Below are 72,089 nucleotides of genomic sequence, written 5' to 3'. Positions count from 1 at the left end.
TATGCATATCCCTACTTGTCCCCTGTCTACTTTTGAATGCTTGAGTTGAGTGTATCTATCTTCTTAGCTTATATTTTTCATAAAGGTTTAGTTTGACACAAATCAATGCACCACAAATACCACACTTTGTGACTACCATGCAAACTATCTATCAAAAAGAAAAGAGTACATTAGAGGAAAATGTGCCCAATAAAAATGTACATTTAGTAAACATTATTAGCGTTCAGAACGAAAGTCTGTCCCTCATTAATTCAAACATCTATATAAAATTATTATTCACAGTAAAGGGTCCAGCAGTTGCGCATGCACAATATTTTACCACCAATAAATATATTTTCACTCTGCTCCCACAATAATTTTCCAATATGTTCATAAGACATCAATGCTCACGCTGAGCCCAACAAATAAGAATATGTATCATTCATACCTTCATCTTTTAGTATAATAGAGATGTTAGTGAATAACTAAGATGTATACATTTTGGCAAGTTGTACCTGTCTTGGCAGGCCTTTAGTTTGTCTGTTATACCTTTAGTTCCACAGTTAATCTGGAAAGCTAAGGAGTATGTTAAAAGATATGTTAAAAGTACCCTACTTTTTCTTTGGTGTCAGGGCCAGGTTTCAAATGCCCTCCACCGGCCATTTTATTGTGCAGTCCCTTGTTATTGCTGTGTGATATGCAGTCTTATTCAATAAAAGCTTACATGTAAGTGCTACCTCATAGGTGCAGTAACCCAAACAACTGATCAGAAGTCACTATGCTGAAATGAGACCAGTACAAGATGGATCATGATTGGTTGCAATGGGCCTCTATACTTAGGAATTAGCATGTAAATGGAAACCTGTATTCCATTTAAATGGTATACACCCGTGAAGTAAGCAGCTGAGTCCCCCCTGACACTTTAGGTTAAATAATTATTCTGTGCCATGAGGAGTAAGTACCGTGATTTGTGGAGGTACCTTATAGTATGGGAGAAGGGCCAGTCAGGGAGACAGCTTACCCTGATTCAGTAGCTAATTTGGAAATGTTTCCATTCTTGTGACCTAGAATCCAAGCACTGAATATTATACCATTTGTTTGGAAGAGAAACTTATTTATTCTCCTGTTAGTTTACCAAAATATGAGGTAATACTTAAGTTTGTTTGATCCGAACCCGACTAGACATTCCTAACTTGGTCTGAAAAACTAAGAAGAGAAGCGTGGCCTCTGTGGGGGTTCTGTTCTGGTGGTAGAGCTGGTGTGCCTGGTGACCACTCTGACCTTCTCAAAAGTACAATGAGTGCTTGAGATTACAGTCATAGGTTATGCCCGGATAAAAGGGGGCACGGATTCCCAGAAGATTGTGTAAAGGGAGCCAGATGGAAACCAACCTATGGATTCCAGTGGCTGTGTTGGCGATAGAGCTGGCCTTTTAAGACCGGGCCTTGGTGTTTAGTAGTTGCAGACTAGGGGCTTTAGGCCATGTACAACTGGACAGAAATTGGAATGAATATAGTTGTGAGTCCTGACACAGGAGGAATCTGGCCTTCCTCCAGGTAACAAACTGTGTACAGTAAACATACTTAGGACTGGGGATGCACAGAATCTTTTCGAGTACCAGTGCAGATACTTGGCATTTTCATGAGAACTACCAGGGTTGCAGCGGTTGCAGCTGGGACCTGGCTCTGGCATTCCACCACTGCCCTGAAATCATTAGTCTGTATTGTTTTAGACACCAGTACCAGTACTCGCAAAACTGGCATCTGTGCATCCCTATATTTATATTTATAAAACCAAAATTGTACATTAAAACAGAGATGTACAAATCCCAGGAGCTCCGTGTGCTACTTACAAATGACAGCTGACTCCTAATTTTTGAATTTTTCTCTAGTGTAGTCTTGGCGGTCTAAAGTATCGGTACATGTACTCGTACTTGTACCGAGTACTGTACTTGGTATCTGTGCAACCCTACTTAGGACAACTATACCTTTAGCACATTGTCCTTTAAATGATGGCCCCACCTCCCCATTAGTGCAGCCTTAATGGTCAAAAAGTTTCCTTCCTTTCCGTTCCAGCAAGATTCACTGTGTGGCCCTGTCTGGTGCTGCACAGTTTTTGTATTGACCCTGCTGGGTTCTCTCCTTACTTTGCATGTGTGCCAAGGCCCTAATCTTACCTGTGGATGAATTGGGCATACTCATGGTAGCCTCTAGCCATTCACCTAGTTAGTGTGCGTGCACAGTAAGAAGATGATCCAGATGGGATGAACTTGTGACAAAGGCTGTCCAGTTCCGGGTGCTGGGAAGAAGGTACATTTTTAACCAGGTAGGCTGCACTCAGAGGGTGGAGGAATTAATTAAAGCACAACTGTATGAAAGACACAGTTGCCCATTAAACAGCACAGTGGCTTACTGGTTAGCACTTCTGCCTTACAGTACTGGAGGTCTCTGGTTTGAATCCTGGCCAGGACACTTTCAGCATGGACTTTACATGTTCTCCCTGTGCTTGTGTGGGTTTCCTCCCACACTCCACAGACATGCTGCTAGGATAATTGGCTCCTATCCAAAGTGGCCTGAGTATATGTATGCATATGAGAGGAATGTTAGATTTTAGGCTTCTTGCGGGCATTGATTGATGTGCATTATGTTAAAGCGTTGTGTAAATTGTTGGTGCCATATAAATACCTATTTAATTAGAATAAAAATAGCAGCGAATAAGCTTAAAGTGACATTAAAGGCTAAATTATTTTTTTCCCTCCCCAATGCTAATGTAAGGACCGAAATGATGCCTCTAAATCCGATCATCATCTTCTTTCCAGTAAATTTCAGGAGTCCCTCCAGTGCTGGTGCCGTTCTCCGATCCAGCGCTGACTCCTTTGTCTTATCTGGCACTTCCTGTCCCACAGAGTCTGTGCGGGTGCACGCTGCTGCATTTACTTACCTTCCCTCCTCGTCTTCTGGCTGAAGATCTGAACTGTGCATGAGCCCACCCCAAAATCCTTTGTGACTGCCCGAGAATCTTCAGATGTTCGGATGGGAACGCATGGCGGAGACACAGGTAACTTTTAACCTTTTGAAAAAGTTTTTTTTATAATCGTTTTGCATATATCTACTGCAGGGGCGCCCACAATTTTTTATCTGGAGATCTACTTTTCAAATGATGAGCTCAATAAGATCTACAAACGAAAAAACACCTGCATTCAGGGGAAGTGGCTGTGCATTGAAGTCAATGGCACCGCAGCCACGCCCCCTGCCCGCAGTGCGATCGCCCGCACCCGGAACGCAGGCACATTAATGCCTACGTTTCGGTCCAGTGTGATCTTCTTTCACTTTCTCTGCTGTCTTTATTCTCTCACTTTCTCTGCTGTCTTTATTCTCTCACTTTCTCTGCTGTCTCTTCTCTCACTTTCTCTGCTGTCTTTCTTCTCTCACTTTCTCTGCTGTCTTTCTTCTCTCACTTTCTCTGCTGTCTTTCTTCTCTCACTTTCTCTGCTGTCTTTCTTCTCTCTCTCACTTCTCTGCCGTCTCTTCTCTCACTTCTCTGCCGTCTCTTCTCTCACTTTCTCTGCTGTCTTTCTTCTCTCACTTTCTCTGCTGTCTCTTCTCTCACTTTCTCTGCTGTCTTTCTTCTCTCATTTTCTCTGTTGTCTTTCTTCTCTCACTTTCTCTGCCGTCTCTTCTCTCACTTTCTCTGCTGTCTCTTCTCTCACTTTCTCTGCTGTCTTTCCGCTGTCTGTCTTTTCTTACCTCCACTGCAGCAGCTTCCCAGGTCTCCTCTCGTGCGCCGGCGTCCTGTCCTCCCGCGGTGTTCGTGTGGCCGAATGTAGCCGACGTTGCACACGGGGAGAGGTGTCCGCCCCTTCTCGTCTGCGGTGTCTGACACATTCAGCCAGCAGCCGCACAAGCACCGCCGGAGCACAGGAGACAGCCGATCGCGATGTACCATTGTTTGCTTTGCGATCGACTGGTAGATAGCAAACAACCTAATGGGCACCCCTGATCTACTGCTTGCTAGCAGTAGATATATGCAAAAACCGCTGAGGGTTTAATAACCCTTTAAGCTCCCCTTTAAAATATGGAAGAAAGTTACCGATAGATTTCTAGGTTAGTGCAATTTATTGCTCTTGTCAATATAATTATGTCTATGGAACAAGATACAGCAAGTTTGTGGTGCTTTTCTAATATATACTACGTATTCCATGCCAGGATTAAAAAATACACCAAACACAACACTTGGCAATTCTAATTGAACAATCCAGGGAAAAAAATCCTTAAAGATTTTCAACCCCCCTAGTTCCTCTGCTGTACAATAAATTGTCCCAGGGAGCATAATCCCTGCAGTTTTATTTAGTAAATTTAGTGTGTGGAGTCCTCTTCCAAATAGCGGAAAGCAGGCACAAATTAGTAACAATTTACACAAGCTAAGGGTGTGTTTATATTCCCTCTCAGCTCAGCTGCTGGTCTGCGACTTCCTCCTCGCCCTTGCACGCAGACCCCTGGATTTTCCACTGTTGGATATCAGAAGGATTTTTATGTTCTTTAGGGAGGCAGAGCTCACCCATAATGCTCTAGGACGGAGTTCCCATACTCCCACAGAGCTAAATTAATAGTTGCCACAAACTTTCCACACACAAGGCACCGAAAGGCAGATTTGGTTAAAGCCCCCCCACTTAAAAGGTGACATTAGGTTTTCCATGGAAATATGATGATCCTGTTTGTTGATGAGAAACCCATGAATATTCCTTTGTTTGTTTATTGCACAACCTATTCTGAGTCATTCCTTTAGACCTGGGGATCTGGAAAGGTTTTAGTTTGCTAAGCACAGTTAATAGTTAATCTGCATTCATTGACATAGAATCATTTACTATGTGTAGTAAACTAAATTCCAGGCAGATTTAAAAAATAATATAAATAGATGTAGTTATGTGTTAAAGGAGAACTATGAGGTGAGTGATTTTCACTCACCTCATAGTTCTAGCCGACCTGTGACAATGAGACTGTCACAGGTCGGCTCAGTAGATCGGGAGGTAAGTGAACACATACCGGCGTTCGCTCACCTCTCGATCCTGTCACGGCTCTCTGGCGTGACAGGGGAGGGGCTGGATTCCCCCCTCCCCGCTCCGATCCTCCAGCGCTGACTGGCGGGACGGACGGGGAGGGGGCGGGTACAGCTGGCTCTGCCTCTAGATAGGCAGAGCCAGCTATCAGTCACGCAGCTGGGCGGATCTCGGCACAATTGTCGGGATCCGCTTCAGCTGCGGTGTCTCAGTATACCGCGAGCAGCTGCTCGCGGTATACTGCGGCGTCTCAGTATACCGCTAGCTACAGCTCGCGGTATACTGAGCCTAGGGTGACGGGAGGACGCTAGTTTGTGTCCTCCCGTTACCCTAAGGAGAACTATGGGGAAAAGACTTAACCCCATAGTTCTCCTTTAAATAAAATAATGCATTATATTTTTCATATTAACTGGAGCATGCCCTGATCTAGGTATCAGCCTCCTGTGATCCACTGCACAGCAGCATTCATAATGGGAGAAGACTAGGAGAAAATTATGCTCCACATATGCACATAGGCTAACAGTGAATACACCAACAAGTCAAATGAGCAGAGGGATGACCTCATCCGTGCGATGCCATGCGATGCTGATCCTTTGCTACCCAGTCATCAAGCTGGCGTGTTTTGACCAGAGTAATTAAAGCAGACCTTCACCATTTAAACAACTTCCTCTCACCTATCTCTTCCTCCCTCCCTCTGACATAATTGCAGGGATTTGTTTTTTAAACTGCAACTGCCATTATGATATTACTTTCTTACTCCTGGACTAGGCGAGGATGGCTTATCGAGCCCTCTCTGCCTCAGGAGGCACTTTAAAAAATCTTGTACATATACAGACATGCCACAGTTCTCTGATGATCTCTTATGGGGACATGCAAGAGACCCGTGGTGTGTGCACGCATTCCCAGGATCCACCACACATGAGGAGACCACTACACATCTCTTCCAGGTACCATAGACCTGGTAGAGACCCCCAATGTGTCTGCACATGTGCCAAATTTATTTTCATCATGGCAGTACAGGACCAGTCGTGTGGTGGGGAAGGGCGTATCACATCAGGACAACGTTGGATTCGCTGGACGGGTGAGTATGCTATCGGAGCTCAGCCCAGAGCACAAGGAAAGAAAGGGTTAAAAGAAAATGAAATCCTAAGGGATCCTTTGGTTTTCGCCAAAGGATGCTGGGATCAAAAAAGTGTCTGCACAGACATGCAAATCTTTTGGCACGTAAAACAGGTTCTATATGTGTATTTCAGCTATGTATTTAGCTGTTTGCATGGAGTTTTCCTTTAGGTGTAATAATACAGGATCTTTTTGCAACCAAGCGACTCTTGCAGGCTTATTTAATAACTGAGGCGAAACGGGTAGTAACCCAAAACGACTAATCAGCAACCAAGCATCGCTATATTATTCCTCTTAATTTTAAAGGTTTACATCCCATCCATTGCTAAATGATATAGACAGAGCACCACAAATTCGAGGTTCTCTGCAGCTATTCTCACGGATAGAATGGTTTACATATTGGACCTCATTTCACTACTTATCAGATCATACCAGCTGGCTCTAAGGTAAAGTGTGGTTTAATGGTTAAAAAATGGCGGATGATGGAAAACAGACTTGCTAGTTGTGCATGTGAAATCCATGACATATGCTTAAATATCAACATAAGGTTCTTTGTGAAGGGGGCTGGTGATGATAGCTGATTACGCCATTTGAGGCACAATTTGATGTATATATGGGTATACAGTATATAGGTAGATATTATAGCCATCGGGAAACAATATCCAGTTTTGAAGTGATAAGATATTGATTGGCCAAGATATTAGCTGTGTTTTTATTTTGAGTGCATCTGTCGTTTAGGGTTGCCACCCGTCCAGGATTCACCCGGACAGTCCGGGTTTGGAATACTGTACCCGGGTGTGAGCCCACCTCACACCAGGGCTCATTATTCAAACTGGACTTGGTGGCAAGTGACGGGTCGGCGGACGACAACGAGCGGCGGGCAGCGGACAATGAGCGGCGGGCTACCTTCAGTCCCTCGACTCTCCCTCCCTCTCTCCTTTCCTCTGTTTCTCCTCCGCTGCTGGGACTGGGTGAGTTGGAGGAAGCGAGACAGCCAAAATATTTGCATATGCGCAACCTGTTGCCTGGAATCTAGATTTGCATATTGTATTAGAAATCACTTTGTTTGGGGTGTTAGAACAATGGTGAAATTAGCACTAAGTATCCAGACCACGACACATCAATACTTGCCTTTCAACTTCCTTATGCTTGTGCACATTTTTTCCAGGACCAGACTTTACTTTGTATTTTATTGAGGTAAATACAGTAAATATAATTGAAATGTTGAATATTATTAATCCAAACACGGATGTACTGTTTCATTGTCATACATAAATATAACAAATGCTGGAAGTTCTCAAGTTCTGCCCTGGACCCATTTTATATCTAAAGCAGTGGTTCTCAACCTGTGTAACCTCAGGACATACATTTGTACTTGGTCATTAAGTCAGGATCCAAGTCACACCGCACTGGAATGCATGGCATTGCGGTACCTCACATTCTGGTGCGAGCGATTGAACTGTGGGCAGGAGGTGCGTTTGGGGTGCCATTCAAATAAATGGCAACGCAACTGCGGCACCAGAACGCGGGATAGGTGTGATTTTGCACTGTACTAGTATGAACTAGCCCTTACAAATACTGAGAGACACAATCTCACAGACATTCTCACATACACACTCCAAAAAAAAACTTTTTAAGATCCACCCAGTCTCCCTACCTTACGAGAACTGGATTGGATCCTCAGCCTGGGGTCCAGTGTGGGCTGCTGTGCTCTGACGGAGCTCCATACTTATGTGCAGTGCTTGTACAAGTCCCTTGCATGCCCTGTAGAGGTTCTGGGAGCCAGGATGTGATGTCACTCTGGTCCAGGGACCACTACAGGGCACGTGAGGGAGCTGTAAGCAATGCACGTATGTATGGAGCTCCCTCACGGCCATACACCCAGCCCACCCCACCTCATGTTGACACTCGGCACCAGGCAGCATATTTTGAATGGCTGCTCGCCACTAGAACTGACAGTGGAGCCTCTCATTTAGCACAGTGGAAGGCACGGGGCAACCCATTGAATACGGGGTTGCGACCCACAAGTTGAGAAGCATGGGTCTAAAGAACAAACACTAACACGCAACTAAATACATAGTTGGTATTAATATAATAGGAATGGTTTCAACCATTAAAGAGTTTGTATATCTGTTGGGTCAGCTTTGCGATTCTAGTGTTCCTGACAGACAGCATCGCCAGGTAGGTGATGTCCATTGAAGTGGCTGCACAACGTGGTCATGAGCACAATCGCAGCCTGCTGACTGGATAATAAAGGAGTAACAGTGCAGGGATTAAATTATTCATCTGCTCCATCTATCTGTCAGCATGTTCCCTGCCAGCATAGTGTATGCAACACCTCCTTCTCTTGGTCTGAGTACTGCTGTCCAGGAGATTACAGAAAGCTGATATAAAGACAAATGTGGATACTTAGACTTGCTGCATCTAAAAATGCATTAAATGATTTATAACTAATACATACATAGATCAAATAATCAGTATTTTTTTGTCTGCCTGAAGTTCAAGCTTAAAGATGTCTTAGATGTTGTTGGGGAAGTAGAAAGTGCTCTCAATAGCTGAAAGCTTCCTAAACTCCTATCATCTCCATATTGTATATGAAAAAATGTGATTTTATATAAAGTAAAAGAAAGAACTACTTTGTTTATTAAATAAACCTCACAACTGATGAAATTGCTGTAGTACAGTAAAGTATAATATACAGTATAGTGTTAGATCGGTAAAGTATCTTTTATTTCAGTGGTTTTGTGACAGCATGCGATCTATGATTAAGGTTGTTAGTGGAGATGTAATGTAAACAGTGTACCAGTTATGGTTAGGATGAGGTTATGATTCATACACTACTGATTTACTAGTGTGTAACGGTCAGTGGGCTCAGAGTGGAAATATTACATATAGTGGTAATAAAGAACAGGGTGTAGCAGTGAAAACCGTTTGTACATATTAAAAAGTCTGTTACAGAAGTCAGTTAGCAGTTGGCACTACAGCACAGCGGAAAAACCATATTATTCAGCTATGAGAACTTGGGGCGAATCAGCAGTGTCAGAAATAGCAGCATTGAACCAATTTAATGATAGGAATTTACTGGGCAGATATAATGGAAACATATTCTTTCTATCCAGAATTCAAAGGCTGGCTGTAAACCTTGGACCAAATCATGAGTACACAGAGCCCTCTTGTGGACAAAAGACATCACTGTAGAACTTCATAACAGCATTGTATTAAGAATACATACTAGAGTTGTTTTTGATAATGCAATCAAAGCTTACTTTAAAACAAATCCCTTTTATGTAGTGAGTACTGCCTTCCTTCCGCCCCAGTGTGCTTTGCATTTCTTTCCCTGCTGCTTAATGTGATGCCTTCTCATAATTTCTCAAGACTACATAGCCTATAATGCATTGCATCCAGCAAGCAATGAGAATGTTGCATTGTTCAGACATTAAGGCCCCATTCACACCTATGCGTATTGTAATATGCGCGTCTGTCGCGCGACCGTCACGCGGTTTTTTTACCGCGATTCGCGGTAAAAAAGTCGCGCGACTGTCGCGCGATTCCAAAGGCTACTTGGCGGTATACAAATGGAAAACGCCCTACAAAACGGTCAGGTGTGAATGGGGCCTACATCCTATGGGACTCTTCAATAAGTACGTTAATGAACTTCTAGGTCAATATGGTTATTAGGAGTGGGATAGAACTTCCGTATAGAAATACATATTTATTTTTAGTTTTTGACCATAGATACCCTTTATGTATGTTCATCATAAACAAGGCAGCACAGAGAGCAATATTGTGGGTGAACAATGATCATCCAACCAATATCTTTAGCTTTTGGCACCAGGACATCAATCTTTTTGGCTTATGCTGTATGTAGAGGACTTGCTCCTTACACTAACCCTCCCATATCTCTAACATTCACCACTAACCAGTGGTGTATTCTGGTTTGGGCTGCCCTAGGCAAGATGAAACTCAAGCTCCCCCCCCCCCACTGAATTTTCCCCACCCCTTCCTGTTTTTGACTTTTTGCGTAACCTGTAAGTCGCTGGATACAGCGCACATGTTGTAACCAGCTTTTGACATGTTCCGCTATTAGCATAGCAGGAAAGCTGGGGGTCCCAGGTGGGCTCTGCAGGGTCTTAGGGGGGATTTGCAGGAACTGTGGTGAGTTCTGTGGGGTCTCAGCTGGGCTGTAAAGGATCTCTGGTGGGCACTGCAGGTCTCAGGGGGTCTGTGTAGGATCTGTGGAGGGCTCTGCAGGCTGCAGAGCCCACCACAGATCCTGCACAGCCCTCCTAAAACCCTGCGGAGCCCACCATAGACCCCGCAGAACCCACCATAGACCCATGCAGAACACATGTAATTGGTCATGTGTTCTTTCACCAGATGTCACTTAGGTCTTCCAGATTTTAAACATGCTTCTAAATAAAACAAACTAATTTCATTTTTATATAGTATAAAGGATATTGAGGTGCCCTAATGTAAGATGCATGTACTGCTGTGCTTTATAGGATACATTTTGTGGAACATGTGGAAAATGCCAGCCTATTCACTGGGCAAGCAGGCTACCCTTTTTGAGACAGAGCAGAGTTCCTATGTCAGCCATTTTGGAGCAGCCATGACTGAGAGAATGGAAGCAGGTGAGAAGCATTGTGAATGAATTTAAAGTCTTCGGAACTCCAGCCAGATGGGGAACAATAAGACATAAAACAAATCCGATGTATTTCAGGCAATTGTGGCTCCCCTTTCTTTAGGGCTTTGGTAGTGTTGGATCTGTTGGTTGTGGACACTGCAGTCTGTGTAATAATATGATAGCAGAGCTCCAGACTGTCTGTTGTGTCTGCAGTGGCAAATACTCTGGAACACTCTTATCATATTAGGACATAGACTGCAGTGCCCAAGTCCAATTGATATAACACTACCAACACTAGCCCTGAAGAAGGGAGGGCCCCAATATTTCAATATGCATTAATTATGTTTTAAGTCACATAAAAAATGATCACTTTTCTCCAACCAGCTGGAGTTTCTAACACTTTCTATTCATGCATGGGGCTCCTCACCTGCATCCATCTTCACATACTTGAAGGGACCCGCCTCAAGGACTCTCCATGACACAAGACACTAGACCTACCTACTGCCGACAAGGTCACCACCCACTACCTCACAAGTACACTACAATCATTAAAATAATGACATTGTAAAGGTAGATGAATGATGATGCCTCTGAGCAGTGACATGAGAGAGAGGCAGTCATCAGTTATCTGGGGACAACCACAGTGGAAAGAGATGAGCATGCTGCACATTGGTCTACAGCCTCCTAAAGTGCAAGGATTTGCTTACAGGTTTTCCATTCATTTGCAAGAGCAGCACACTAAGGAGTGAAGAGACATTGACATGCCTGTTGAATTTTGTCTAGCAGGTTATTGAGAAGTACTATATCTGCTCTGATTGATTGTCCTTCTACTAAGGTCACTGCTCAAATTTCAAAGAACCAACTTGTCCCTGGATTCAGGGTTCCTAAGCAAACAGAGAAGACAAAAAAAGGGCCACGCTTTACTGAGGACATTTAATGGGTCATGAAAAGTACAATTTTGTAATATGAAAATAATGGGCGAAAAAGAGACACTATGTAGTACAACCCCAATACAGTGTCATTGTATGTTCAAGGCTCTGTCTCTCTAGGGAAACAATAGCTTAACCCCTTCATGATTTAGGCCTTTTTTTCATTTTTTGCACCCATATTATATTGCACATTTTAGGCCTGAAAATTACTTAAAATCCCCAAACATTATATATTTTCTGAAAGCCAAGACCCTATAGAATAAAATGATGGCAGTTGCAAATTTCTATGTTGCACGATATTAGTGCAACTCCTTAACCCCAAAATTTAGTGAAAAATGCACATAAATGCCCCAAAACACAATAACATACCCATTTGTTTGATAAAATATAAAAGATGAGGTTACAACGAGTAAATAGATACCCAACATGTCCAGGTTAAAAATTGCGTGCGTCCGTGAAACTGAGACAAAAGCCAGTACCCAAAAAGTCCATAGACGACGCTTTAAAAGCCCCCACAGGTCATCAGTTTAGAGATACCCCAAAATACTGGCCCTAGAATTATTGCTCTCACTCCGGGGAATGAGGCGATACCCAACATGTGTAGCAGGTTCGTCGTTTTCATACGCAGGCACACCCGAAGCTTGTATATGTGAAGATGCGCATGCTCGCGGGGGACTTTACATTTTTTTAATTATTTTACATTTATTTTATTTAATGTACATTTTATAAACTGTTATTTTTTTTATTTTTTACTTTACTTTAATTGCTATCACATAGGGGGGCTTACAAGCCCCCCATTTGATAGCAGATGGTGGTGACAGGTAGTCTTTCAGGTGATGCTGGGGGTCCAAAAGGCCCCCTAGTGTCATGTTTACACTTTCAATAAGCTATTGAAGAGCAGATCGCACTTCAATAGCTTATAGCTGAGCTTCAGCTATAGGACCGGAAGTGATCCAAACTGCATCGCTCCCAGTCCCATAGAACGGGGAGGGGAATCGATGAAAGGAGGTTCATCCATCATCTCCCCAGCTTCCTGCCTACACCAAAGAAGCCGGTCCAGGGCCCGTAGGAGGGGCAACAGAGCCCCAGAAACACGGCGGGGGTGTCAGGCGGTGGGGACCCGTTCACCGGCCCGTAGAAGCGATCTGGCGGTAGCTGAGCCACCAGAATCACTGCTACTGTAAAGGCGACAGTCGGCTTTCCAAGTATAAAACAGAGTACCGGCGGCAAAAAAATGTTTTGCCGCCAGGAGTCTGTTTAAACAGCCCCGATGCCAGTGACGTACACTGTACGTCGCTGGTCGTGAAGGGCAGGGGCAGACCTGCAGCCGGTGTGGCCGCCCTGGGGCCTGAGCCTGGGGGGCCCAGCACAGTCCCCTGCCCTGATGGGCAGATGGGGGCCCACTGGGGGTCCCCAAAGCAAAATTCAGAACTAACGATTCTTCTCAGAGAAATCTCCGCCGAGGCGCCGACACTTCCTGTCCATTGCCATCACCAGCAGCCAGATAATCCCAACTACACCCAGCACTGGGCGAATATCTGCACCGGAGAAGACGTGTGAGTGTAGATACATCTCAAGACATCCGACGACACATTTCATGAAGAATGATTACTATGAAATATGTCCTCATCACAGTTCAGTCCTCTGTGGAATAAATCATTGTTCTACATATGCTGGAAAAGCCCCTTAACCCAGAGAGAGAGACCTGAGCCTGGGGGGGGGGGGGCCAGCACAGTCCCCTGCTCAGAGATGGTGGGGCTTGCAGGCCGCCGGACAGCATCGGATCGGTATTCCGCAGCCAACGGGTCCCCCGTCTCTGCGCTGGAAGTGTTGGATCATTCGTTCTTCCGACACTCCCGGCGCATAGATAGGGGGGACCGCCGGCTGCCAGATACTGATCTGAACATCCGACACTCCCGGCGCTGAAATGGGGGGTCCCGCCAGATAGCGAACCTTGCACAGATATTATGGGGCCTGCCGGCCGCCGTGTGCTGAGGGAGCCAGGGAACAAAGCAGGCGCATCATGAGGCAGCCATGGGGCCTCAGGCAGCTGTGAGGACCCAGCAAGCAGAACACAGACACTGGGTTTTTTTTTCTGCAGCCTGAGTCCCACAGCAGGAAACAGCTGAAGACAGAAGACCAGCCAGAAGAGGTAAGGGTAAATAACTCATTAAAATGATTATTATTTGTAGCCTAACTGAAGTTGTATAAAGTACTGCTGGTATTTGTAGTGATCTATAGCAGGTGCCATTCTGCATTGCAGCAATGCAGAATAGTGCCCTCTATAGAGGACTACAAATCTCAGCAGTACTTTATAAAGCAATGCTATTGTTGTATAAAGTATTGCTGGTATGTGTGTTCCTCTATAGCCTGTGGCATTCTGCATTGCTGAAAATATGGATGCACCCATGGCCAAAACTAGGGTGGGGGCAGTTATGTGACATGTTTTTTGTAGTCCTCTATGACTGATGGAATTATTCTGCATTTCTGTAGAGAGTATTGGTGAAAGTTGTAGTCCCCTATAGCCGTTACCATTCTGTGTTTCTGTAGAGAGTAATGCTGGAAGTTGTAGTCCCCTATAGCCGTTACAATTCTGTGTTTCTGTAGAGAGTAATGCTGGAAGTTGTAGTCCCCTATAGCCTTTACCATTCTGTGTTTCTGTAGAGAGTATTGGTGAAAGTTGTAGTCCCCTATAGCCGTTACCTTTCTGCGTTTCTGTATAAAGTATTGCTGGGAGTTTTAGTCCTCTATACAGAAATGCAAAATGGTAATGGGTTTAGGTGGGCAGGGTGGGCATTGTAAGAGCCAGGGCCCATTGTTCAATAGGTCCGCCACTGGTGAAGGGGTTAAAGTAGAACTGAAGCCAACACTTTTTTTTTTTTGTATAGAGGTAAGGAGGGTTATAACCCCTGACAGCTTTTTTGCCATCTGTATCCCATTGGGGAGATTTCTCTTCACTTCCTGTCCCATAGCCATAACAAGAAATGAGAGGAAATCTCTCCAAAGGGAAATCCCTGGTGGTCAGCGGGATTGCCAAAAATAGTGTCTCCATTGGAAGATATCCAATCTATTTCTGTTCTGGTGACAACCCAAAATTTGGGATATTCCTTCACTGTCAGTGATAATGGTCACCAGGGCAGACTGAGAGGGTGAATCCCCCTAACGGGGACACAGACAGCAATAAAAACCTGACAGGTCTTCTAATCCCTCTCCACCCTATCCAAAACTAAAGAAAGGTTTTGACTTCATTTGCACTTTAAAAGTTAATTTGAAATTCCTCTATACTTCAAAAAGCAGAATATTTGTGCTAAACCAGATGGAAGACAGGCAGCTATTTATTTATATTTGGAGTAAAAATAATAGGAACAAAAAACAGAGCTGCTTATAGTAACTAATCGAGAAACTTCCTTTATTCTCTTTGAGAATTAAACAAGAAACCTAATAGGTGATTGGGAGCAGTAATTCCGCTTTTGTTCCTGTTCCCTTTTCTGTAGGTTTTTATAAAGAGCCCCCTTAGTCCACGAATCAGCAGCAGACACGGGGTTAACATCACCAGCACAATATATTACATGTTGTGACCACAGCAATTCCTCACATATTTGTGGTCTGCATAATTGTTATGAAATTAGAAAAATTTTCCTTATATGTCTATAAATGGGAAACACTTAATTAAGAGATGAAAAACAAAAATATAGAGTGCTGACAAGTACAAATTTTAGGGTAACTAGCCTATTATATTACAAAGAGGACATGAGAGCTGTTTCAGCTACACATGCATCATTGGAAACTAAGACAACATGTCTTTTAAAATACTACAGTTTATTTTATTTGTAAATGCCACATAATGGAAGTGGGAGATGTCTTCCTTTTTTTATTATTATTGGCTTCTTCTGCTTGTGCCTTTGGAACCAGCAGACCTGAGGTATGTCATGTGTACCGGTCAATCAATTGTAGGACAAATGATATACACTGGTATCTCGGTTCACGAACGCATCTGTTCGCGAACAGGAAGTTCGGAAAAATGTTGCTTCCGTTTGCGAACTCCGCATAGGGTGACGAACACAACCGCAGCCATCTTCCCTGCTCTGACACATGGTTGTAGCTTCCTTTAGTCGAGATCGTGGTCTGATCACAGTTTGATTCGGTCCGCGACCAATTCGGTTCGCGACCAGAATCGCAGAACGAATTAAGTTCGTGAACGGAGGTGTGACGACATGGTCATCAGTTTATGGGTTATATGTGTATTGGTGTTGGGTTTTGTTGAAGTGTGTTATACTGGGTAACCTGTTTATCAAAAGACTGTCAGCACCACCCCTCGTTAGCGCCGTTTGTACTCCAAGGAGCTCAGGACAAAGACATTCTCCTGCGTCTGGCCGGGTCCCTGCTATGGCTGTCTGGGGCTCTTTAGCAGCTGGACCCCTACTGGGTTGTACAGTCGGAATGTCTAGAGAGGGCAGGGTGGATGTGATTATATTTTGATTTGATCACTTTCTGTATAAAAAGTTTCTCAATAAATCAGAGTTTGTTTCACCCTACACTTGGTCCCAACTAGTGACTGAGGAAACTGGGAGCTAAATATTAGCGGGTTGCAGCATCTCCTCAGTAAGGAAGAATACAGAGGCAGACATACTCATGCTGAGTACTGGAGTCCGTCACATGAGGTACCACTGTATTTCTTCATCCTCCCCAGGTGTTCTCTTATAATGTGGTTTAGTCACAAGCACTGGAAACCAAAGAGATTCATTTCAAGTCCTGTCAGGCCCAGGAGCTAGAAAATAGCTATGACCCCATGATCATTTACTGAGGCTGCAATAGCAACTGAAATAAATGGAACAAAATGAAGTGTCTTAAGATGAACTTTTACTTTTCAGATACCAGGCACCATAACAGATTTATTTTAGAAGGTGGTACCATTAAATGTTTGCCTTCTCCATGCACCCCTGCCCCACTCCATGCTCAGAATGCCCACAATATCAACTTTCTGACCATGTTAAAATAACACAAGGCTGAGAATGTTCCCTCACACAGCCACGTGACAGCAATCAGGCCTGGCGATTGGCAGCTCAGACACAGACTGTACCATTGTGGGAAACCAGTGAAGTATCACACAGCGGTCACCAACCTTTCGGACCTCATGGACCACTAAATTCATAATTTTAAATCCCGTGGACCACTAATATGATTTAAAGAAAAATATATATATTCTTATTTTTTTTGTTTCCTCATATATAAATATATTCTCGTATGTGTGTGTATACACACACACACACACACACACACGAGAATATATTTATATATGAGGAAACAAAAAAAATGAGAATATATCTATATACACATACAGTATGTATACACATACATACATAGGTGCAGGTGTGCCTGCAGGAGTGGCAGTGCTGGTGGAGGGAGCGGTGCCGCCCGCCCCGGCCCTGTAATAATATTCATCGTTTCCCCCCCTATCGAATCTGCCACTGGCCCTGCCGGCGGCGGCAGGGGCACATCCCCCCCCTAGCTTCAGCACTGCCCCCAACCACCCTATGCCTCCCCTTCCCCCACACTGAGCCACTATTACCTGGCTTCTCCCCACTTTTTTTTTGTCCCGCAGCCTGCTCAGTACGGGTACTGATGAGATGCTCCGCCTCCTGCAGAGCCCGCACTGTACTGAGAGCCGCGCATTCCTTATGACAGCCGCTGCTCGAGTCAGTGAGAGGCAGCCCCGGAGCCTCCGTGCCGCTTCAATGACGGCCCACCCTGCACGGCATCAAAGGGGCCCAGGGACCACCAAAATTTTCTCGTGGACCACCACCAGTTGGCGACCGCTGTACTAGCGGATAAAGGTTCCTCCTGTAAAGCAAACCTGTCACTTTGTGTAGCATTGACAGGTTTGCTATGATACTTTTCATGGACACTTTGTTGTTGAAGCAGCTGTGCTAGTTACCCATGATATTTTCTTGAAGACTGTAGGCCAGTCTGGTTCTTCTGGTAATAAGCCATATCATGTATTGGATGTAACTTTCCAAAAATCAGGAATCTTCTGAAGTACATGAATGTGCAAAGTCAGGGACGATGCCAGGGACATAAATTACGGGGGGACAAATAATCAATACCTGGGACTGTTCCTGCAAAACATCCACTGTGTATTCATCTCTGTACAACATTCTGATTTTGAAAACAGCGATAAGCATTTGCCGTCAGAAATAAACAAACAGATACTGAAATGGTCATAGAATAATATATATTCTTTGAAGTTTTCAATAAATAGTCAATTGCATACACATTAATTTCAAAGAAGCAAAAAGACAAAATGATCATACTTAAATGAACTAAGTTTAATTCCACAGAATAGACATCGGAAGCTAAGGGAGCCTTAAAAATGAAGAATCAGAAAAATCAGATGTATCTGGAGCAGAGAGAAAAGTAATCCTGATGAAACTGCAGAATGTGAGATAAAAGCGTGTGTATGTACTAAGAACATGGGATGCAGTGCTGTAAGTCAGTATGTGTCTAAACACAGATTTTGTTACTCTCTGTGAAAGCAGCCATTTGGTGTGTTGGACGGTAAGATAATGGCAGCTGTTCAAAACTGTACATATTCATAAGTCGCTGGCTTATAAGCTACATTCCTAGCAGGATCTGTTTTATTTAAGTTTATGTCTGGGGGAAATGTGTAGTATAGGGATCCACTCTTAAGAGAATTAATCTGGTCTGAATAAGGAAGCAGTTGCTGTTTTGTTACTATGGCTCATGCCCCCTTCTTATTAGTTGCTCGGCAAAAAGACAGAAAGCAACACCAATGAACCTGCAGCTAAAGGTGTCAGAAGAATAGGAAGCCTACTGACATTCCTTAGCCCCACTGCCAATTATTTGTATGGCTGCAAATTCCAGAGGGACATTATGAACTTGCATCTAACTACTTTGATAAAACTGGGAGTAAGGAATTAGGGCAACAGGGGGCATATGTGCATGATGAAAAGGTCCCTATTAAAAACCAGAGCGTAAGCCCCCTTTGCCCCCATTATATTAGAAAAATTGTCCTTATTCCAATACATTCACCATTTTATAATATGACTCTCTGCTCTCTTTGAACAGCGAAGTGGAGTTTGGGTACACAGATGGATACTGCTTGTTATATAACATCTGGAGGAAGATAATTTAGGCAAAAGGAATCAAACATGATATATGATGCCTGGAACAACATATTTTCAGTGAAGTGAAGAGGACAGATTTTAAAGACCATGATTGATAGTCTATGAGGTTTGGCATTGCAGGGCAATGCCACACGGCATAGTATGGCAACATTGGCACCCAGGACTCTCAGCCAAGGTCCTGGGGCCAGGAGGTGGCAACACCTGGCCCCAGGACTGGAGATCTCATCCCACCCAGAGCTCTAAGAGATCTCCAGAACTCCAGATCCCAGCTACAATTAGGAAAACCTGGAAGGACCTGAAAAGCCAGGCTCTTCCTTATAATATTGTTTACATTCTGGACCCTCTCAGCCCCTGTGGCTGAGAGTGCTGGGTGCCAATGTTGCCATACTATGCCGTGGCATTGCCCTGCACTGCCACAGAGGGGTTGCAGGATCGAAAGCTGTTTTCCAGTTTCAGCAACCGCCCCCTCTGTAACCTGCATCTGTGACGGCTGAAGGACACATGTACTGAAAACATGATGTATAGGTCTGACTTGCAGACTCACTAAAAGTGTGTCTCTTGGGTTAAGGAGTAATGACTTCTCAATGATTCACATGGAGAGTTTGGAATTTACCAGCAGCCTGCAAAAGACCTTCAGTTTATCATTCCACTGACTATGTGCTTTTAGTAAGCTGCATTTTAAATGGAAAAGGGACACTGTATCATGAGTGAACACATAGTTTTAAAATGCATAACTTGTGGAAGGAATGTCAGCTGGAAGTTGGTCCCCAGTTACAATATATAAATACAGATTAAATTAAACATTCTGTGCCCTCTATTGCTCAGACACTTTATGTTCTCTTCTTTTAATAAACAACACCACATTAAAGTTAATCTGATCTGGCATAAAACATTCATATATTAACAACATTGCTGATGTGCAGGAACTTTGTGGCGCTTGCAAGTACCTGTATTAGTCTCCAAATCCTGCCCCATGAAGCACCCTTGGAAGCTCAGCAGATGGGACTTCGACTTCTCCAAAGTCTAAATCAAACTCTAACTTCTCCAAATGGAGAATTCTTCCTCTGCCATTCAACTGTCAGATCCCAGAACCTCAACTGCCCATCAAACTTCTGGCATTTGACAGTGATTAGAATGATGGGGAAGGGCTTACAGAGGAAATGTACCCACTAATTTAATGGCCTCCCAAAACAGTTATATTTAAGGTATGCCAAATGTTAAAGTTGCCAGTGTGCTTATTTTAGCTCTCAACTGAACTTTGGTTGATGTCATAGCAGATCACATGTGCAGCAACAATTGCAATCCATAAAGAGGCTGTGATGGCACCTTCCTTGGCTGTAAGGGATAGGAGATTGTAGTTCCACTTTAAAGCAAGTAGGGGGAGGGCGTATTATATATATATTCTTGGCCTGGGATCCAAGGTTCTCCACATTAGTCCATTTGAAGACTAACACAGTAAACTGTAGCAACCACAAGGTGTCTTTACCTCAGAACTTTTACTTGGAAAACATTTAGGCCAAATTAGTTTTATTTTAAAGAATTTTATCAATATTCCAAGAAAAAAAAATAAAAAACCTCCAAAAGACTTTAACGTCTCGGCTGCCTGCAGCTCTCTAGATCTACAGATTCTTGGAGACAAAATCTCAAAATTCACCTGCAGTGCACCTGCTGGTGAATCTGAGATTGCATCCCCTCCTTTTGAATATAACCAATATTACATCTAAAATGACTCAAGCCTTCCAAAAAATTAAGATAAGAGTAGGAACAGTGTTCTACAGCTGCTTACATGGGGGTTTTGAGACCCACACATCTATGCAAGTAATATTGGAGGTTTTTCACTCTCTATGGAAAGGCCCTTTAAATGTAAAAGAACAATGATCTTTATATACTCTGTGACATCACCTTATTAATCAAGCCAAAGTACGAATATACATACAAATGTGATGTAAACATGCTAATTACCAAATCACAAATCTAATTACATCCAGTATCACATAACCATTTCAGTAAAATAACACAATAAATAAAACAGCAGCAGAATAACTCATGAGATACATGGATTTTCCAACATACTAATACATGTCATTTCCCCTAGGTAAGCAAGATTCACAGTCCTTTATTACAATATGCCGCATGCATGCGTTGCTGGGTTACTACCAAACATAATGTTATATGAGCGCAATTCTAAAAACAGCTAGATCTTCTATGTACCAATACGCATACAATGGCTCACAACGGATGGTGCAAGACTGTACTGCTATATATATATATATATATATACATACAGTGCAGTATATATATTGGCTTGTATCTAATGAAGTGCAATGTTGAATATCAATGGCTGGGTTCCTATGTATCTATTGAGTTATCTGCTGGAAATACATGCATTCACTCAAAAGGTTCCATGAGCAGCTTTGGCAAATCCTGGTCTGCAGTCAGAGTCCAAATTCTTGAGGGTAATCATTGGCAGTAGCCAGAAGGGTCAAAATATGAGGAAATTACAGAGTGCCCATCCCAGTAACCTCAGACGTCAGCCTGGAAAGAAGCAAGTAGAGGGAACAGAGGAGAGGAAAAATAATTTTGTAATGGAAAGCTCAATGCATTCAGGAAAAGATGATACAGAAAATAAAACAGAATATAAAATGGCAACCATAGAAAATAAATAAATGAATTAAACAGATAAATAGAGTGATTATACAGTAAATGCAACATATAAGATGTGGTAGATGATGTGATAAGGAAGAAGAGAGAGAGAGAGAGAGAGAGAGAGAGAGAGAGAGAGAGAGAGAGAGAGAGAGAGAGAAAGAAAGAAAGAAAGAAAGAAAGAAAGAAAGAAAGAAAGAAAGAAAGAAAGAAAGAAAGGGAGAGAGAATTAGTGTCAGTGCTAATTAATCCATAATGCATATGTAAATTCCAGTATTTGTCTACCATCAGCTAGCGCTAGAAAAGTTGTCAGGAAATACCTATGTAAGTTGCCATTGGTGACTTGTCCAAAAACGATAATTGTCTGGCTGTAAAAATAATGCTTTCATGTCAATGACTTTGGGGGTGATTTACTAACCTAAACACGCGCACGAGGTGTGTGTGATTTTCACACAGCAAAACGTATTTATCAACCAAAAAGTCTCTAAAAGCATATTTCCACTAATGCCATATATGGAAAAATCATGCACATGATGCATATATAATGCTGCTTCACAGTTTAGACAAAAATGGTTAGCTCATGCATTTACATTCCTGCATTCATCAACGCAAGCAACATAACATAGAGCTAATTTACACCACATTACCTTGCAATTCATTGCAGGGCTTTGCACAACACACCTGCTGGGTGTGTACACACTACAAAGGTGTTTCGATTCCTCCCATAGATCATGCTGGGAGGGAACACACTACAGAGGTGTATACACGTTCGTGGTGTGTTTAAAAGGTTAGTAAATCAACCCCTTTGAGTCACAGAAGTCTAACAGTATATGCCCCATATTTCTCTCATGGTCAGCATACATTATTAATAGTCTTAACTTGTCTATTTGTATAACCCTAATGCTGGCCATACATGTAATAGCGCAATCATTTCATATAGCAATCTTTTTAATCTAGGTATTGTAACTTTCAGAAATTGATCACACGAAATCAGGAAGTGTCAGGGGGGTACGGCTGGGCCGTGAGTGGAACCCCTTGGCAGGGGCGGCAAGCCAAAGTCCGAGGTCGTGGTACACAGGGACGATCCAAGAAGAATAGTCAGGACCAATCCGGGTCGAGGCAGGCAGCTAGTTTCAGTAACGGAAAGGTAAGCCAAAGGGTCGGTAATCGGGAGTCCAAGCAGATGTTCAGGAATAAAGACAGGTTCAAGGCACAGAGAGCTGGGAGATCACACCATAGGGATAGAATAACTCAGCAATGAGCCAGGGCTCTGACTGGGCTTTTATACTCAGTGGAGGATTGAGACCACTCCCCGGCTACCGAGGCAACCAGTTAGCCTCTCCATCAGGAGCCAATGGCAAGAGAGGGGCAGAGGGTGTGTGCTGGGAACCTCCCCCAGCAAGGATCACACCTGATACCAGTAACAGGTGCACTACGTGCATGTCCCCGTGCCTGCGCGCGCAGCCTGTCCACCGCGCACTTGTCGCGAATGCGTACCCACAATCCTGGTACCAGGGGTCCTTCCAGGAAGGGGAACCCGTGACCCCCGCTGCACATGGCCACCCCGAGGAGAGGTAAGCCCCCTAGTACCCTGACAGGAAGTCAGTATTTTTCTTATTCTGGCCACACACGGGCTTGAACTTCAGCTAATTCCTGCTATATCTGGCAAAATTTGAGACATAGGTGGCCCTGTAAGCACCACCCAGCTTAACAGAAGTCAATTTAAAAAAAAAACTGAGCCAGGTGGAAAACCAGCTGAACAGGGACTGTATCTTATCATGTTCAGGTATTAATAATTACAATAGGGTGAATACAATAGCTGACAATGGACATCCCTCCATCCACGCTGTTAAGCATAGTTGGTTGGATCGATTGATTTTCTAGCCTTGTATGGCTAGCTTAAGTTATGTTGAGCAATCATTTGAACTTAAAATGATCAGTCCTTGGTTTATTGTTACAGTATGGGCAGCTTTAAGATTACAATGCATGGCTCATTCTTCCCTTCACACTCTTTCATTGAATAGTCTATATATTGGCCTTTGCCGCTTTTCAACATTTCTTTAGTACATTTTGTTGTGTCAAAATTTACAGACACACTAGGGCCAGTCTAATCAGAGTATAAAGCAAAACCCATACAAAAATAAGGAAATCATAAAAGCACCATCCATATTGTATTCCTGATAGTATTAGAATTGAGGACCACTGTGATGCAAGCCAATAAAGTCACCATGGTGACCACATAATGGCCCTCTAAAGCTACTCACACATTTTATAATCTGACTGTACATTCCTCCTACAAATGTACTAACAACTGTTGTTAGAGGGCCTAGTTGACTGGATAAAAAACATGGATTGTTTAGGTAGGTTGCTGGTCATTTGCTATTCAGGTGAGAAGCAGCCTGTTCTGTATCTGTCATCACCCAGTCTCCTGGGACAGAGTTCATGAGATTATTTGCTGTTAGGACATCCACACAACATCGGAGTAGTGGAAGGCCTTTTGGCCGCTTGTTTGTATCGGATTTGCTTGCTGTGTAGAGCTTTGTCCAGGACACTTTGGCAGTATTCCTTCCATAACCCGTGGATTACAAATACAGTAATACCTGGGTTTACGAGCATAATTCGTTCCGGAAGCATGCTTGTAATCTAAAGCGCTTGTATATCAAAGCGAATTTCCCCATAGGGAATAATGGAAATTCAGATGATTCGTTCCACAACCCATAATATAAAAATGATTACAATACTGTACTGTAATATAATACTGTACAAAATATAAAGAAAAATAAACCAATTACCGGTACCTTCGTGGCTGGTGTGAGGGGGACAAGAGAGAGGAGGATTATTGTGCAGGATGACTTTCACTATCACTAACAGAATCACTGCTATCTCTCGACTCAATGGAATCTTTTTCATTTCGTGAAACCTTAACAAGGAATCTATCCAAGGTGACATTGCATTGTCGTTAAACAGACTCATCGCTCGCACTGCTACAGCCTTATTCGGGTGGTGCTTTTCTACAAAATTTTGCTCTTATTGCAAGACATTGCTTGTATATCAAGACAAAATTTTTCAGAAATGTTTGCTTGTCTTGACTTTCAAACCAAGTTACTTGTAAACCAAAGTATTACTGTACCTTCAACTGAGAGTGAACAGTCCAATGCGAATTCAAGGGCCCCACCACTGGCAGACTTCTTTTATATTCCATGACCACTAGATAGACAGGGCCTGTACACAGTAGTTAACCTGCATTGTTATTTGCACCATCTTCTGTTATAAGGGTGTCTTCTTCCTTAACGGCTTTAAAGCCTTTAAGAACCTCAGTGAGTCATCAGAGATACGGACAGGAACACTGCCGCAGCTCTGGTCCCGATACATCCCCAAGGACTTCCCAGATACTGGCTTGACCTGAAAGAGGAGTCCTGTGCTAACTGGAACAGAAATGGGTAGTCACTGTCGTTTGTAACTAACTGCAGAGAGATTGACTGAGAGAAAACACCATTATACTTAATGAACTGGGAAAAGTTGCACCCATTGGCTAAGTGGAGAGATTTCCAGGATTTCCAACATCAAGCCTGAATCTACCAGTAGCTGTTGATAGTAGAAAGTATTTTAATTCAAACAAAAAGTATAGCAGAAAGGAAAGAGAAATCCATTCTGCTAAGGGCACTAAGCATAAATAACCAGGTGTGAGGTGGGAGGGGGTTAGAGACTCAAGGAGGCTGGCCTTAAGTTTTCCATGTGCCTAGTGCCCATTTCACCTGTAGGTAGCAGTATAACTCAAGATTGCCAAATTATCATTAAGGTCTGACCCTCACTGGACAATAGAGAAATGTGATTAGTTGCTTTGGGTAGCAAGAGCAGCAATTTACTAACTACACCAGGGTGCAGCAGGCCTGGCTCCACTCTCTTAACTCTTAGGCTTCACTACTGGGCAGCAAGTCCTTATATGTCAGTGCTTAGGAGGCTGGAGGAGGCAAGGCCAGGAGTTTTCACCCATGAAGCTGGGTCAATATATACATTTTAGATTGTCTAGGCATTAGTAAAGATGGATAATGGATCTGCTACCTAGATTAAGTATGTATATTCCACTTCAGGTTGACTTTAAGGGTTAGAAGGTTTAGAGGTCAGAACCCCTCCCAGATTTTTATTACAGCCTGTGTCCCCACAGAATAGGAAAAGAGGGGGATTTTTTCAACTGGGACAACTACCTGAGTGAGGGGCATTTCCCTTACTCCCCCTTGTGTCTAAAGAACAAAAAGTAAAGGTAAACCTCTCCAATGGCACAAAGATAGCAAAAAAATGACAGTGGTTTTAAACATTCTCTATCTACAATTAAAAAAAAAGGTTTTGGCTTAGATATACTTTAAGTGGCATGTTTATAAGCAGCTAATCTGACATTAACCCAGTGGCGGAACTACCGCCCGTGTGGCCGGTGCGGGAGCACCAGGGCCTCCGCCTTCGAGGGGGCCCAGCACAGTTGCTGGCCGATGGATAGCTCTGTATCCAACGGCCGGCTGGCCCCCAGTCTCTGCTCCGGGAGTGTTGGTTCATCCGACACTCCCGGCCGGTGGCGTAGCGAGGGGGGGGTGATGCAAAATGCGCAGCAGGCTTCCCCGCTACGCTAATAGCGTATCTTCTCAGAAGCTGCACACAGCGCAACGGTTTAAATAGTAACCTGCACGCTCTGTAGCGCCTACGTGGGAAAAACGACAATTGTGCTGAACATGTTAGATATCGCCTCGAACTTCGCAGTGAGAGCAATAATGCCATTTTTCTGCCGATACAGCAACGCATCCCTGCTTTCTTTCCTCCCCGCTGGGCGCTGCTCTGTGCCCCAGCGGTGAGGATAGAAAGTGAGAACCGGCCGAGCGCTGCGGGAGGATAGCGCTGTGTTTGTTTGTTTGTTTTTGGGGGGGGGGGGGCCAAAAAAAAATCTTGCACCTTGTTCCTTAGGTCCGCCACTGCATTAACCAAACATTTACTGCAGGTGAATCTTCCTAGTGCATGTGTTTTAAGTGACAATAATTCATTCACTGCCAGTAAAAGTTTGGTAAAAGTCACTGCTTTAAAAAAAATGCCCCTAAATGTTGTGGTTCCTTATTGTGACATTTTTCAGGTTTATTGACCGGACTTTGCTTTCAACACCAAAAGCTGCAGACTTGGGTTCCTAACATCAACCTAATGTAATGACGCAATATTGCTTGGTTCTGAAGATTGTGCAGCTGCATAAAGAGTGACCAAGAAAATGGGGGGGCGCCTGGGGAAAGGTAAAAAAAACAAAAACAAAAAACCTGTTCTGCATTTGTCACTTAAATTGAATTTCCATTGAAAAAATTTAAATACAATATAAAATATTCTTTTACATTTAAAATTCTTGACTTTTCCCTATCAGCCGTTGTGTGTTGTCTTCTGGTGATTGTTAAAACTATGACAGTCACAGAATTATAACATTTGGCTCATACGGTACTTGAGTTTCATTAGCATTTGTATTTATGCCAAGCTGACAGTGATATGACTTGATACTATGTGGTTAGCTGTGGCCCAGCACAAATTGTTTGGAAAATGATATACCACAGAAAGAACTCTTGAAGAGTTTATTAATCATGGTGCAAAAATATTTGGATTTAATTAGACAGGTTAAATAAGAGGGCATCCCTGCCAAAAGGCCATTGCCTTAGTTACGCAGTATCTCATACACATACAACCATCCATGGACTGAAGCCATTCATAGAAAGACATTTTAAATGTGCTAGTCCAACTCTACTTCTGTGCTTAGATTAAGCAGTAAATAGCTGAGAACATTAATATCAGTTCATCTTTTTATTCTATTCTAAGATAGAAAACAAACCATTTGATAAGGGGAAAAAAAGGAATAATTTCCCTCTAGCATATGTGTAATAGTAGATGCTCTAGTATAAGTATATCCTAAATTATCCATGAAGCAAATTCAGTGAAAATTGTTCACTTTAAGGTCACCACGAAGAAAAGAGGGAACTAATGCTAATAGGGAAAAAGAGGTTTAAGTTTTGCTCAAGGAAAGAGTTCTTTCCTGTAAAGGCCGTGACACACTGCACGCGAAGCAGCGCGGAGCGGTGGCGCGCTGCCTTTGCGAGCAGTGTGTCATGTCACTTTCTTCTCGGCACCTCAGCTTGCGAGAGCTCGCAGAGCTGAGCGTGCCGAGATGAACAATTTCAACTTCAGCCAATCGGCTTGCGCGTATAAACCGGCGCGACGGGATGCGACGTCTGGCCGGTTGTTACAGACGAGCCGATTGGCTGAAGGTGCAGTCAATCATCTGACTGCACTCAGCTCACACACTGCACGCGAAGCTCCGTGCCGGAGAGCTTTGCTTCGCTCTGCGCGGCTTCGCGTGCTGTGTGTCACGGCCTTAAGACCTGTGAAAATGAAAAATAGCCCTCTGCAGGAAGGTAAGAGAGGAAAGCTGACTCACTAGATTGTTTCAAAAAGTGCTGGCTGTGTTTCTAAAGAAAAAATATATAAATGCTAATTATACTAAGAAAGAAAAACATAGTAGAATGCAGAACCAGTGGGTTATCCAGTTCCAATACCTTTTCTTAAAAACCTTTCACCTTTCAAACTGGGAGAACCTCTAGATGGGCTGCTTTTGAAACCTAACCCAAATAAGGGTGCAATAGCTAGGGTGTATAGGTGCTATAGATTAGATCTTTATTATGCGAAACGCTCCACCCGCCTCTCGAAGTGGACCAGTTACTTTTTGAATATATCTACTATTGAGATTCTTCAAGCTTTTAACAGAGCATGGAATACAATTACTGTGTCCACCTATAGAGAAATTGTATTAAGAGTTTATCATGGAGCCTACATCTCTCCACATAGGTCTTATTTGCTCCTCTAGATGATTCAAGTGTGGCAGGAATTATTAGGAATTAGGAATTATGTGGCATTATTAGGTGTCTTTGTTTGGTTTTGCTGACATTTTGGTAATATCCCTCTTTTTGGCTCGCAGTACAGCAACAGTTTTCCAATTTTAGATCCTTTTTAAATGAAAATGGAAAACTAATATTTTGCAATTGTACACAATCTACGTTTACCAATGTAATATAATCCAGTATACCGTATATACGTGGGGTGAAAAGATTTTATAAAAGAGAGGCAAGTTTGGTTCAATGTTGCACAAAAAACGATCACCATTGATAAGATACTGAACTAGGCTCAAACGCTGTTCAACAAACTTGGAGCTGCATGATATGCAGTGGTATGCACTGACCTGGCGTTAATGAGGTACTGAGCGAGGCTGATGTTTGCTGGGCTTCCAGTGATGGTGATTTGGCGCTCTGCTGACCCCTCCATGGCGCTGGCAATTTTGATTTGTGCTCCAGACATCTGTCGAATTTCATTGATTTTGGTCCCTTGGCGTCCGATGATGCAACCTATTAGCTGGAAAATTAAAGCAGTTGAGACATGTCCAGGGGTGTGTAGGGACTCTGGCCTATGCTATTGTGTCCCTAATTAAACATAGTGTGTTTGTTACTAGGCAGTAACAAAGCCTGAGCTGCTGTTTCTCTTTTTCTGAGCTCTGCAGGTCTTCTCTAAGACCACTGGGTTGATTGCTTCTGCCTGTTGCTGTGATGGAGGTGCCAGTAATTAGAGTGAAAAGGCCAATCGGTAAGTTACCAATGTGTGTCTGGCCCAAGCAATCCCTGAGGTCCTTGTTCAGAGGTATGGTTGGGACACCTGCCCAGAGTGTCTCTCTGCTTGAGCCTTGCCTTAGCCTGGGGCTAATGCTGGAGGCCCGGGGACATAATCTACCTGCTGGAGTTGATTTTTATAGGTAGTTCTGCTTGCAAAGAAGAAGACGCGTGTTGCAGAGGAGTGAAAGGGATACAAGCTACTGCTGGATATTGCAAGAAGGATTTAAACTCAGGAGTAAAACCTTAAAAATACATTCAAGTCTCTTAACTATTACCAAAAATGTATCTATTTGGGCATCACTCGGCTGTAGATCCTCAAATCATCTCTGGATTGGTGCTGACATTGTCCTTCCTTCTGGAGAGTGGCTACTTTTGTTCCCCATAGCCCCTGTATGTGTTGTAAAGTAGCCACCACTCCAAGCTCACTCCTGTGCTGAACTACAATCTCAATACAAATTAGTTACCTAAACATGAGATTGTAGTCCATCATGGGAATGTGAGATTGTAGTCCTTCTTCCCATTCTAACTATAGTTCCTTTATTTCCCACTGCTCCTTTATTCCACGGTTATTTATTTATCTATAACTTTGGTTCTCAACTGGTGGGTCGTGATCCAAAAGTGGGTCACAACCCAGTGTTCAGTGGGTCACCGCGTGCCTTCCACTTTTCTAGGTGAGAGGCTCCTCAGCCTCCCCGTAGCGCAGCACTGTCAGTTCTCGCACCGAGCAGCCATTCAAAATATGCTGCCCAGTGCCGAGTGTCAGCTTGAGGTGGGGTAGGCTAGGGCTATGGCTGCGAGGGAGCTCCATCGTTACATGCATTGCTTACAGCTCCCTTGTGTGTCCTGTAGAGGTGCCTGGACCGAAGTGGCATCACATTCTGGCTCCTGAGACCTCTACAGAGTGTGCAAGGGAGCTGTACAAGTAGAAGCACATATGGATGGAGCTCCATCACAACACAGCAGCCCACTCCTGTTCTTGTAAAGTAGGGAGACTGGGTGGATAAAAAAAAAAAATAGAATTTTTGGGAGTGTATATGTGTGTGTGAGAATGTGTCTGTGGTTGTGTGTGTCTATCAGTGTTTTTGAGGGCCCATTCACACTAGTACAGTGCGTTAATCGCACAGTCCCGTGTGAATAATGCACTGTACCATGCAATCGCACCTACCGTGTGTTCTCATGTGGGAGGTGCATTGCATTGCCATTAATTTGAATGGCATCCCAAACGCATCTCCCACTCACAGTTATTTTCGCCCGCATCGGAATGCACAGTACTGCAATGCCATGCGTTCCATTTTAGTGCGACTTGGGTCACAACTTAATGACCAAGGACAAATGTGGGTCCTGAGGTTACACAGGTTGAGAACCACTGATCTATAAGGACCGGAATTGAGCTTAAATCAAACATAAAAGACCACCCTTTAATCCAAAAATTGATTTTTATAAAAAATATCATATCAAATCATATAATACATTAATTATTATATACATTTACTAAAATCCCATGTATACCAAAAATCAGTCTTAAATTTAGATAGCCAACACTGTGCATTTCATATTCCTGTTATCCTAACACTGCAGAAACTAGGAACTGGACTAGACATGTATAGGCAGGCTTATCACAAGGGTGAGCATAGCGAGACCCTGGGTGGTATGTTTATTCTATTTTGCTAGCAATTAACGCTGGTTTACTTTTAATTCCTGGAAAAGATGCCAAATGCAGTTACACAATTTGCAATAGAAAAATGATTACAGGGTCCCTGGATCCCATGGTATCTTAGGGGCTTAGTGAGACCAGTTCCAGTCTGACACACTGACACTGCAGCATGCTGGTTATATTCAGACTTTCAAATTACAGGTCCGCTCTTTTTGTACAAAGAAATTTACCAGATGTCATTGTTTCCTCTATAAGTCAATATATAGCCAGAATACTGAGCTCTGTGTAGCTGGGTCCTATAGCGGTCTCATGGTCGGCTATAGCTATAGTTACGTTTGTTTGTAGCGTCTGTTTGCTCACCAGCTTTTTACACTGTTACTCAAAAGTGCTTATACGCCAGCTCACATAGATTTTATAAAATTGTCTATATTGGTTATGTGTTTATCTGTTGTATTTCCAACAGTCTAAAGGCAGACCTGTTCTTGCTAAACACTGGATCCATTCTTCCATTGCTGCATGCATACTTCAAAGGGATAATGAAAGAATGTCTGATTGCTAGCAATGTAACCCCATGTATTTTTTTCCTTTGGGATCAGTTCGGAATGTTATTTCTTTTATTTTTTAGATTTCGGACCCAAAATGTTATTAGTTTCATTATCTGGATTTTGGATCCATCCGAATTTTTGTTTCGGAATTAAGTTACATGACCGTGCCTGTACTGCAACCCAACAGCCAAAAAAAATTATCTGATTGGCCAGAGAACAGCCACATGTGCGATTTAGTTTAGCTTTGAACCAAATTCGGACGGATCCTAATTTTCGTTAAAGGACCATTTAGATTGGTTCACATTTTGACTCATTCAAATGTGAAAATTCGGATGCATCTAAATGTCTGAATTTAACGAAATTCGTATGAATATCCTTCGGAACGAAAGGAACTTCACATCTCTACTGGTTGCCACTGATATGGTTCTTTCAGAGACAGAGCATGTAACAAGTGTAGCGGTATTATCGTTTGGCGAGTAGCTTTACACAGACACTATCACTGTGCTCTGAATGGGCAACATAACCATGCCTCTTTATGGTGGAGATGAAACAATGTTTCAGGAGGTAAAATAAAAAAGAAATCCAGTTTGCAGTAATTAAATATCTACTTCATGTAAAAAAAATAGGATTCCAAACCTACTAGTACATAATATTTATGAATGTGAACTGAACATTTTTAGATTGTCATGTAGTAAACTAACGTTTAGATACAGCTTGGTGAATTGACCCCACTGTATATTTGCCAAAATAACATCTATAAAGGACAAACGCTTTTAGCCATATTTATCACATGTTGGTCACATTTTTAGAAGATCAGATTTTCACTCTGCTGTAACAGCTACTGCTATCCAATGACATGCAAGCAATGTAAGGGCCAGTGTTTACAGGCTTAGGGCTTGGGTTAATGGCATCAGTTTGGCATGAGCTTTGAATGCTTCAGAGATCATTCAGAATTTATTGGCAGGTGCATTTGATCTGCATGTGACCTCCTTTGGAGCGCATGTGACCCGCTACAAGTGGGTTTTCCATCAGATAGACTTGTATGGGAAACTAATACCCGTTTGAAGCAACCATAGGCCCTACAACACAGGCCCTAAGAATGTTTATATTTTAATATCTGTGGTACTTTACCATGCAGGCAACTACTGGCTACAAATGCTGAAGTTTGTTGAAAATTAAAGACATACAGTGGAGTAAAAGAGCAAGAAAAATCATACTCACATCATTTGGTATGGTGAGTTCATGAGTACTGGCCTGGGGACTGGCATCCATACCTATTATGTGAAAGACACAGGTTACAAGCATGAAAGGAATCCTAGGTACCCCATTCTTGATTCTCCTCGGCTTCTCACCTGGTCTTATTCCCCACTGTCCATCACTTCAAGCTATTTGTTGTAGAAGCGCACACTGAAAGGTGTCTCAACTGTGACACAGCTTAGAGAATGCCAGATGGCTCTCAACATAGTAGAGGGTTGTAATATGTTTTATGGCAGCAGTAAAAACTTTGAAAAGCTACTTACCAGTCTGTGAGCTATGCCTTTCATTGTTTGAGAGATCAGACACTGAGATCACTTGTTGTCTGCTAGTCCAATTTCATAAACATTACAAATTACAACTCTGACCAATGGTAACTAATAATCAGCCACTACAACTGCCAGCACTAAATGCTAAGCCACATTCAGCTTTAGTTATCATTTGTCTTAAAGCATGGGTTTAACAATTTTAAAGCTGTTTTCATTACATACTGGTCATCACTGATCCTCTGTACTTCTCTATGGAAAACAGACAGATCGTGGCTGGTGGGAGGGCTAGCAGGGTGCTATTCAAAACTTCCTAAAACATCATAGCTTCTTACCCCAGTACTAATCTCAAGAACCCTCAGCCCTGATGCAAGCAGTGGGCTGGCTCTTGGGAGAGGTTTTAAAAATATAAAAATGCATTTATGTCAGTCTGGAGGTATGGCTGTTCTTAGGCAAACTGCATTTGCACACAGGCAGAGTAAGAAATTTCAGTACAGGAAAGGAGTCTATACAACCAAAGCTAAGCCTGAAATTCAGGTTGAAGAGGTGAAGTTGTAATATGTAAAGAATGCAACAAAGAGTGGTTTAAGGTATCTGCTGGAATCCTTAATCAGGGGTAACAGTATAAAACCAATTTCAACATTAGCACCTGAGTCCAAGCTTGAACCACTTTGTCCCCTGTCTCATGATTGTTCCATAACTATCATGGATGGCCTCAATGCCTAATATGGGGCTGGGGTGCGCTCAGCTTTAGAACACCCTGGGGTTTATTCCATTCCCCTGTGGCTCCCTCCCAAGCATGATCCCTCCCAAGCATAGGGCACACTACTATGTAATTATTAACTTCAGCTTTTTTAAATCGAGCTCAGGCCACCCCCTCCGACCTTCCTCACCATCCAGGTATCAAAAATAATAACATATATGTAGGTGCCAGACTTTGAGGTCTACAGCCATTCTAGTAGATTTAAAATAAATAAAGATTAACTTAGGGATCTATTTAAAAACAATTTGCAAGACATTCATGCCATGAATCTCTATGAATGTTCGTTCTGTGCAAATAGAGGCAAAAACTAAAATTTTTCATATACAGGGTATTTTGTAAAAGAGGCCGTCAAGCTCAGATAAAACAAAACTCAAAACTGAATAGGTGAAAGCCAGTATAGAGGGTAGTATAAAAAAAAAACACGTAGAATATTCAAAAAAATACTGCATTTCTCTAGCAATAAATATACTATATATCCAATATAATTTTAAAATTACTGCTTTAAAATATTTTAGTCAATTTAGTTTTTTTGAATTCTTAAAACAGTTTTAGAATGCACAAAAGTAATCATTCTGAACTATGTCCATCTTCAAACTAATGTAGCAAATCATATATTTATGAAACTACTGAACAATTTCAAATTGTGAAAAGGGTCACATTCTATTTGATAAATGGTTTAATTGCTAAACTGGGGGTCACATGTGCCCTCATAACAACAAAATTGACATATTTGCTCTAATCCAAGTCAAAATCCTAATCATAGATGGAATCAAACACTAAGGTGCATTTCAAGAGATTTCAGTGAACTGAGCAAACTGGATTTAAACTGGCATACCCACCTTCAAACTTGGAAATACATTAATGTTTTAAGAATAATAATTTAATATGTATGTAAATATTTTACGTTACAGTCCTCTTAAGGGAGAACTCACTCATTGCACAAAAACAAGCATCCTTACGTCATTTACAAACATATTTACCCAACTGTCTGAAATAAGAACTGTGCTGCCAAAAACCAACAAAGTCAGACTCATCATTTGTTTTACAGTTTTACACCACACAAATGCAGTTGATTGGTTGCTATAAGGCTATGCAGAAAGCAATACAAAATGAAGTCAATGTGAGATAACTAAGTGAGCCTATATCATCCTGCAAAACAAAGTAATGTCACAGATGGTTACTAGGCACTACCAGTGCCATATTGTACCTTTACAGAGCTTGCTATGCCTTTTCAATGTTCTCTTGCAGCCTCCAAAACAATCTAGGCAATTACTGTCTTTCTACACATTGGTATTTAAAAAGGACAGTGCATGGGGCTGGAGACAGGCAGGAGTCTGGTGCATTGCTTCAGTGCTAAATACCTGCCATGATGGCAACAATTATGACAAAAGAGACTCAGGGCATGCAACAGAAGACCTGGGGCACTTGTCCTGGATGCCAGGATCTAGCAATGCCCTACATTATGCACTGTGTTGTTGGATAGGGATGGAGTTCATGGAGTATGCTTTTTCCCTATACAAGGAACTTTAGGTTTTCTGGGGCTCCAGAATTGTTTTAGGAATGTTGCCATGCAATTTGAACATATGGGTGATTACTTGCTAGCCATCTGCATCATTACTTCACTTTGCAGAACAATGTTACAGTATTAGTTTATGTTAGGTCCTGGTTTATTTAACAAAAGATACAGCAACTGTGAAATGTTGTGAAAGCAATCTTCTTCATGATAGGACACGATGAACAATAATAACTGATAAATATATAGATGCAATTACAAAAACTTGCCAACAAACACAGGCGGCTCTTATTTCAGAGAATTTGATGAATGAGGAACCCATTGCGTTACAGGCAGCCGAAATTGGTTACAGTATGAAAGGTGAGCATTTGGTTCAAAAGTGGCATTATGCACAAGTGGAAAACACATATTTCAGAACATGTTATTGTTGAACTATAGAAATGTAAAAATGCTTTTGGCAGTAAAGCAGCAGGTAACTAACTCTATCATATTAAATCTTCCAGTCATGACATTTTCTTATTATTTAGTTATCCAAGGTCAATTTGTGTATCTATACAAAAAATAGTCAATAATCAGCACACAGCTGTGGCAGTGGAATACCTTTTATGACCTTTAGCTAGCTACAACACCTCCAGTGCTGAAGTTGTGTATTCCTAGTACATAATGTACGGACCATGAACATGGCTATGCTTGTAGACAGAAAACTAAATACATAAAAGTACAATAAAGTGAAGCAGAACGTGAAGATGTATGGATCACAAGTGGGAAAAATTGCAGCAGAAATATCCATGGCAGAACCCTCAGCAAAATAATTATATTTCTCCCTGTCCCTCCACCTCAAACTTAAAGACAACCACACAAGTGAGGCTTGGAATATTCTTAAATGATTTAGTATATTTACTTACTTGGCAATATGACAAGGGCGCATGGGCCATATGCAGATATATACCTCCTAAGTCCAAACTGCCATTTTTCTCCTTCCACTGTTCCCTTTTTGATAGTACATTCTATTAGAGCTGGCCCTATTAAGCTATACCTCTGGGTTTCACTATCATGCCAAATATTATGTCTGCCAATGTAGGCCTGGACTTAAAAGCCTCCTAATTTAGCATGGGTTACCTGTAGGCTGTCCCATCAAGTTTTGAGCTTCTTCAGAGGAATGTAAGGGCAGCTTTTCTCCTAAGGAGAAAGAAAACATATATTTAAGTTTCTTGCCCCTTAGAAGATCAACATGTTTCATATTGTCTAATTAAGCCCAAAATCTGATGAGGCAGTGTATTAATTTATCAGTTCTTAGTTTTGACTATGTTTACCCAAGAACCATCAGTACAAATAGTGTACAGCCTATCCATGTAACATGATGTGCCAGCAGATGGAGCTATGAGAGCACTATTCAATGTTTTTATTTTTTTTACAAAAAATTAATGTATAAGAAGCATAAATGAACGAAAAGTGAAATGCCTGAGACGTGAGAAGAGAAAAGAAGGAAGACTCTAGAACGGGAAAGTTGGGTACGTACCAGGGAAAGCAGGGGTGGTCTGTCCGAGGGGAGTAAAGGGGGTTTGCTGCATGGCCAACTGGTGGAGCTTGGTCAACTGCTGAGGGGTAGGAGGGACATTAGAACTAAGAAGGTTATTGTTAGAGAGTACAAGAAGTCACAGGCACAAGAAAACAGTCAAATAATAAAATAAAATAAAACAAAGTACCAGGGAGCCATGGGACACATACACAGTCTAGGTAAGCGAGAACTTGGCTTAAAATATAAAGACAATGCAATCTCACACTAATCATTGATCACACCACCTGCCAATTACTTCTAAGTGCTTGTTGTTTTCTTTACATCTAGGGATCCATGTATGGATACCTTGTACTACTTCCTTAGCTCATGGTAGTCATAAGTGTGTTCTGGACACATAGCGTGCCATTGGTTATAAAATGGGAGTTAGTCATTCTAAGCATTAATGTAAGCATACTGCAGCATTTGCCTTCTTTAATTCATACAAAACTACCACCAGCCAAACAAATCATCATTTACTTGGTATATAGGGGGGACTTCCAAATGCTTACACCTGTCATTTCGATCTCATTCTACTATCAACAATTGACGGGTCAGCATATCATCAATCATAAATCACATCTGTTAGTCTGCATTTTAAAAGTATGATATTTTTGCTACTAAATTTAAGGAACAGGTGTTTTACAAAAATAAGAACCAGACAATAAAGGCAGCTTGTTCCTCCCTTACTAATATTATTGGACGTAATAATTAAATATAAGAATAAAAGTCTATAAAAAGTAATTGCAGTAGCAGAGATGACTGAGACACCTAAAGTTTTGGATCTCAGCAGCAGGATGATATATTCATCTGATACTTGCTTTGTCAGTTCTCTATGAACTACAGAATGTTAACAGGTATTTGCTCTTTAATCCCATGAGGAGTTTGGTGAACAAAATAAAAACAACTAACAATCTTGGTTACAAAAGCTCACAATCTTTTGACCCCAAACTCTTCTAGTAAACTGTTTATAGCCTGGCATATGAAAACAGGTATAACATGAAATCCAGTGTGGTAAAACCTGGTCATATTTGGTGACTCCTAGTACTTTAATCCATGATGCAACCAATAATATAAACTATAAAAAAAATTGCTGCATTTAATTTCAGATCAATTTGACTTTTATTTCTTTAGTTTTTCTTGTATCTGAAATTTGATTCTGTTCTTTATTTGGATTTCATATTCATCCGAATATTTGTTTCGGACAGATCCACAACAGTAAATCACATGACCGTGCCTGTAATGCAACCCCTAACAGCCAAAAAACCCATCTGATTGGCCTGAGAACAGTCACATGTCCCATTTAGCTTCATTTTGAATGAAATTCAGACAGATCTGAATTTTCGTTAACGGAAAATTCGGATTCATTCACATTCAGACGCATTCGAATTCGAAAATTCGGATGCATCAGAATGTTCAAATTACGAAGATCCTATCTACAGATTTACTTGTCTAATATAAAACTATATGATTAATTCTAATGTTAACAATATTTACTGTAAGAAGGGTGTGGTGAAGGACTTGCTAATTACTTATGACTTACTATGACTTGTTTTATATGGCTAACAGAAATGTGCAAAGCCACCTATCTTAAGTGAAAAACTGATGAAAGATGAAATCTAATCAATTGATATGAATTAATGCAGTTTGTTCATCTTTGCCTTTTAGCCTGACTTAATAAACAGGCTTTCAATATGTCAACATATCTTATGTTTCCTGTCTGAAAGCTCTAAATTGTATTTTCCATAAAATGAACAAAAACACATTGGGGGGAATTGATCAAAACTGGAGCAGAAAAAAATCTGGAGCAGCTGTGCACAACAGCCAATCAGCATCCACCTTTCCATTTTCAATGCTTAACTGAACAAACTAAAGAGAAAAGCTGATTGGTTACTATGACAACAGCTCCAGATTTTGTCTGCTCCAATTTTGATAAATTCCCAAATTCCTGGTGTCAACTTTTGGTAAGGGTCTGTGTGCAGATCTATAATATTTGAAGTTACTCTTTGTTTTAGTGAAAACGTTGAGCCAATATTGCCTTCTAGATCTGTATACTGCTAAAGCTTTCTCCAAAGGGTTCAGCACAGCCAACAATTCTCTCTGAGCCCTGTTTATCCTACATTGAACAGAATTTAACCAAACTCAAACAGAACATTGGTATAAGCTAAGCATTTGTACATGCAATCCCAAACAATGTTCCTAGACACTACAGATTATAAACATTGACAAACAGAAATGAGTAAGCCAAGTCCTCTTTCCATTGTGACACAGATCCCATGGCTGCCCACGGTGTCAAGATACAGAGCTCCCATCTCAGACACATTAATATTATGGTCTAATATTAATTATCAGTAACACCAGCATGCTGGGGAAGAAAGTGTCAGGAAGAAGGAGGGGGTAGAAAATGAGAGATGAGAACTCACATCAGGGTGAGGGATTGCGTATTGTCCTTGGATGGAATAGGCCTAAAACAGAAGGTGAAATAAGTGCATGTCAGTGTGGAATGTCACATTTGGAAACAAAGCTGCAGGCACACTTGACAGAGGACTGGATATCTTACTATGTTATACTCATTACTAATTCCTAGGCCCTGTCCATCACATTGTAAACAAGCAAGTTTAAAATATGTTTCTGCTGTTCCAAAAGAATATAAAATTGAAATCACTCCTGCCGCCTCCCTTAAAACATAGATTACAAATCAAGATTTTTCTGCAGCTCCCTCTGCAGTTTACAAATCCTGACCAGTCAGATATTATTGGTTTTCTATGAGTTCCATAATATCTATGGTGGACATAAGTTGAACAAGTAAATATAAAGAAAAAAGGGACTAGATTTATGCTAAATACTACAGGGAGGGCCCAGAAGTAAGAGTAAAATTTTATATTATGTTGGAAAATTACTTAAGTTATGCATGCAAAGCAATAATTATATACTAACCTCTAATTATGTCTACGTCAGAACCCAACGTTCATAAATGTTAAGTGGGACCAACAAAAAGTCAATTAAAAAATCCATAGAGGCACATCCACAATAAAATCATGTACATAGATCTGTACATGAAATGGATTTTGGCTGGGAGTGTTTGAGCTTTGTCCGATCAGAATTGCCTCACGTTTAAGCTGCTGCTAAAAACTGCTCTGGGTAACAGTCTCCTAAAGTCAAAAACCTTAACCTGTTTGTCTCTTCAATAATTTTACTCATTTGGTTTTTCTACAATAAAAAAAGACTTTGATCAAAAATCATTTGACTGAAAATCTAATCACATAGACTAAAGGTGCCCATACACCTTACGATCATCGCAAGACTTTTGTCTTGCGATGGTCGTATGCTTATTGAAAGCTTGTACGATCTGCCCACCTTGGACGGGCAGATCGTACTTGCGATCATCGAAAGCCCACCCCGCTGAGGGGCGGGCTTCCGATGACCGCAATGCAGAACGGGCAGTCTGCGCGTGCGCACACCGGCCCGTTTCGCAGCTATCGGACGAGCAGGCTAGAAACCCGCCGACAATCGTACGATTCTTGGCGGGTTTTCGAGCATGTTGGCTCGACAAAAGACGTGCAACCGTACAGTAGAAACGGTCGCACGTCTTCGTTCACACTGCTCGATTCTCATACGATCGCGGGATTTCGCCCGATTCTCGTACGAGAATCGAGCAGTGTATGGGCACCTTAAATGTATTTAGTGTCTGAAAAACTGGGGGCATTGCTTGAGCAAGATCCGAGCGAGAGAGAGAGAGACAGAGAGAGACAGAGAGAGACAGAGAGAGAGAGATTTTCATGCCAAAGAATTCTTAATTATCTAAATTATCTACAGCCAGCCAGGTGTAGCACGTTACTGCTGCTACAGCACAACGTCAGGATCCAGATAAGCCCCCAGCTTGCTAATTGGACAATGAAGAAGAGGAAGCATTCTGATGCAATATAGACTTAGAGGACAAATTATCATAACTGGAGCAGACAAAATCTAGAGCAGCTGTGCATGGCAACCATTCAACTTCTTTCTTTAATTTTCAAATCTTTACTGAACAAACTGAAGAGAGAAGCTGATGGGTTGCCCTGAGCACCTGCTCCAGATTCTTTTGATACATTCCCCTCCTAATGTGTTAACCATCCATACATAGATGCATCAATTGGCATTTTTCTATTTGGAGTTCATCTTTAACTTTTGCCTACCGCCAGTCTTTAAAGTACACTCTACAAAAAAGGGGACACTGTAACAGCCTAGTCCTAGAAGTAAAATTTTTGACTTTGACCTAGTATAATTGGTTCCCCAGCAGCGGTAACAGTTAAATTGATTTTATTTGGAACCTGAATTTGTTAATTTGTATATTGTAATTGACTTTTCATTTTGTTGGTCACCATAAAAACTGCAGTCACAAACACACATATCATTGAACTAGCTCCTTAAAAGTGAAGTCATCATTTTAAGGGAACACATGTCACTGTTATCAAACCTCTAAGCATTTACAGAGAACTGCATGGTAGGCATCATTTAGATTAAAAAAAGTAATTAAGATAACTTCCATAGTCTCTAAATTATATTTCTGACCAAAGCATTCCACTACATTACCCCTCCCATTCATGCATAGGATGAGGGAACATTAGCTCTTAATAACACTGCTGGCCTGTGGATTTTCACAAACTTAATTGTAGCTGTTATGTGACTATGAACGCTATCTAAATAACATATGAAGAATAATTTGGTGTTTTCAGATCAACAGCACATAACAGAATTTTCTGACTGAGCGAATATTATCTTGTGTGCAAAACAGATTTGTGTTACCGAATTAAAGGAAATCTGTACTGAAAGAAATATGGTGGCTACCACTGATGATGTTCTTTTGAAATGTTAGTTGTTTCGCTGTCTCTGGCTTTAGCTCTAAACTGATCTAGAACAAAAATGCACATCAGCAACATCAGCTGATTTATATTTTATGAAGGTCAGCAATGACAGAATCACCACTCATACTGAGGCAAAAAAATTTATCTTTTTGCAGAATACCCCAAGGCTGGCCATGAGTACAAGATGTCAGACGGATCTACAGAACCATATAAATACCAAAAAATATTATGATCCTTAAAACCACAGTATTTTTAAATATAAAAAGGATCACTGGGTTAAAGTTATTCTGTGCAAGTCTTCAAAACTATGGGGGATTTTACAAGACTTGCACAGAATGCATCAGAAACCTAACAAGTCAAAACTGTCTGAGGCTATTCTATGGTCTACAATATCTTGTTCACTTCCAGAACCACTGTGTTATAAATTGAAAGCCATCTGTGATTTGTAACATATTTATTATTCCATCTGTAACAATTTCCTTTGCCAAAGATGCATTTGATGCAGTGCAGCAAAAGCTATCAACATGAGAAGAGCAGATTAGCTTTAAGGTAATAGTCTTTGTGTCATTTATTTTTAAAGCCACTCTATCATGAGAGAAGGGGGTAGGCTGCCAATGCAGGCAGCCTTCTGAAAATGCTATATGCCTGTCTGTGTCTGGCTTCAGTATGTGTTAGTCACAGACCTGCAACAATCATACTGTAAATGAGTGTGAGAAAACTGTCAGAACTACTTAGGCCAACCGAGACCGCCTGTCAGTTTTTCAAGTGGACCAGATCAGATGCCCAATGTAAGCCTACGGGCAGCCATGTGTAAATGGTCAGGTCCGGAAAAACAAACGGATCAGAGATCTGTTACGCTGGACCTGATTGTGCCGGGTCGGGAGTAATCTGATGTAAATGAACACGTCTGTTTACATCCGATTCCCCATAGACTGATATGGGGTCCGGCAGTTTCAGTTCTTTCATCCATCACAAGATGTCACAGCGGTGCACGGATCCTCTCTTCTGATTAGCCCGTGTGAAAAAGGGCCTTAGAAGGGCCTTAGAGAGCATTAAATGCACGGCATCTGATGAACAGTCAGGGAACAAGCATTTTGAAAGGAATATTAAGTTAAGGAAGCCACCACTGATCTCTTATGACAGGGCCCCTTTAATACAGCTCTTGTGTACTCTGTACATTCCCTCCAGAATGTACTAGATAGCGATGCAAAATTCCAATGCAACAACAGTAAGCCTAATTCACAAAGCGACATAGCTCTTTAGGGCTGCAATAATGGTATCTCAAGCAAAGTTATCGCATGTGATAATATTGGTTTAGAGGTCACTTTAGCATGCCCTAAGCGCTATAGCAGATGGATGAATTGGGGCCTGTTAATAATTAACTGTAAGTGTTCTAATGGACAGACACCTATTTTTACCTGTTAGAGAAAATTTCTTTTTAGATGGAAAGAAAAATAAAAGTGCTTTGGTCACAAGAATTACTTTTTAGGTTGTTGAAAACATATTTTATTCATGCAAAGATGAACAGACAATGCAACATGTCTATTTACAATTTCCTGTAGCTTTTCTTTTGTGTACAAAGTTCATGCTGAATATAGCAGGAGCACCAGGCCAGCAGTGGTTCAGGGCTTATGTTCCAATATGATGAGTGATCACTTGTAGGATGAGAGAACATGCAAGAAAATCTTTGCAAAACTAACGGGCAGAGGCTGGTGCTGCAGCAATAGGCTGAGGTTGGCAGTGGAGGCACCCAGCGGGTCCGCTCTTACCTGACCACCTGCAAAAATGACAGGGGCGGAGGCGGGTTTTGGACGGTAAGGGATTGTGGCACCTTTCGGTGGGGACTAGGAAAAGGGACAGGAGAGGGAGAGATAATATTAGAGCACCCGCCCAGAATCAGACAAAAACACCACGTTAACAAAGCTGTATTGGAAGAAGATAAGACACTAGTATTAGCTAAATGTGTGCTGTGGAGATTACATCAATGTTATGGTTAACTGATGAGCAATGGCTGCAGTCAAAGACAAGAATGTTCGGGAGAAAACAACACAGCTTGTGTTTAGCACATTGACATACAATGATTATTTTCTTCTTTCTCTACAGCAGTTATCTGTTAAGATTCTCAGCTTGTCTTATGGTTGCGCCTATTAGCAAAGGATAGATGCTTTGTCACTAATTATTGTGTAGACTTGGTTACAGTTATTGTAATCTCAAAAGATATTTTCATTGATTTGAGTTCATGAGTAGGACTAAGTGGGGTTGATTTACTAAAGGAGTAGAGACATTTTGGTTTGCAATAATCCAATGACATGGAGCAATGATTGGGTATGAAAAGTTATTGTGTGATACACATGTGTATAGCCAAATTGTGCATACTGGGACAGGAGCCAATTGACCTACCATCTTTGGAATGTGGGAGTGTCCTGGCTGAGATTTGAACCAAGGACCAAAGTTAACATAGTTTCACCATATTCACTATGGTAAGTAAACAGGCACTTTTCTAAGTCAACATGGTCAACATGATCCACTCATTGAATAATAAATCAACCCCACTGGGTCTATAGATAAAGATTACATTGCGTATATATTATTGGACATAGGTAATTTAGGATCACAGCATTCTCATTGGAGTTGATTTTTTAAATAAGCAGAGAATGCTGTCTTTGAAAAGCAAAAGTTTATTTACATGAATAAGGTAAAACTGATTTCACTTCAATTGTCTAAGTATATGCAAGGGAAATAAGTAACAGGATTTTGCATATAATGAAGTCAACATTCTGTTCTCCTTTCCTATGTCAACCCCGCTAACTGAGAGATAATATTCTCACTTACAAAGGGCATCTTGTGGCTTATTAGATCACCAAAGGGTCTGAAATATGTAATCCTACAGGTTTAAAATCTAAGCTCTATTATTACCAAGTTTATTGCTGACTGTACTGTACTGGTGGACCAATCACACTGCTTTTTTCCATTTACTAAACTGGCCAAGGTCACAGTTATTAACTGATACAGAACTAAGGACAGGGCAGATGAGCTCTGAATTTTGCATGATTCAGCTGAGCGGTGTACATTCTCTGCCCAGGCCATTTGAAATGCCCTTCAATTACCATAGCATGTGCATATTTTTGTTCACTGTGTAATTAGATAATGCCCGTTGATCCTTAATAATATTCCTTAGCACTGCGCTGATTTCCCTACATCAAATCAAATTTTAGACAATCTATTGGAATCATTTAAAGATTTAAGCTGACCCTACACCTATAGATTTTCTGCAGATTTTCTAGGGTCAGATGGAAAAAGTGCAACAGATTCCTCAGGGCCGCCGTCAGGGGGGTAGGCCGATATTGATGTAAGGGGCCCGCCAGCCTTAGGGGCCCGAGCAGCTTACATGGGTATCGGTTGTACAAGTGACAGGCCAGAATGTGGCCCGCCACTCCCCCTCCTACCCGGCAAAAATTGAGCTGTCCGCAAAGTGATGCAGTGCGTTCCGGCCAGAATCGGGCCGGGACACACTGCAAGTGGTGTGGACGACCCCTAAAGGTGCCCATACACTGCACGATTCTCATACACTGCACGATCGTACGAGAATCGTGCACGATTCTCATACACTACACAATCGTACGAGAATCGTGCAGTGTGAATGAAGACGTGCGACCGTTTCTACTGTACGGTCGCACGTCTTTTGTCTAAGGAGCACGCTAGAAAACCAGCCGAAAATCTTACGATTTTCGGCTGGTTTGAACATTGCTCGGGAGACAAATGCCGAACGGGCCGGTGTGCGCACGCGCACACTGCCCGTTTAGCATTGCAGTCATCGGAAGCTCGCCCCTCAGGGGGGCGGGCTTGCGATGATCGCAAGTACGATCTGCCTATCCAAGATGGGCAGATCGTACGTTTTTTAAATTACTTTACAATCATCGCAAGACTAAAGTCTTGCGATGGTTTTAAAGTGTATGGCCACCTTTAGAGCCAGAAGAAGAAGCTGGTGAAGCAGATCTCTGCTTCATCAGCTTCTTTGGGGTCCCTAGGTAATATTAGGGGTATGAAAAACCCCTGATGTCTCCATGAAGAGGACCTGTCACATTATATGTGCTATTACATAAGGGGCTTTTTAGCCTGCTATGTGATGGCAATAAAGCTGAGTGTAAAAAAAAAAAAAATGGTAAAAATTAAAGTAACAAAAATTTAAAATGGAAAAAAATGTTTTTTTAAGTTTCCCCTTTCCGCACGTGCACGCACATACAACGCAAACACGCGTCGGATGCGCCTACATGCAAAAACAAAAATTGCTCCACGTATGTTATGTATCGTCGTGAGCGTCGGAGTGAGAGCAATAATTCTTGGCCCATCAATCACTGATAGCACTAAACTGATGAGCGGTAAAAGCATTTAAAGCGTCGCCTATGGAAAATTTTGGTTATTGTAGTTTTTGCCGGTTTCATGGATGCTCGACATGTTTAGTATCTATTTGCCCGGCGTGACCCCGTCTTTTATATTGTACCAAAAAAATAGCCATTATATTCTGATTCTGTGCACTAAATTTCATTTTAGTGTATTTAATCCTAAAAATACTGGTTTGATAAACATTTGCACGAATACCGTGCGACATAAAAAATTGCAACTAGCATCTTTTTATTCTACAGGACCTCTGCTTTCAGAAAATATATAATTGTTTGGGGGTCTGAAGCTGTTTTCTACCCAAAAATTCAGATTTTATCATGTGTGTGCAAATGTAAGAAATTGCTCCGGGCAGCAAGTGGTTAATGAGCGCGTGATTTGTGTGATATGCGTGTGTTATGAGTGTATAAATATTTGAATATATGTGTGTTTCCCTATGTTGCCTGAGGCGGTGATGATGCGGAACATTTTTTAAACCCGAGCGCCATCGGTATTGCAACGCAATACTAAAGTTATTTTCTGGCTCAGTGTTCTCTGTACAGCATTTACGGTATATGTCAGAGCTATATCAATGTATAATAATAACAGTGTGACTGGCTCAGCATGGTGGCGTTCCACACAGTTTAGTGTAGATGGAGGAATCTGTTGCACTTTTTCCATCTGACCATAGAAAATCTGCAGAAAATCTATAGGTTTATATCTATTAAATCTATATCAAGGCTTAAGCATGGTCTGCTTAAGCCTTGATACTGCTCATGCAATACTGTATATGAAATTCATCATAAATTGGCAATTGCTTTTGAAAATATTGTTACCATGCACAATGTAGAAACTTTTACTCTTAGCTGCACTTTATGATTGAGCCCCTTTAAAACCCCACACCTTTTTTTTTAAGTTAAGGTAGATGTTGGAGAATTCTGCTATTGAGGAGTACAGTGGTAATTAAAACGCATAGTAAGAGCCCCAGGGGAGATAGAAACCCCAAGCGCAGGCTAAATGTTATGAAAGGAGATGGGTTGCCAGATTTTTCATAACTGTTCTTTTCCACATAGGTACAAATTTCCAAGCTCTAGGAATAATGACATACATATTCCTTGCCAGTGAATCACTTTGGAAATCATATTAACACTACTCCTATTATTATTCAATGTGCTGACTTCTCTTCTACAATTGTGGCGAGTGTGTACAGTTAACTTGTTAGGGTTTTTAAAGGTTTCTAATCCTTGTGGTTAAATTAAATCTACATTGAAGAAAACGGGTCTACAGTTGTCACTGTAACATAAGGTGCTAGCTCATGCCTGCTGATTCTTAATAATATTCATTAGCACTGCGCCCAAAATCACTTATGGTTCCTACTGAGTTTGTGAAAGTTGATATGTGTATTAGCATAGGGACGCCACCTCCCTGTAACAATGCTTGCGCATTGCAATAAGTCAATGAAACCAAGAACTTAATTGTGAAATGGAGGATGGGAGCGTGAAAGCAGGATATTTTGGGGAGCTGAAAACTCGTTTTCACCTAAGCAGGTATAGTCTGGTACCACCTATAGAGAAGAAACTTTTGTTCAGGGCAGTATTTAGCCATACTAGTTTACTTTATATACAGAACAAAATGTTATAGTACAAATTTCACTGCAAACCCAGGAAGCCCTCTGACACTGGGTGTGCACTAAACAGAGGTTGCAACTCCTCCAACTTGGACTGCTCTGGCCCTCCTTTCCAAACACTTACAAAGCAATGAGAGAACCATTGTATGGCATTGAGGTGCTGTTATTGGCACAGCATGCAAAGGGAAAAGAAAGAGTGCTCCAGCCAGAAAATTTGAGTTCTATTCAGCCTGCATTAAGCATTTAGGTGGATGCTCAGTGACAATTTGTACCATAACACAGGTTCTTGCAATCCCTCCTTTTAAAAGGAATAGTTAGACTAAAAAATGTCACTTTAATCTGCTCAGATGAAATATTGTTAAACCTATTCAGTAAGGGCAATTGTAATATGCAAAGTACAGTAACTAAGGGCATCCAGTTTTTGTTAGAATACACATTATTGTATCTATTGCAACAACTACTGCAGTATACATTTCGGTCAGTAGTTGGCATATAAGTTTTGTTATATCTATGGTATATACTCTGTTGTATTGAATAAGGTAAATAATAAAGCTGTGGCTTCCTTCCTGTTTTTCCAAGCCATGTGCAGCGTATCAGACTGTGTGCTTGTGTTTCTCTGTGAGGCTGTGCAAGAAGTTCCAACAGTTTTTAGCTAATAGCAGTTAGACGAGTGAAAGATGAAACTTCATTGCTTGTTACTATATGTATTTCTACACATACAAGCAATACACATTATGTATGCACGTATGTCATTCTGCTTGTATAATGTCCAGTGTGTTCAAGATAGTTTTAATCAGTAGCACTGTAGCCATGATCAATTTGCACTAACTTTATCACTTCACTCTTACCTTTCCCACAAAGGGTGCTTTGACTATATAAGTGTTACTACCTACAATATCAAGGCATTTTTATCTTCTTACTGTGGTCAGTCTTGGAATGAGGTGTGGTGTATTTACATTACCGCTACTCCGATACACTGTACCTCCAGCATCACCACACATATCTGCTTCACACACTGGATGATGGCATCAGGGGTACCCGAAATGGTTACTGCCCTCTCTGTGGAGTTTGGCAGCATATCTCCTGCTACCTGCACTTGAGCACCTGTAGACTGCAACAAGGAGAAAGCACAAAAATGTACCAAATATTGTGACATTTTGTGACATATGTTGATATTTGAATTAGCTGTTGTACTATGCTTTTTGGCATACTTTATGAACATATAACATTAATTATACATTATATTAAGCAAGATATTAAAGTGACACTATGGCCACTCTAAAAGTGCTAGGTAGACACCTAGGAGTGCCTGTGAATGTAAACCTTGCAGGACACCTCAAGAGCCCCAAAATCCTGGGTTGTCTATTATACAAATCTGGGCCAGCTACTTTTTTCAAAAGCTCAGGCCTACCCCCATACCTTGCTTTTGGCCCATAACTATGGTGGATGGCCTTACTGACCAGTACTTTCCATATCTACCATTACAACTTTTGTAGTGGCTTTAATTCTATACTGTGTATATAAAACAACTATTAATAGAAAAAGATACACTTTCTGGTGGGTCTTTATTGCCAGAGTGTCAAGTTGAATTTTTCTCACTTTCACTTCAAATCACCAGATAATTGATGTGTGAATATCCTGTTTCGCCATTCTCTATGTCACTGGCTATCAGCTCGATAGCCAGTGACATCAGCATACCATTCCAGGAGCTTATGACTAAAGAAAGCTGAGATATGAATAGTTTGGAAAACATAAATCTACCTACAGATACAGTCACATTCAGCATTCTCAATGGAGTAGGCTGGGGGCAGGTTGTGAAAAGTCTCTTCTAACCTAAATTGGCTGATAATGTAGAAATACAGGATATATTAGTTTAAAGTGACATTAAAGTCAAACTTTTTTTTGCCCCTTCCCAATCCTGCTGTACGGACTTACCTTGAATGATGCCTCTTGATTCGATCATCTTCTTCTTTACTGTCGTCTTCAGCTGTCCCTCCAGCGCTGGTGCGGTCTCCGATCCAGCGCTGACTCCTCTGTGTTAGCTAGCACTTCCTGTGCCACGGAGTCTGTGCGGGTGCACGCTGCTCCATAGACTTACCCTGTGTCTCTCCTAGTCTCCCGGACGAAGATCTGAACTGCGCATGCGCCGCGCCCCAAGATCCTTTGCGGCCACCTGAGACACTTCAGATGTCCGGACGGCAGCGTGCGGCAAAGACACAGGTAAGTTTTAACCTGTTTGAAAATGTTTTTTTTTTTTTTAAATCTTGCTAGCAGTACATATATGGGAAAAAAACGCTGAGGGTTTATTAACCCTTCAAAGCCTTGGTTCCCAACTGGTGGGTCGTAACCCAAAAGTGGGTCATGACTCCGTGTTCAGTGGTTCACCGCATTCCTTCCAATTTTCTAAGTGAGAGGCTCCTCAGCTTCCCCCTAGCACAGCATTGTCTGTTCTTGGGCCAAGCAGCCATTCAAAATGTGCTGCCCGGTGCCAAGTGTCAGCTTGAGGTGGGGTGGGATGGAGCCATGGCTGCGAGGGAGCTTCATCCATATGTTCATTGCTTAAAGCTCCCTTGTGCGCACATCTACAGGGCAAAGAAGGGAGCAAGCAATGCACATATGGATGGAGCTCCATCACAGCACAGGAGCCCGCACTGGACCCCATGCTGAGGACAGTCCATAGGGAGACTGGGTGGATCTTAAAAAAATTAATTAAAAAATAAATACATTTTGTTTTGGAGTGTGTATGTGTGTGTGAGAATGTCTGCAAGTGTGTGAGATTGTGTCTGTCATTGTTTTTGAGGGCCCATTCACATTAGTGCAGTGCGTTAATCACACAGTCCTGTGCGATTAAGGCACTGTACCACGCAAACCCACCTACTGGGCATTCTGGTGCGGCAGATGTGTTGCCATTCATTTGAATGGCACCCCAAACCCACCTCCCACCAACAGTTTGATTTCCCGCATCCGAACGCTCTGTACCGCAATGTCATGCGTTCCATTGCAGTGCAACTTGGGTCACGACTTAATGACCAAGAACAAATGTGGGTCCTGAGGTTACACAGGTTGAGAACCACTGGCTTAAAGGATATGAAATAAAATGTCAAATGTCTCACAATGTTTTAAATTTTTTTACATATGTAAACTTTTACAAATAATAATTGTTAATGGTATTTTTATGTAAGGTACCTGGTATTTCAGTTCAACTGACCTTTCAAATCACCCAGTGCACTAACCTCTCTGATCTCTTTGATCTTGGAGCCACCTTTTCCAATCAAGGAACCACACTGGCTTGCTGGTACCACAAGCCTTAAAGTGACTGGTGGTTTGCTGGTTGCAGTGCTGTTACTCATTGAATTTATGATATCCTAGGAAGAAAAAATACTTTAATCCAGTGTAAGGATTTTGTGCCCTGTAGTAAAATTTAGATTAGAAGATTCTGTTCAGTGATGGTGACATACTGCCCTCTGCAGCATGATTCAAATATTACTAGTTAATTTACACTCTGTTCTTGCCTTTAATTAAAATTGTATTGAAATGTAAGTAAACTACTCTCAATATGCAAAGAGAGACAACCAACAGTGTCTGCACATACCTTAGTAATCTTTTACGGTCATCCTGAAATTTAGGGTGCTATAATAGGCAAATACCGTTGTGCACTAGGAATGTAGTGCATTTTGCACCCTTTTTTGTTTCCCATATTTAACTATAGGTTGTTTGAAGTGATTGGTGACTTCACTGACCAACAGCTGGGTAAGAGAGAACCAAAGAGCGAACTTCGAAGATGAAGTTATTATTATTATCAAAAAAAAGCTTTTTGGTGGGGCTGTAAAAGATTACTAAAGGTATAAGGAGGCAGCACTAGGTGCCTGTACTGGACTTCAGAAGGCAGTTTACCTACTTACATTTCAGTATGGATATGTTGAAAAGCAGAAGTCTAGGCAACTAATTAAAAAAAGTGACATATTCAAATACATTATCAGGGTTTTTCACAAAAGGATGAAGAGTTTGGAGAAGGCAGGAGAAGTGAAAAATCTAGGACAACATAGCTGAACTGGAATATGAGGTGAATTGGGGACTTTTTCCAAATTAGCTATGTTGTCCTAGATTGTTCACTTCTGCCTTCTCCAAGCTCTTTACCCTTTTGTGAATAACCATGTGTATATATATATATATCTCTCTCCCAGAGTGAATATGTTTAATAAATGTTCTTCAGCATTATCCTTCTGGCTTAGATATTAACTCTGTGGGCAGTAAAAAAGGGCGGTTAAATGCTAATGGGGCAGCTGGTTACCAAAATCTATAGACAGGTTAGTGATGACCCTGGTTTTTCTGGCGGCTCCTTTGGGACTAAGACTATGAATGCTGGTTAATTCACACAGAATGAATGTTTTGCTGGACCAATAGCTATGCAATTTTTTTTATAAATAGACCTATAAGTGAATAGTCTAGTCCTATCCAACACACACATTTAGGATTGTGTCACATGCTAGTTTGTTTCTGCTGCAAGGACAACATTTTGAGGAATAGTATTTTTCCAGTAAAAGTTCATCTAGAACACAGAGTAACGCAGACTCATATCCATTCACACATTCAGTGACCCTGAATTCTGCTCATCCTTTTACTCCAGTTTTTGTCATTTACTCACACCATTGTTTACAATCATTCATTTTCTTTGTTGATTTATTGAACACTTTCATTACAATGTACTACTTTTTTTTAACAATAGTAGCAATAGTAGTTGTTGGGTTAAGTCAAAAGAGTGCTTTTTTCGTGCACCTGACAATCAACCACTTTAAGCAACACTGACCCTGTTGTATTTTGAAGCATGTTACATTGTTTTCAGCATTCTCACATTGCAGTATATTGTTGGATCCAGTGCAATACAATGGAACACAATTTTGTAGAAAAAAATCTGAAGGGCTGCCATTGCTTAACTCTCCTTCTTAAAGGAGAACTATGAGGTGAGTGCTTTTCACTAACCTCATAGTTCTAGCCGACCTGTGACAATGAGACTGTCACAGGTCGGCTCAGTAGATCGGGAAGTGAGCGAACACATACCGGCGTTTGCTCACCTCTCGATCCTGTCACAGCTCTCTGCCGTGACAGGGGAGTGGCTGGATTCCCCCCTCCCCGCTCCGATCCTCCAGTGCTGACTGGCAGACCGGACGGGGGTGGGGGCGGGTACAGCTGGCTCTGCCTCTAGATAGACATAATTGTCGGGATCCGCTTCAACTGTGGCGTCTCAGTATACCGCGAGCTGTAGCTCGCGGTATACTGAGCTTAGGGTGACGGGATGACGGTAGTATGTATCCTCCCGTTACCCTAAGGAGAACTATGGGGAAAAGCCCTAACCCTATAGTTCTCCTTTAAGTCATTTATTCTCCCTCTGCAGCTCTCTGGAGTAGCACTGCACCATCATAAAACATGCCTCTGGCCACTTATGTTTCTGTCCCAGTATTGAAGCCACTGTATCAGCATGACAGGCATGCAACTTGCATTTCAAAAGGATTGGTGAGAAATGGCAGCCTACATACTTCACTGGCTAATTTTAATACATACAAGTTTAAAATGCCTGGCATGTTTTAATATATACAGATATGCATACTGAAAACAGACAGCGCCCTCTTCGTCAGCCTCCACCAAGAACAGATCTCAGCTCTTCTCACTCCCAAAACCTCACATTTTTACATGATATGTGAAGATACTTCCCGGTGCCCTTGAGGACGGCAGGTCCACCTTCAGGTGGATGTGGAAGAACTGTTCTTACTGAGCGAGTGCTGTGGTGTACATCACTCTTTCTAGATATGCAATATAGATAGATAGATAGATAGATAGATAGATAGATAGATAGATAGATAGATAGATAGATAGATAGATAGATACTGCTGATCGCGCCTAGCTGGCAGCAAGACTTAATGTAGAAAATATAATCTAAGAAGAAATGTCAGAACCAAAACCAGGTGATGTGTAACCAACAGGCGTATTAAGCCCAGGTCAGAGCTGTTCAAGCTTGCACCAAAATAGAAAAGACAAAAAGGAAGTAGATAGATAGATAGATAGATAGATAGATAGATAGATACTGCTGATCGCGCCTAGCTGGCAGCAAGACTTAATGTAGAAAATATAATCTAAGAAGAAATGTCAGAACCAAAACCAGGTGATGTGTAACCAACAGGCGTATTAAGCCCAGGTCAGAGCTGTTCAAGCTTGCACCAAAATAGAAAAGACAAAAAGGAAGGACAGGTAAGTTAGGATAATAGAGAGTGCACAGCAGATCCTCCATAACTGCCTGCTCCGATGGTGCCTGATTTCTGCAGAATCAGTGGTAGTGAGAAGTGTGCAATGGGAACTTTCATATATAGGAAACCAGATCCAAGATTAGAAAAAACAAGCTTGTAGTGCAGGATGAAAAGCCAAAGAATCAGTTAGTAATCCAAAACAGGTTCCAAAAACTGCTCCAAAAGCTGCTTATAGGACATGCAAAGAGCTTTCTGAGGATCAAAGACAGGTGAACAAGGGCAGGGCAGTCAGCAAGTTCAGGTCACACAGCAAATGCAGATCCTGGACCTGACCATATACTGTACATCATTATACATACATTATTTGGACTATATAGAAAACAATGAATGTGTTTTTATGAAAACTATTATTAAAATCTGGGCACAATTTCTGAAACCTGTATGAAATGAATAGTGATTTGAAAGCGTTACCTCTTCGAATTTATAAGCAATCATGGCAAAGGCCTTGAATATAGCATCTGTTGGTCCAGTTATTGTAACAATCCTTTCTGGACAGTTCCCTTCCGAAATGTTAATTCGAGCTCCACTCTATATAACAAAAAACATTATTATATCATTATTACCATACACTGTTTGTAATGTTAATGAAGTTAAACCTAATGTTCCCCCATCTAAGACATTTGATCGAGAGTAATGCAAGAAAAAAAACCCCAACAGAGAGTCAAGACTTTATTCTAGATTTTATCCTATACTAGCAAACTTGTGCCAATAGAATTGTATTGTAGGCAGAGTGTCATGAAAGGGTCCACGCTTATATATAGGCTTATATATTACTACAGTACTCGGTACAAGTACAAGTACCAATACTTTTCCAGCTCCAAGACTAGACTAGAGAAAAATTCAAAAGTTAGGAGGCAGCTGTCATTTGTAAGGAGCACACGGAGCTCCTGGGATTTGTGCATCTCTGTTTCAATGTATGATTTTGATTTTATAAATATAAATAAAAGTATGCACCGATACCAGTTTTGCGAGTACAAGTTAGGAGTACTGGTACATGCCCAAGTACTTACAAATACGAGTACTGATACATTTTTGTTTAGTGTCATGTGACAGTTTTTGTAAAACAATATCGACTAATGATTTCAGGACAGTGGTGGAGCACCAGAGCCAGGTCCCAGCTGCAACCGCTGCAACCCTTTTAGTTCTCGAGAAAATGCAAAGTATCTGCATTGGTACTCGAAAAGTATCGGTGCATCCCTACTTTTAAGATAATAATAATAATATTAATAATATTATTATTATTATTCAAGATTTATATAGTGCCCACAGTTTCTGCATCACTCTACAATATCAGGAAGACATTACAGTCACAATACAAGACAAGATGGTAAGAAGGGCCCTGCCCATGAGAGCTCACAATTTAAATAAAATGTCTTATAATATCACTCACCTCTTCCCTCATTTTCTTCACAGTTTCTCCTTTCTAAACAAAAAAGTAAAAACAAATGCCATTATTAATTCTATGATGTCATTTAGTTTACCTGTCCTTTTTTGCACAGCAAAAACATCTATTACCACTAGGTGGCAATAAGATTACTTAAAGACCTGCAAAATCATTTGATATGTATGCAACAGGGGTGCCCAAATAATGTCCCAGGGTTGGGGATCAATAGGAGGAAATGACCTAGCGCCTATGATCAGTGAGAGGTGAAAGAATACCCCATTCTTTGTGTCAGTGTGAGAAATAATGTTGTTGTTGTTGTTGGTGGGATAAATTATGAACCATGATTTATATCAGAGAAGAAATAGTGCCTCATCATTGTTGTTAGTGGAAGGAATAATGCCTAATTGTTGGTGTCAGTGGATGTAATAATGCCCCATCAGTGGTGACAGTGGGGGAAATTGAGCCCATTCTTGGTATCAGTGGGGAAAATTACACCCCATCATTTGTGACAGTGGAATAAATAGTGCCTTATCATTGGAGTAAGTGGAGGAAAAATTGCCTTAAGGGTCGGATAAAAGCAAACAAAGGACTTCATGTGGCCCGCAGGCCACAGTTTGGGTACCAGTGGTGTACAGTTTACTCTCTCCCTCTCTCTGCTGTAATTTGCTGCAGACAACAGCAAGAAATAAATATCAGCTTTAAGCAGTTATCATGTTATGCATCAATGGCAGGTATGAACACATTATGCCTCCCCCCTGTCTCCCAGTGAAGTTAAAATGGAACTCATTTTTTCTTTTAAAAACATTGCTGGCAGATGGGCTGTTATGGCAAAATAGATGGGTGGTGTACAGATTCTTTAAAGTTGAACGCGAGATGGCATTCCAGAGTGTGAACTTCGTTTCTTCATTTCCATGGCATCCTGAATGTTAAATATGAGTGACTGGTGAAACCCAATGAAACTTCAAACTTACTTCCTGTGTGGTAGCACGTTTTCTACTTGTAGAGGTTGTAATGGTGCTTTTTAAGGTATTCCATACATCTTAATATAAACGGACTATAAATCAAACTCCAAATAGCAATAATCCAATATCATTACATATGAATAATTTAAATATATAGATAAAAAATATGATAATGTAAACATGCCATGCTTGCTGTGGGAATGACTGCAGACATGGTACAATACTAGCCCATAAAAGATTTCATTAATATGTGAAGCTACCAATCCTATATAGTTAATCCTTGCAGAAATTAGGTTCAATCGTTCACAAGAGTTATATGTGTTTTGCACACATAGCAAAGATAAAGTCCACAAAGGTTTCCTAAGACAAGTTTTATTTGCTGTGTTATGTAGGAAACAGATAATAAAGTAATAAAGTTTGACCAAACATTATTAGCATTGTATTTAGGGGTCTATTCACAAAGCTGCCGAAGGATCTGGCCGTAGCTTCGGCCGATCCTTTGGCTAGCTTCGGCACCAGGACCCCTTCGGGTCAGGAGAACCGAGGGGGTGCTGTACGGCTATTCACAATATTGCAAATTGCAAATTGAAATAGCCAATAGTAAACTCTCAATGCTTTTGAATGGGAATTTTTTTTTTCCTCTATTCTGACATCGCTCGTGCCAGAATGAAGAAAAAAAGACACAGCGGGGTTTCTCTCCTTGGCGGCCGGGAGCGGGGGGCTCCCGGGGCCCCAGGGAGAGTTTTTACATTTTTTTAACTTTTTTTTTTACAGCAGCAGAGCCGCCGGACAATAGGAAACTATTGGGCGGAGCTAGCTGTCACTGCTAGCTCTGCACAATCGTTTTCTATTTACTTTTTTCTACTTTTTTCACTCTTTTTCTGTTCTGCTCGGTGCCTCTGAGGGACCGAGCAGAACAGCCGAGCCAAATGCCGCTCGGCGGCATTCGGCTATTCTCTCACTGCTGTTCGGGATCTTTCAGAATAGCCCGAACAGCAGTGTGAAGCCTGCCGGAGGTTCGGCTCAGCCGATCCAGATGTTGGATCGGCTGAGTCGAACTCCTTCTGCACTTCGGATCAGCCGAACATGCTGAGCATGTTCGGCTGTTTCGAAGCCACACGAAGCAAGCCGATGTACGGCTGATTTCAGCCGATATACGGCTGAAATCAGCCGTACCAGCCTGAAGTGAATAGCCGAACAGTGTTCGGCTCACTTCACTTCTGATCGGTCATTCACTCGGCTGCCCTCGGCAGCTTTGTGAATAGACCCCTTAGGTTGAAACTGCACTAAACTATAGCAACTAATCATTATGACAAACCTATACTAGCTAGATAAGAGCAGGGTGTTACTTAAGACTAAAGCACATTTGTCAATAAAAAAACTAGAACATGTGTACTGAATCCAGTAGACCTGATTTATTAAAGCTTATGAAGGTAAGCCAGTGCAGTGATCAGACACCCAAGTCGCCCATGATGCAAGCAGACACAATGATGTTGACATTATTTTCTAATGTTTTTGGGCGTATCTGACCACTCTTAGGGATTTTATAGCTCACATCTTAACATCTCATGTAGGAACCTAACAGCATAAAATACAGACTCATATTAACAAAGGCGACTGTAAAAAAAATGTAAAAAGCCATAATGCATGCTCTGCTGCACAGTGCATATGTGCAGATATTCCCGCTGTGGTCACAGCAAGCGTACGTACACAATTTCATACACAGCTTCTTGGAATGCAGGTTTTTTTCAAGATAAATATACATGCACTGCCTTTAATGTTCTGTAGGTTGTTTTTTAGGTACAATATTTGGCATGCAAAATCTTTAGTGCACTTAATCAGAACAGAAGGCACAAAAGCAGCATTAATTGATGTCAACTAGGACCACACTGCACACTTTATATATCAGTGTACAATTTGCTAAAAGGATTAAGGGATCACATTCGCTATGCTAGCATATATACTGTATGACACCACTGTTCTCACTGGCTAGCTGCAATATGAACATTAAAAACGTTGTTTATGTATAAAAGAAGGACACCATTATATGGTCACTATTAATGTGAAATAACCATTATTCTAAACTTTTTCCAGCTAATAAAGAAACAGGGAAAAAGTGAAGGGATGCAAAATCTTTGTCATACCAAGACACATCAATCAAACCAAGGGAAGGCTTATTACATGCGAGTAAGTGGCTATACGACAAGCTACATTTACATATTATATAATCATGCCTAGAGTAATTCATGAATATATAAGAATTTGTTTGCTACTTTACCTGGTGCCTTACTTAGTTGTGTTTTTGAGTATAAGTATACTTTAAATTACGGATGCACCAATACCGGTTTTTCAGTAACGAGTACGAGTACTGATATTTATATTTCAGTACTCGCCGATGCCGAGTACCACTACCGCTACATCAGGCAGCATACAGCCGGCTTCCCAGGCAATCAGGAAGCCAGGCGGCGTGTCATTACCCACCGCCCAACTTCTTGATTGCATGGAAAGGCATCGAGGCCGGCCAAACAGATCTGACAATATGGTGACACGACCCCCACCCTGCAGACACCTCATTCCCCTCATGTAGATCCTTAGCAGCAATCATTACCGTACCAGTCCCTCGGCCAGCTGGGCAGACACCGCTCTCCAAGCTCTCCCGGATCTGCCCACGTCTCCTGTGTGTACAGCGCCCAAATGATCGTCCCTCACCCTGCTACTGCGCATGCGCAGACTTCCCAGCGCTCTCATTCAGCAATCCTGTCCATGCACAGTAGCAGACTGAGGGCCGATCACGCGGATGCTGTGCACACAGAAGACATGGGAAGATCCCGGAGAGCGGTGTCTGCCCAGCTGGCCAGGGGACTGGCACATTTATGACTGTTGCTAAGGATCTATGTGAGGGGAATGATTTGTCTGCAGGGTGGGAGTCGTGTCACCATATTATCAGATTTGTTTGCCCAGCTTGACACTGATTGGCTGGGAAGCCGTCTTCCCGGCCAATCAGCATCGAGGCGGCCAAACGACATGGAGCCAGCTTCCCGTCTCCATGTTCGCTATCGGCACTGCCGGAAAGAGGAAATCTCCCTCTGACTGGAAGTTCCCGTATCGGGAAAGGTATCGGAACATTTGGGCGAGTACGAGTACTCGCCCAAATACTCGGTATCGGCACTGATACCGATACTAGTATCGGTATCAGTGCATCCCTACTTTAAAGCACTGTCTGTTTTCAGTGTTACACTGTTACATTCTTGAATTAACAACTTCTGTACATGTAATAGAACAAAGCAAATTAAATCAGATCTTACTTTTCCAATTATGCTTCCAACTTCCTGCAAAAAATAATAATAATATCAATTTTTTATCAGGGTTTCTAAAGGTTACCTTTCAAATACATGCCGAAAAAGCAATACAATAATAAATTTACCTCAAAACTTAAAAAATATTCCATAATCGATGTTTGCTCAATTTGTTAATAGACAGCTAATATGTATTGTTATCTGGTCTAATTGTCCCTGTATTTGTCTGGTATAAATATTAAAGGTGAAATATGACAATATAAAAGCTGAACTCCAGGCAAACATCTACATACTCAGATAAAATAAATACACACAAGGGAGCTGTTTTACCTGCAAATGGATTGTATTTTTGTTAACTCAGTCATTAAATGTACACAACTGTCACACAGCACAGCCAGGTTGATGACATCAGTTACAATTAAGAAATACTGTGGTGTCCTCTCTCCACCCCCAGCCTTCTGACTGGACTGTGAAAGTGCAGATACATACTGATGAAGTCATACCTCTGCTCACTCTGCCCTCTATTTCTATGTTCCTTGTGAACACCTGATTGGCTTTCAGTGATTCCCCTTCCTTTCCCAGTCTGAGTGCTGCTGCATAGGGGCTTGCATTAGGTTGATAAGTCAAATTTGGATACTTACAACAATAGCTACATTAAAAAATAAATGTCTTTATCGTGCATTGAGGGACTATTGAATGAATATTCTATTTTATTCTTTAATCAAGATATTTTTCGATGACTTCAATAAAGAACGCTGCTTGAGCTAGTGTCTTCACACCAGATATCACTGCTGGTATATCCTCAGTTAAGATTTGGAGGCCGTAGCTGAACCCCACTGTGGGCACTGGGCTCTGTTTGTGGCACTTTTAAGACCTTTGTAGAATATTTTAGTTGGCCCCAGAGTGCTCTCCAGGTCCAGAGCCACGGCAAAGCCTCTGATGTTACCCAGTCTTTAAAGATTTGCATTCTGAGTAAGCCTCTGGTTGCGGTGAGGCTAACCTGGAATATGGATTCACTGTTCTCCAGTCTCACTCCACTACCCACTGTCAAGGTGGCACTTTTGCTGCTGTGGAGGAGATAACCAGCAGTAGATGTACCTGAGAGGAGCAGACAATCAGGGACTGTGGGGCTCAACCCTGGCTGGATCTTGAGCGTAGGTTTTCAAAGACGATCCCACGGGAAAGCAGGCAACGCAGGATCCCCCAAGGCATGTCACCTTTTCGTCAGTTTTCACCAGGGGCCCCTTCAGGGTAGTTTGGATTCATCTGCTTCCTGACCCCTGAAACCCCTAAATTCACCCTGCTCGACACACCAGGAACAACCGAGAACACAGATATGGTGAATGTTTGGTTGTCCTCCACATTGTCAGTTGAGGCCCATTATTCCATCAGGTAGCAATTCCTTGTTTACCTGTCTCATTCTGGAACACCAGGTAGATTATCTGTGTCTTTTTTCCTTGGTCATGGCAATTTACCTATTTTCCTTTGTCCCACTTTTTCAACTAGCTTTTATCTGCCATTGATAGTTTTAAAGTTTGTTGTAATAGATTCTCGATCCACTGGATCTTTAAAGGAGAACTATGAGATGAGTGATTTCCACTCACCTCATAGTTCTAGCCGACCTGTGACAATGAGACTGTCACAGGTCGGCTCAGTAGATCGGGAGGTGAGCGAACACATACCGGGTTCGCTCACCTCTCGATCCTGTCACGGCTCCCTGCCGTGGCAGGGGCTGGATTCCCCTCTCCCTGCTCCGATCTGCCAGCGCTGACTGGCAGAACGGACGGGGGAGGGGGCGGGTACAGCTGGCTCTGCCTCTAGATAGGCAGAGCCAGCTGTCACTCACGCAGCTGGGCGGATCCCGACGTCCAGGTTGGGATCCGCTCCGGCTGTGGCGTCTCAGTATACCGTGAGCTGTAGCTCGCGGTATACTGAGCTTAGGGTAGCGGGAGGACGCTAGTTTGTGTCCTCCCGTTACCCTAAGGAGAACTATGGGGAACAACACTGACCCCATAGTTCGCCTTTAAGTGGCTGTTGCCCACTCTGCAGTTAGACTGCTTTTAGACACCAAATTCTTTTTTAACTTACTGCAAATTCTGTTTATAAAAGTCCATTCAGGGACATATGTCGGTCCCTCTGTGTTATGATCTTGTGTATTGCTTGTTCCCAAAACTGAGGCATGATGGTTGGAGGCAGGGTTGCTCAGGTGCTAACTTAATATTCTTTTGTTTGCCCATATCCAAACCTCCTGAAGGTGGCAGTATAACCCAAAAATTTGAAATACAAAAAAACAACAGCACTGTTCCTCCATGGCCAGATTAGGGAAAACTTCGGGTGCATGCTGGTTGGGCGTGACCTCACTCCAATATCATCAAATTCAATACTGAAAAGAATTTGGACGTACACTGCAAAAATCACTGGATTACTTCATTGTAGCTCGTACAGCTTCACATAGTCCTGCCTTAGGTCTGTTCCTCTCTAACAAGTTTCACCCAATCAGCAACCTACAATAACGTTTTCCAGTGAAGTTTGCGGTGTGCAGCCAGATTCTTTTCAGTATAGGATCCCAAAATGTTAAAAATTACTACCCTCCTGTGTCCCTCAATGGCCCTCAAGAAAAAAGATCTTACGATAAGTAAGATAAATCTTATTTGAATGATTTACTATTGTCTTTTTATCTGCCTGTTTTTTTTTAACTATTCTAAGACTTCTAACTTCAAAAAAGATGTGGATAAGACATCCTATTTAGCCTTAAGTTGTTATGTCCTCTCCTGCCCACAACCCCATTTTTTCCTCCCTGAGAACTGGGGGTCTATATATATAACTTTTTTCACCCAAGATTCACACATTTCCAATTAGATTTACTCAGAAAAAATGAGAAACGTGGGTGAAAGTTGTAGGAATCTTGTGTGAAAATATTTATAAATAGTCCCCCAGGTATTATTGTGGAGTATGATAGCCCTCACGCTATGATAGCCCAGGATGTGGGCCAGTTGTAAACTGGAGTGTAACATGATAAATGAGCAGGCTTGGCAAATGTAGGAGATATCATTTTGATTGTTAATTGGGCTTTCTCTCTGCCTCTGTATTTTGCTATATTCCTTGAAAAATAAATAAATATATACTAAGAAAAATGTGGAAGCTATTATGTGTAAAAAAAAATAAGCTTCTCCAAGTAAATCATGATATAATACATATGTATAAATGATTAATGATCAGATCAGTGTCTGATTGGCAATATACGTTCTGTGTCATATAAGAAAACAAGAAAAGGTACCCGTTTTTTGGAATTAGGCTAACTTTACCAGACAAACAGCAGAGTCTCATACCTTTCCATGCATTAGAAGACGAATTGTCAATGTGACATTTAAACCCCCTTCTGACACTTTGGACTCCATGTTCTAAATATAAGAGGGACAGTTCTATGGGTCACCTGTAAAATAAAGCCATAACTTAGATCACTGACAATTTTAAGTACAAGACCTTACAAGATAAATTGTATAAGATTTGTATCAATAACCATATTTAGTATGCTATCCCATAATAAATCTAGGCTATTATACCATAACAGATCTAATTTTATGTAATAAAGTCCAACAGGGAGGGGTGTCTGTCCACCATTAGGGGAGCAAGTAGGTTGCTCATAACTCATCCCATACTGAGATCCTCTCCTTGGCAACAGAGGAACTAAAGAGCTCAGTGCTCTTCAGCAAAAGACACCAGTGACAATTGTGATATCCACAGTGTAATGCTATCACAGCCCACTTACTATTGGAATACCAGCCAACATACCTAGTGTGTTAGGCCATACGTGTTGTGGTGTCACCTCCCCTCTCCAATCAGAGAATGTTCAGCATTCATTCAGAAAAATACTAGGTATCTCTGAATGGCCACTGTGCTGAGCGAGCAAGGCTCTGTGTTTTACCTTGGGGAAGCCACTCAGCACAGCGGCTGTTCCTTTACCTGCATAACTTTGCAATACACTGTAGTAGCTGCGGCTACTATAGTATGTTACACAATATCAGTGACCCTGTCGGCAAACATTTATATATACTTACACTGTGTCAAGCTGGGTCAATGTAAGAATATATACATTTTTAAAGCTGAAACTCAGCTTTAAGGACTTTTTTTCATTGATAAAAGGTAGCACCTTAAAATTGCACTGTCCTGTCCTTGTATATTGCGACATGCCAGGAATGCATTCATGTGGACTAGTTACTGAAATGTGAATTTTAAAAGTCAGAATGGGTGTTGGGTGGGGTGAGTATTCACTTGTGTGTATAAGTTTCAGTTTTCACCAAATCAATAGAAGAATAACCTGCATAAACATGTGAAAATGAGCTCAAAGCTTTACCTGCTTTCTTGAAAATGAAAACACAAAATATTAAAATGCAATATTTATTTTTTTATTATCTGAGAGAAAAAATATACATTTACTCTTAAACTTCTACTTATTAATTGTCAACATAATAAATTAGGAAAAATATATACAAAAACCAGGTTAACTTTAAACCCTTCCAGAAGCAGCTTAATAAAAGCTTGAATCTGAAGGTGCTGCTTGCTTTTCTTGAGTTTATGGGCAGCCTTTGCCCAGTGTATCCTGATTTTATTAATGAAATCACATTAACTGCTTATGCATATTGTGGGTTTTGCTAAAAAAAAGTTGCAGCTTCCTGGTAAATAATCTCAAAACCCCAGTCCAGATTTAGATAAAACAGAACATCAGATAGATGTCAATATTACAGACTGGTACATGAACCCCGGACTGAACTCATGTCCACTGCTGTTCAATACACAGAAGATGATTTTTATCTTACAGGTCTAGAGGAAGCAAATCAATGGATAAAATAACACAAAGCCCAGACAAAACCCAGATTACATCCAGCAGACCACACGCTGACAAACACACAATTAATTCCCACGTCTGCATCTCCTGTGTAAATGTTTCCAATTGACTGAAAAAGTGGGTCATGTGTTGGAGCTGTGAGATCTATCAGCATTATTAGATTATTCACGCTTCATATGCTCCTGCACTTGCGGGAACACTAGTCTATTCTTACCCATTTGAGAATGGACCAAGATGTACACACTGACATACACCTATTGCTAAAGTCACATACAAATCCAAGGTTAGATATATGTTTAATAGTCATTCCATTTAAGGCTTACATACATGTTACAATCTGGTTGTACAATCTACTCATTTTATACAAACTATTCTCTTTTCAAATACCATGGGCGGAAGGTTTGTTCATTCCTCAAGTTGCCCAAATAATGCAAGCAGTGTTTGAGCCAGTCACATGACAAATATCAGGCTGTGTATCGCTCAGGGCTCGTTCACACCATCTGCATTCGAGGCGGTGCTGGACATTTTTGCCAGCACAGCCCAAACACAAGACAAGACAATTTGCCTTGTTATAGATGGTGACAGTTCACACCACTGCATTCCGGTGGTGTGAGGTTAAAAAAGTACAAAATACAGTACTTTTTTAAGCGCACCGCAGTGAGAAGTGGTACAACCACATTGCACTGTGGTGAGCCCATATTTTCAATAAAGTTCTAACATAAAAAAAGAAACAGTGCGATGTGGCTCGATTGAGCGCATCGGTACTGTCAGGGCACACGCACACCAGCAGTCATGCAGTTGAGTGCAGCTGCTGGTGTGAACAAGCCCTCGAGCAGGAGATTTCTGCCATAGCTGGGTAGAACCAGCAGCCCTTTGGTGTTTGCAGTGTGGCCCTTGGACCAGGTAGTCAGTTTCGGGAGGATTTCTTTGTAAAATTGCTGTAATAACAGTGAACTCCAGCAGTCTGATGTAACATGTCCCCAAGTCTTCGACTGTCTCCTGCAGGATGACTCAAGACTCCAATCACTTCTAATCATTTCCTTTAGTACGTTTTTAGTCTACGACAGTTTTGATAGCATTTCATATAATGAATATTATATGTGGCCCTTTGGTGATGTCAAAATAAATGGTCTAACTGGGCAGACATTCTTTGGGTGACATTCTTTGGGTGACTGTTTAAAAATATATGACTGCCATACCATATTAAAAAGAATTAATGTTTTGTTTGCTGTGTCTAAGGACACTGTACTGTATAAGCAAGTTAAAGAAAATGTGAGATATAATAAACTTAACCTAACATGATTGGCTAACTGTGCAAACTTTACAGGTTTACCTGTAGTCTGTCTGGAAGTCTATCTGGAAGTAGGGAGACCTCTAGAAGTAAACACTGGGAACAGTTGGCAAATATCCCATTTCAGAAATTAGAACTGACTTTTACATAATGTAATTTCCACATGGTAGGCCTATAGGTAGCTGGGCGGCCACCCTCAAAATGTTTAAAACAATCAAATTGTAAAATTTTATTTACATGTTCGACGTTTTTTTAGCACCTCAAGCGTTATTTTTATGTCTTGAATTATTGAATTAACATTTAAGGTGTTAAAATACGTTTGACTGATGCATTTTGGGACCAGAAGGGGAGGAAAACAGTGCCTACAAGTTACGTATTTTCAACAGACTGCACTGTTGTATGTAAACAACTTTATTAAAACTGTTGAAGTTTATATGTTACATATATACAGCTGAATACTGTCATAACAACACTCTGAAGGAGGTGCTTATGTAACGATTGTCTAATAAATGTCCCAAAAAATCTTTGTGAATTGTACTTCTGTACATATTTATTGATTAGGCTTGTTAAAATAAGGTATGAAACATTAAATAACGAGCTTCACAATAAAATATGACTTAAGTGAAGAGAGACGTTAATTGATGGATTTCTCAAATCGTTAAATCGTTTGGGTAATTGCACAAGCTTAAATATCGTGTGATATCTATGAAATAATGAGCGAAATCAGGAAAAAAATGTTTTACCCCAAAATATGACCCCCAACACTGTAAAAGCCCATGGGTAGTATTTTGTAAATGTTATTGCTCTCTCTAAGAGGGAACAATTTTATAATACTAGTATGCCACTGCAAGCCATTCCATTTTTGTAGCGAAATAATAAATTATAATTAATTTAAAACAATGTTCCTGAACCAAAATCCCTACAGTTGCTAATTAATTGTATTGTAATTAATATATGAAAATAAAACATAAACGTACTATTCTTCAATGCAATATAAACACTCACTCTCATGCTGGTTTAAACATAAGTGAATTTCTAAAATCACCAATTTTACATCATGTAGAATATGGCCCCAATTTATGAATAAGTAATAGTGACATATTGTTGTGTGTTGCTTTTAAAATGATCTCCTCCTCAGAGCATACATGTGGGTCATATAAAATGCAATGAAAGTCAAGTATACTCTGCACAGTTCAATGCATCAGTCACTAGCTACTGCTATGCAGTATCTTAGGAAGACCCAGAATGGTCTAAAAAACAAGTGTTATAGATGTGTTAAATATCTAATTGCAAGAAAAAACATTTATATTGATAAAGGAAAATAATGATCGTGTATTTTACTAATTTAAAAAAACTACATTACCAAGTGTTTATATGCTAATGTTAGGTTCTTTCTATAATAACAGGTTCGCTTGCTCGAAAGATTTTGCAGAAAGATGTTATCGGAACAAATTGTTGTCCTCTGTATTCTTGAAATGCCTTGTTGTGAAACACAGTTAGGGTTACAGCGAGTTATCTAGGAATCACTGGCTTTCCTGAATGACTCTTAGCATTCCGTCATAGTCCCAATGGTATCAAGAGCAACTGAGAGCAGATGCAGCTATCTTTACTTGTCCCCAATGAGGGGATTTACAGAAATAACACAACCAATCAAAAGGTCTGAGGGGTGTGCTGAAGTGTTTTATGATGTTCCAGTGGACACTCCTATATTGGCAATTAACACATTATTGAACAGAATTAAATCCCAATTTGATAGACACGAAATACAATAATAAATTGGATGCATATATCAATTAGGAGATTTGACTGCTGGACATTGTAACATATGTGTTTGGCATCTAACCAATAGTGACCTTCACTAGCTCCATCATAGCAAGAAATGTAGAAATTGTATGAAACAGTTCATCTGTGTATCATTTGTATGTCAGTAGTACAGATTACTAACCCCAGGCTGACAGCTGTGTCTTACTCCAGACTATTTACAACAGGGCAGTTATGACATGACCCCAGAGGCTAAGAGGCTTTCCAGCTTCTGTTTATGGTACTTCTAGGAGTTTACAACTAACTGGCTGGTACCTATTGTTATCTGCTTTCCTTCCAACTTGGGGCTAGTTTCTGTCAATTGTGCTGTAAACCGATATGTTTTTTCAAGAGTGTTTCAATCTGGTCTGTGGCTTAGTAAAGTTATAACCTCTCCAGATACAAGATTTAAATCGGACTAATTTCATTGCTGACTTCAGTAAAACATCACATTCTTCCCGCTCAGCTTGGGGTTTATTAGTCCTCATTATCATTAAAACCTGTTTGCTAAGAGTAAGGTTGGGTCAATCATTACACTGTGGTTGTCTCAGACAAACAGTAACATAAGCATTGCCTGTGTTTTGGTAAGTGCTTCCAGCAATCCAGGATGCAGTGAGCACTGCAGCCACCTACAGTACTAACTTGTGCCCTACAATGTTTTACCTGATAGCTAATGTGATCAGATTTACAGCTTATTTAACCAGATAGCTTAAAAGAGGGTGGCACAATAATTAGTCCCAGGTTCCTACTATAAAAATCGATGGTCCTTTGTGGACAGCAGTGCTTTGTGGAAAGTATGATTTTCTGCTTGAGTATTAGTTTGTGTACACAATGGAAGATATAGGGAATATCTCTGGGAGATACTGTATATGATGAGGAGGAATTCTAGGGCTTTCTCCAGGAGCACCACCCAAGAGGCTAAAGCTACTGCAAACCACAAACCACAGCGGCTATATTACACTCAAGATGAGAGACAGGTGTGTTGACTGTACCCAGTCTGAGAAAAACTAGAGGCAGACAGTGAATCCAAAGAAGAAAGTTTAGAGCCTAGTGAGATAACCCTTTAGGACATACGTAATTATATTTATTTGTTTTAGGCTTAATTCCTTTTAATGCAACAAAGGTCTTGAGAAGTACAGCAATTTTTGAAACGCATCCAGCAATTTTTAAAACAAAACAAACAGTAAATTTAATGTTTTAAAATAGTAAGAAAGGGGAATTGTGTTAAAACGGTATAATGAGAGCAGTTTTAATGGAAAGCATTTTTGAGTTTTATGTCACTTTAGTAAAGTAAAGGCCAAGTAAAGGCCTCTATATCATTTTGTAAAATTTTACCTTTTTCCTAGCAGGTCATCTAACAATACAAAAAGTGTATAATTAGCATTTAAATCTAGGCCAGATGCCCCTTTAATAAACCACTCTGTATTTTTACTAAACCATAGGGAAATATTTTGTTAGTATAACAGAGCTATATACTTTACATAACATAAATAAAATTCAATATAACCTGGCTCCTATTTCCCCTAGTGGCTAGACCATAAAAGATATTAGTGTGTTTGCCTGGCATTACCAAGCAAATTTCACTTTTTTAGAAGTTATTTCTCTTCTATGTTTCTCAGTCTGACAGACTGCATTAATGATTTTCAGATGCCCAAATGGAACATGTAGGGAAATGACCCTCCAGGGTCTACAGCATTCAGTACAATTGACAATTATGTCATTGCTCACAGGGCAGGAAAACTCTTTGCTAAATGGGACTGGGATAGAGCATATCTTCGATCTAGTGCTGAGTGGGGGATTTTCAGAGGGATATTTATGACTACAAAAGATATACAATTATGTTTGCCCGGTTGAAGAGATCATTTACTTTTATATGTACAACAATAGGAACTTCTTGAAACTTTAAAATATGCAACGCAATTAAGGAGTCAATGCTATAAAGAAACCCTGTCTGGGTTGGTTCCAAGAGAAGAGAGAAGACATATAGTAAATTGTGATACAATTGCAATTGACTATACCTCCAACAGACGAGTAAAAATAGCCCTGCACCAATTTTCTGTAAAATTTCGTTTTATGTGCATTCAGCTATCCATAACACCAAAATGGCCAGGTCACTATGTACAGCAGCTGATTCATGAGCCACATGTGCGATCTGTCAAGGAAGTGACCTGTCATGGACATAGTGACCTGCCTTTTATTGATTGCTGGAAGCACTATAATAAGCATATTAAGCATTTTTTTTAACCTTTTTATATACATTATACATTATGATCCCAATAAGCACTAATGAGCATACATGCAACACGCAGACACCCACAAGATGGCAAAGGCAAGCCCTATACTATAGGACTTGATTGCATAATGGACATAACTATTTTTGCTACATATTAAAAATGAGTTTCCTAACACCGCCAGAGGATTTGTGAATGCAGTGTGTCCTGAAATGACATCTTGTACTATTAGGAGCAGCTACAAATACTGTACATGTCAAGTCTCAAAACCTCAAGGCTATGTGATACACATAAATATGTTAGCAACTGTTTCCCTACACTGATTTGACACATTAATGCAATGCATGTCTGCAGTTCAGCTCCTAATTACTAACAGTATCAGGAGGTTTAATGCGTATATACTGTACCTGCAGGGAATAAATAAAATCATATATGGCAAGCATCCTACAGAATCTAGTAGGTAGGCTTCTGAACATCACAACTCCTAACAAATGGCAGAAGGAATCTCAGTTTTTCCACTTGGGCCTCATGTATGACCCAACAGGAAAGATGTCTGCACCCACAACAATTGAAACTGGGGTACCTTCTCATGCTACTAATTTAGAACATTCATAAAACATTGCCAAACATTTTAGATGTGCTAAGGACTGCAGCTGTAATATGACAGTTCATGCCCACTGTAGAAGAACTGTGCATTGGTGTTTCTGAGTAGATTGTCAAGGTGCCTTCATGACTGCAAGAGCTCTCAGTATTGAAAATGTCTGGGCTCTAAAACCCACACTTTTTATACATAGCAGCTTAGGACATGGAACATTTTTTAAGAACTGCAGATTCTATAATTAGAATTATGCTCCATCATATTGTATTGAACACTTTTAATACATCCCAACCATCTCAAAGAGTCTTCCTAACACCATGGCTATTACTCTATAACATCAGAAGCCTAAAACAGAGCAGCATACATGGGATTTTTACTTCTCAGTTTCAAATGTAACTTACACCAAAATGTATTTTGAATTTTAGACAGTGTGCAGAGCAGAGAAGGGTTAGAACCACTGTCACAGTTTTATTGCTATGACCTGGCTGACATTTCTTGTTCCCTTTTACATCTTGTACAGTGTCATATGGGAAGAAACTGATGGGAAATGTCACCAGTTGGAACAGAGACTGTGACAAAAAATACTATTATTTAGTACAGTAGGTGTTTTTACTGCTATCTGTTTCAGCCTGTCTCAATGTCATTTGTCCCTCTCATTTCTTGTGCTCGTATCCCCGTGGACAAAAAGTAAGGTACAAAGACATGAATATAAACCTGACAGCAGAGATAACTCTTCCTTACACTAATCAAAACTAAAAAAAGTTGCATCATTTGGACTTTAAATGTAAAGACTTCTGTGACGGTTTGGGCACCCCAAAAGCTAATAAGGAAAACCCTGTTGTCCCCTCAGTTTGTTGAAATAAGTCACTTCGGGATATGACCAAAAGTACCATTTAAACATATGTGTTTACTTATTAAGAGATATTCAAAAGAAAGCCCCGCCCATTCTAAAGTCTGCTAAGTACCCGAGTTGTTGTTTTAGGCCTAGCTGTTTATGGTCAGAATCATAAAGTCTTAATAAGAAGACCGTAAAGTGATAGCAGCCAACACACTTAACAGACCCCATTTAATACACATTGATGACTGATAACGAGCAAATGACCCTCAACTACCCTTGCCAGTAAAACTATTTTACAAATTTCACTCAGTATTTATAACTTTGGACCTGTGGTGATACATTAATAATGCAGACATGCTAAGCACTCTGGGCTTTGGAGGTACCGAAGGCCAAAGATAAACATTACCCCTTTTGGTGTCAAGTCTGATATCTATAAAAAGCTAATTTCATAATGCACAATGGTCTATTGTTTATCAGGTGGTAGCACGTGAGTTTAAAAAAAATATGGCTACTTTTGTGAAACCGACATTATGGGAGGGACAGGTAGGATTTCATAGAGCACTTCGGCCTTCCTAGTGCACCCCCACTGAGCCTTTCTACGGGCCCACTGAAAGTTCTCAAGAAGAAGCTCTCGTTAACATCAAAAACAACTTTTTACAAGTCTTACTTTGAGAGAGACAATCCCAGATACATTTTGTGCTTCTTTGACTGAACTTTGCTGGTACTGATAGAACCCTGGACTTTGCTAAGTAATTTCCTTCTTATTCCTTTTTTGTTTTGCTGTTGTATTATTTGTCTCTCTTTTATGTAACATCTTTTCTGTATATTTTTCTGCACCTTATCTTTTATTAAAAACAATCTTTTAAACTCTTTAAGCTTATCTTTATGCTCTAAATGAGAACTTAAAGATCTAGAGTTGCATTCATTTTTCATGAAGACCTTGTAGTGAAGATGGGAGAGTCGGACCACTGTGTAAAGTCT

At 41.1% G+C, this 72,089-nt stretch overlaps 1 protein-coding gene across 3 annotated transcripts; it reads right to left on the bottom strand.

Moving 5' to 3' along the window:
- Positions 1–21,266: 21,266 nt before the first annotated feature.
- On the bottom strand, positions 21,267–62,902 carry PCBP3 (poly(rC) binding protein 3). 3 transcript variants are annotated; one of them, XM_018558732.1, is made up of 13 exons: positions 62,834–62,902; positions 59,514–59,537; positions 55,253–55,285; positions 54,274–54,390; positions 50,797–50,928; positions 48,546–48,674; positions 43,260–43,403; positions 39,139–39,180; positions 36,680–36,755; positions 36,280–36,339; positions 32,586–32,638; positions 28,742–28,911; positions 21,267–21,387 (listed from the first exon to the last, which is right to left on the bottom strand). In XM_018558732.1, exons 1-13 carry the CDS (start codon positions 62,900–62,902, stop codon positions 21,351–21,353), a joined length of 1,086 nt encoding a protein of 361 aa, XP_018414234.1. In that variant the 3' UTR covers positions 21,267–21,350. The 3 variants fall into 3 exon arrangements, with proteins under 3 accessions (XP_018414234.1, XP_018414236.1, XP_018414237.1); XM_018558734.1 differs by having other exon boundaries at positions 36,680–36,758; positions 43,329–43,403; XM_018558735.1 differs by lacking the exon at positions 36,280–36,339 and having other exon boundaries at positions 43,329–43,403.
- Positions 62,903–72,089: the final 9,187 nt, after the last annotated feature.

Source organism: Nanorana parkeri, unplaced genomic scaffold (genome assembly GCF_000935625.1).
Source record: "Nanorana parkeri isolate BGI_ZX_2015 unplaced genomic scaffold, ASM93562v1 scaffold355, whole genome shotgun sequence".
NCBI lineage: Eukaryota > Metazoa > Chordata > Amphibia > Anura > Dicroglossidae > Nanorana > Nanorana parkeri.
Note: the sequence above shows the minus strand (reverse complement) of the source record. Positions and strands in the feature narration are given on the sequence as shown.

What these genes read in the sequence shown, in the direction of transcription:
- PCBP3 (XM_018558732.1), bottom strand. Translation starts at nt 62,902, where the DNA reads ATGGAGTCCAAAGTGTCAGAAGGGGGTTTAAATGTCACATTGACAATT. An exon ending in TGCAGCACCAGCCTCTGCCC is followed by an intron (nt 39,181 to 43,259) that starts GTTAGTTTTGCA and finishes CTTCTGTTTTAG; the next exon opens with GCCTATTCCATCCAAGGACA. An exon ending in GACCACCCCTGCTTTCCCTG is followed by an intron (nt 36,340 to 36,679) that starts GTACGTACCCAA and finishes CTTTCTCCTTAG; the next exon opens with GAGAAAAGCTGCCCTTACAT.